Consider the following 72,089-nt stretch of genomic DNA (forward strand, 5'->3'; position numbering starts at 1 on the left):
CCACTGACTTGCATAGTGAGTAAAAAACACAATGGAAGTCAATGGTTATCATCAAATGCTTTGGTTACCAACATTCTTAAAATTATCTTATTTTGTGCTCAACAGAAGAAGCAACTTGACGGTGAGTACATGATGACAGAATTTCCATTTTGAGTGAATTATCCCTTTGATGAAAGAGTGATAGTGTTAGTGGTGTTTGATGTGTGTTGTGTTTGTTGAAGCAGGACCGCTATAACAAGCAGACACTTCATCCACAGACCTGTCATGTATGTGTGCAATTTACAAGCGTTCTCATGCGTGGCCCCCTTCTGTCTCTGCTTCTTTCCTATCGTCTGATTTCTCTCCCCCTCTCTATCATGTCCTGCCTGTCTACTTCAGCCTTCATCTGTCACTTTCTCCTCACGTTCATCATATTCTCTTTTGTTGCCCTCCAGATCCTTTGTCCACCTTTCTCCATGGTAACATCTTTATGTCTTACACCTCTTCAGCCTTTTCACTCACACACATCCCCCTGTTCCCTTTTTCTGTTTCCCCAGGCTAAATACCTACTCACATGCAACAAAACGAAAATGCAAAACGATTTGCAGTTATAATGTATATACAAATATTAAAGCAAATATAAACACATATTTGTTCGAATTAAAGGGATAGTTCACCCAAAAATGAACATTCTGTCATTAATTACTCATCCTCATGTTGTTCCAAACCTGTAAGACCCTTCGTTCATCTTCAGAACACAAATTAGGATATTTTAGATGAAATCTGAGAGCTTTCTGACCCTGCATAGACAGCAACGCAACTGACACGTTCAAGGCCCAGAAAGGTAGTAAGGACTTTGTTAAAATAGTCCATGTGACATCAGTGGTTCAACCTCAATTTTATGAAGCTACGAGAACATTTTTTGTGCGCAAAGAAAATGAAAATAACTTCTTCGATGCACGCTTCGATACATGTGCATTCCTTGCACTACTTATGTAAACAAACTTTTATTTTTAATGCGATTAATCACAATTAATCGGTCTGACCGCATATATAAATATTACACAGTACACACACATACATTATAGATATATAAGCACAGACTTTTATTTTGGATGTGATTTATCACGATTAATCGATTTGACAGCACTATTTAAATTATATATTTATATAATTTCTTCTTTTCTCTATTGTTCTTTCTTTTTTTTTACTTAAAAAATATTTTGAACATTTTTTGGTAGTCTACAAAGAGAACAGCATAACTATATGTAGTGGATTGTGTAGCAGCGGCAATTTGGGAAATGCGAAAAAGCTAATCAAAAGCTAATATCTCACTGGCTAGTCAAAGACAAAATCTGTATTAAAAATATTTTAAATATGTTTTCTGGCAGTGGACAAAGACAACAGCATAACCAATGTACTTGTATACTTTGAAAATAAATTATATACTGATATAATTGGCAAAAGCAATTTATAAAAAATTAAAGATTACACACCAATTGTGTATATAAGTACTTTTTATTATTATTTATAAATAACTTGCTGTAAATTTAGTGCTTTCAAATCAATTAATCACAATTAATCGATTTGACAGCACTAAATTTACAGCAAACGTTATTTAAAAATAATAATAAAAAGTACACATAATATGTAAACACAAACTTTTATTTTTTATGCAATTAAACAGAATTAATCAACATGACCACATATATAAATACTTCTTAAATCAATCATATTCAAAAGTACACATATTATGTAAATAAACTTTTATTTTTTATGCGATTAATCACAATTACTCGATCTGATCGCATATATAAATATTTCTTATATATATATATGTGTGTGTGTGTGTGTGTGTGTATACATATAAATATACACAGTACACACACATATATATTATACATATATATAGTAGACTTTTATTTTGGATGTGATTTATCACGATTAATCGGTTTGACAGCACTATTTAAATTATATTGTTATATAGCTTATTTTCTGTATTTTATTTTGGATTTAACAAAAAATATTTAAAAATTTTTTTTTGGTAGTGTACAAAGACAACAGCATAACTATATGTAGCCGACTGTGTAGCAGCAATGACTTGGAAAACATGATCAAAAGCTAATATCTCACTGGCTAGTCGAGGACAAAATTTGTATTAAAAATATTTGAAATATGTGTTTTTTTTTCTGGTAGTGGACAACAGCATAACCAATGTACTTGTATACTTTAAAAATAAATCATATACAGATGTAATTAGCAACAGTAATTTATAAAAAATGAAAGATTACACAAAAATTGTGTATATAAATACTTTTTATTATTATTTATAAATTACTTTTGCTGTTATTTAAATGTAGTGCTGTCAAATCAATTCATCGTGATTATTCACTCATATATATATATATATATATATATATATTTGTGTGTGTGTGTGTGTGTGTATTTTTATATACATATAAATATACACAGTACACACACATATACATATACATACACACAAATTGTATAAATACTTTTTATTATTATTTATAAATTACTTTTTTTACACTTATTTAATTTTAGTGCTGTCAGATCAATTAATCGTGATTATTCACACTCATATATATATATATATATATATATATATATATATAAAGTGTGTGTGTGTATGTGTATTTTACTATACACTATACATATAAATATACACAGTACACACATATATTATACATACATATATATATATATGTGTGTGTGTGTGTGTGTGTGTGTGTGTGTATATATATATATATATATATATATATAAACTTTTATTTTTGATGTGATTAATCGCGGTTAATCGATTTGACAGCACTATTTAAATTATATTTTTATATGACTTATTTTCTGCATTTTAGTTTGGATTTAACCAAAAATATTTCAAATGTATTTTTTTTCTGGCAGTGTACAAAGACAACAGCATAACCATACGTAGCAGACTTTGTAGCAGCACTGACTTGGTAAACACGATCAAAACTAATATCTCACTGGCTAGTCGAGGACAGAAAGTCTCTGCAAAAACTGTTAGGTTTGTCGGCAGATGAATATTCACACCCGCATATTCACAGGCCCATAGAAACCTGGTGTTTTTATTCAACATTATCCTCTGCCTGAGTATTTGCAGTGAATATTCACATCGGTGTGAATAGGCCTTAAGATTGTTCATCCTCTTTCATCTTTTCTTCTTCATTCCCTCATCTCCCTCCTCTTCTCCATCTCATCAGAAGACCTCGGGGAAGTGTTGTTATGTAAGAGAGCCATGTGAACTGAAACAGTGCTGCAAACCAATGCTTAAATAATTCACCCACACTACTATATAAAGCCTGCATGTACATATCAGGCAAACGGATCCCCAGCATCCATCTCGCTCCCTCTCAATCCTGTCAGTAATTACTCCACCTTACCATCTACCCTCGTGCACCTGCCCCCTACCACTGCCTCTGAACAAACTCCTTCATCTACCTAACAGATTATGCTTAAATTTTGCTTTGAGCTTATTGCTCGAACAACAGCTCTGAATGATCACTCAAAGAACAGCCCAAGGGATCACACTAATTCAAAGGGAAAACACAGGCTTATTAACTCATTAAAAATGTATATGATGAATATGGGAAACTGCAACAGCATGGCCAGAGAAGGCTCACGCTGAGCTATTTGTAACAACCAATAAAGTAACCAAAGCTTAAATGACACAGCATTTGTTTGAAACCATTTGTTTGGTTGGATTTAATAAACACAACCATTTTTTTCTTTACTGAAAAGGTTAAAAGATTCTATTTCTATTGGTCATTTCATGTAGATTAGAGAGCACAGACACTAAATATTGGCTCTGTTTGACTTATAGACAAGAATGCTAACTCAGACCATGTGGTTTATTGATGAGAGGAGAAGATTTATGATTTTCATTAACATAGCTACTATGTGAAGACTGTTAATTAAGGACTAGTCTAACCACTAAGCAGTTAGCCAGTGGTAATCAGTCTTATTTTCCAGATTCAAATGATCTACATTTTTATGTAGCTGACTAAATAAGACCAGTATTAAAGAACAAATTAGATCAACTGGTAAGAAGCAGTTTACACAACTGATCACGGAACACCATAGCAACTGCATAGCAAATGCCAAAAACCAATCTAAGAACATCCTAGCAACTGCAATGCCATGGCAACCACCCAACACCTGAGCATAATAGCAATGATTATTAAAATTCTGGCTATTACCCATAAGATGATAAATATTTTCATATTATGACCGATAACCGATATAACAGGCAGAAAATCGGTAACATTTTACATTTATGTGCCAGGTGCCACATGAACAAACAATGAACAATACATTTACTATGTATTTATTCACCTTTGTTAATGTTAGTTAATACAAATACAGTTGTTCATTGTTCATGTTAGATCACAGTGCATTAACTAATGTTAACAAACACAACTTTACATTTTAATAATGAATGAATGTTGAAATTAATATTAACTAAAATGAATAAATATTGTAGTATTGCTCATTCTTAGTTCATGTTAACTAAAGTACTTTTTGTAAAGCGTTACTGAAAAATCTAAACTATTTTGTCAAAATAAATTAAAAACAAAACACTAAAAACTAAAATTAACCATTTTAAATGCTACAAGTAATACTTTACAATAACCTTCCTTAGTTAACCTTAGTTAATGCATTAACTAGCATTAACTAACAATAAACAATAGACTTCTTACAGTGTTTATGAATCTTCGTTAAAGGAGAATTTCACTTCCAGAACAAAAATTTACAAATATACACAGTACACACACATATATTATACATACATATATATATATATATATATATATATGTGTGTGTGTGTGTGTGTATATATATATATATGTGTGTGTGTGTGTACTGTGTATATTTATATGTATAAACTTTTATTTTTGATGTGATTAATCGCGATTAATCGATTTGACAGCACTATTTAAATTATATTTTTATATGACTTATTTTCTGCATTTTAGTTTGGATTTAACCAAAAATATTTAAAATGTATTTTTTTTCTGGCAGTGTACAAAGACAACAGCATAACCATATGTAGCAGACTGTGTAGCAGCACTGACTTGGTAAACACGATCAAAACTAATATCTCAAATAATTGACTCACCCCCTTGTCATCCAAGATGTTCATGTCTTTCTGTCTTCAGTCGTGAAGAAATTATGATTTTTGAGGAAAACATTTCAGGATTTTTCTTCAGAATCATCTTCAGAATCATCCAACATCGTTGTACCTTTTTGTTTGTAAACAGCGTTTGACTTATTTGCACTTCCTTAGTCTTTGCGCATTCCCTTTGTAAACACTGGGTCTGTAGTTTTGCCTATGTTCCGCGTGACCTTTCAGTGTGATTCAATAGTAAGTAGCGTTGTGGACGTGCATCCCAGAGCCTGTGCTACATGAGCTTTTGTGCTTAAAAAGTACACAATTTTTTATTTTCCGGAAAAAAATGACAGATTGTTTCGCTAGATAAGACCCTTTTTCCTTGGCTGGGATCATTTAGAGTCCTTTGAAACTGCACTTAAACTACATTTTGGAAGTTCAAAATCGAGGCACCAATTAAGTCCATTATATGGAGAAAAATCCTGAAATGTTTTCCTCAAAAACCATAATTTCTTTACGACTGAAGACAGAAAGACATGAACATCTTGGATGACAAGTGGGTGAGTAAATTATTTGTAAATATTTGTTCTGGAAGTGGACTTCTCCTTTAATGTTAGGTAACATAATGCACCTGTTTATTTGTTAGTTCATGTTTACTCAGTTTTATTAAATATAATCGGTAACACTTTACAATAAGGTTTATTAGTTAACATTAGTTAACTACATTAACATGAACTAAGAATGAATACTTCTACAGCATTTATTAATCTTAGTTAATGTTAATTCCAACATTTATAAATGCATTATTAAAATAACAAATTGTGCTTATAAGATATAAGTTTTGATTTAAAAATGTATTAATATATGTTGAAATGAATATAACTATGATTAATTAATCCTTCAGAAGATTTTTCAGTAACACTTTACAAAAAGGTTCATGAGTTAACATTAGTTAACTACTTTAGTTAACATGAACTAAGAATGAACAATACTTCTAAAGCATTTATTAATCTTAATGTTAATTTCAACATATACTAATGTATTATTAAAATCACAAATTGTGCTTGTTAAAATTAGTTAATGCACTGTAAAATTACATGAACTAACAATGAATGACTGTATTTTTATGAACTAACATAAACAAAGGTTAATAAATAGTGTAATAAATACATTGTTCATTGTTTGTTCATGTTAGTTAATACCTTAACCAACATTAACCAATGGAACCTTATTGTAAAGTGTTACCATAATATCAACAGACAAGTTTTGATTTAAAAATGTATTAGGATATATTGAAATGAACATTAACTATGATTAATTAATGCTTTAGAAGTTTTTTTCTGTAACACCTTACAAAAATGTTCATTACTTAACATTAACATTAGTTAAGCTTCTGTTAAGTACTGTTCATTGTTCTGTTCATGTCTGTTTCATTGTTAGTTAAAGGTAAATAATGTAGTTAACTAAGGTGAACTAAAGAAGTTAGTTGTAAAGTGTTACCTATATTATATATAAATATACGGCACAAAAAATGATTTTTTTCAAGATTTGGTACATTTAACAAATTTAGTTATTAGCGTTTTAAAGATTATCTTATTTAGTAATATTTAGTTGGTACAAATTTAGTTATTAGCATTTTAAAGATTATCTTAAAGTGATTTAAAGGAAATGTATGCGCAATTGACCCTTCACAAAAACCTGCCCTCCTTAGTTACTGTTGCTATGTCCGACAAACAATGCCACTCTCACACTACACATTATGTTCTAACGCAGTGAAAAACACATTGTGGAGCAAGACAAGACAGAGCAGGTTACCTCTGGTATGAAACAAGGTCTCGGCTTTAAAATTTTAAAGGGGTCATCGAATGCAAAGTACACTTTTACATGTTATTTGAACATTAATGTGTGTTGGTAGTGTATGTATACATCTACCCTATAATGATAAAAATCCATGCAGTGGTTTGTAATTAATCTGTAAAAATAATATTATTTTCAAATCGAGCTCTTCTCAGATGCCGCTCCCACGATAGTTGATTGACATGAGTGTCTTACCTCAGACCCGCCTTAAATCAGCTGTAACAGTCCGACCCCCATTGTTTCGATGCCAGAGCAGGGATGTAAGTTAGACAAGAATATCTCCGATTGAGCGATTGAGGTGTTGTGTTGCTGGATGTAATAATGAACATAGTGGTCGTCATTTACTCCCGACATCTGAGCCGCTGAAGATGCAGTGGATTACGTTTGTTTGTGACGCGAATGCGCCTTAAGTCCACCAAAGTTAATCTACTCTTCTGTTTGATTTGCTTGTTGGACAAAATGGCGGATTCAGCATTATAATTGTTCAGTTCACCTGTCAATCAAGCCGTTTGCGAAGGGTCAATTAAATATCCAATATTAGTCAATACTGATCAATTAAAAATCTATGGTAATGGCCAATAATTGATATGGTACTCATTTATTGTGGATCTTCAATGAGTTTCTTTCAAGCCTACCTTTTTTTGTTTCAGAAAATAATCTTGAAATAATCTAATTTGTTCTTTTAGTTAGAATATTAGGCACTTTGCCACACCATGACAAGTAAACAACAGCACAACCTACTTGGCAACATTCCTTACTAGTTTGTAAGTATGACAATGTCAGGTCACCAGCATTGTAACAACACTAATTGTAGTAATCTTAATATGTCTTAATCAGAACCGTCACCGCTAGGTGACTCACCTTTCCGGGTGTCCTGTTTATATCCTGACAATACCTCTTGAGCCCCATGTGGCTCGCCAAGCCCCATCAGAACTAACACAGTTAATGCCCTAGAATTGGGCTCACTAAAGTAGGCCGTTCTAAGCCTGGCATGTAGGCATCCCAGAGCAGCGAGTGGGCTAGTGGCATCTCCACACCAGAATGTAAAGGCTGAAGCAACACTTGACCTTCCTCCCCTGGGCTTTCAAACTAGGCACTGATTGACATGTTATATTTGTGAAGAATACTGTCTAGTAACTGCACTAAACATTCAGTTTACCTATCACATCCTCCCAAGAAACAACTATGTAAACATCTAAGTCAATGTTTAGCATCTCAGCAAACTACCATGCCAGTTTATATGTATTAATATGTTCAAAATTAAACTAAATGTGCTTATTTGATTCTCTCACAGTCAGTGTTTGAATAGAGGCTATAGATAAATAGAATATCACTGTACCACAGTATTTTGAAATATTGGTAAATATTGGTAAATACCAATATTTCACTATAACTATAGAATAGCCACAACATTGAGCTTCTGCTGTAAGACCGACATGAATGAAGCCTCATGACATCCCTAATCTGTTCATTTCACCTCTGCAAATCTGTGAATGGTTTTCTGCTTTCATACCAGGATCATTAAGACAGATTCATAAGCAAGCTGGAAGCGAGTATGAGAATGTTAACAGTGTGGCTACAATATAATGATTTCGCATACAAAGAGTGATGCTCAGTACAGCTCCCATGAGACGAGGCGATAAACCAGCATATCAAAACACTAAATGGAAAGCACCATAAAATCCATTATGCCAGTGCAGAAATGAAAGGCCTAACTCTAGTTGCACTTAGTAAATGAGACTCTGCAAATGACACACCATGCACTGTTTCATGAAATCCTGCTTTGCTGCTGTGGGGATTCTATGCGGAGACGAATTCTTTGTTTGTCTCCTGCATTTGGCGCTGCACACTGCTAAATATGAATGCTTAGCTAACCTCGTCACTGGGATTTTAGATGTGGTTATTTATTGATGCATTTTGTTGATGATAAAAGCCCTTAATTATACATAAGGGTGGGGAGAGGAGACAGAGGTAGTTCAGAGAATGGCATTACGGCTAAAACAGCCAGATCTAAAGTACCTAAAGAGGTAGCCGGTGCGTTGGAGGGGGGTCACTAGTGTGACTCATTACATGTGGCAATGACTAATGCAACCTTAACTTTTAGAGAGGTCAGATGACTTATATCAAAGCCTGAGATATAATGGGCCTTGTCATAAGATTCCGCATTCAAAGGCACATACAAAACAAATGTTCTGCCAAAAAATGTCATGCCAACAAATCAGGACTGAACAACATGATCTGCAGATCGATATGTGCGATTATGCAAAATATCCAGCCTAACATCTGCTTTTGGTGATAACCATATGGGATTTGAAAAGTAAATGAAAACTAATTTTCATTTTGGGTGAACTGTCTTTGACACAAAGAGTGTTTTAAGTGCTAACACTATTTATCAAAACAACACAGTAGAAAACACATTTAAATGTGCCCACATTAGCATGCAAATTGAGATATCCTGGAAATTGTTTCAAAAGTTCACAAGCCCACAGATTTTTGCAATTCAAATCAATCAGCTAGGCTGAAGTGTTAATTTGTGTAAAAACTGTTTTGAGGAAGCTGAATACCTTCAGTATATGCAATTCTACACAAATCGATGAGAATTTATCTCTTATTAGTATCACAAATTATATAATATATCCCTAACTGGACCAAAAAGACACAAGTACTAGACCCTGAGAGGAGGAAGGAGAATCCATGAAAATGCAAATGTGATAATGTGAGCCAGAATGCATCAATGAAAGCCAAAAGCACAATCAATTGAACCAATTTCAAAGAAATGACGTGTCTATTAAAATGCTGAAGGTCTTTTCTGTTTGTTACTTTCTAAATTAAAGGTACACAATGGAAATTGTTGTTTACATGTATCCGCTCCTATTCATCCAAATAATACTGGTTTTAGACTATAAATACTGACACCTACTGGCCTGGATGAATTAAATTTGCTGACTAACTGCTGACACAACTGAAGTTGTTTGTGTATGTGTTAATTTGTTCTGTTATTTTTTTTTTTACATGTTCCTCTGTATTTCCATTTCAACCTGATCTCATAATGAAAACGTACCTGTGGGAAAGTTTTCACTGCAGTTTCCAACAGAAATGTCCATTGAGTGGCGCTAAAAGAGTGTTTGTTTCCCCCCTAGAGCGGATGAACGCCTTATGTGTTTTATAGACCATTTCGCTAGATGTAAACAACACTGGTCCAGAAGCGCTTCCTGTTTTATTTATTTATTTATTTTTTTTTTTCACATATACAGATACATCTTAAAGGTGCTAATGTAACATTTTCATCCAGTCAAATGTTACGTTGGTTGTATTTTTTTGTGATGTTTGTATGAAGTAAAAAAAAAAAGAAACAGGAAGTGTATCGGAACCAGTATGTTTACATCTAGCGAAATGGTCTATATGACGTTGGTTTTGTACGTTTCACCTCCTTGAAATGTTCACTGAACTACTCATGACATGCGAAATTTCTATTTTAGAAACGGTTTCTATTTCCACAACTTCACATACAAAATTATATAACAGTAATAGTCTATTATGTGCTTTATTTAGTTAAATGTGTCTAAAAGATCGTGTAACAACAGATCTTAAAAATAAACCAAAGCAAAGATGTGCATTAAAACTGCGAACTCAATGCGAACCAACAAGCATTCTCCATAACACAGATGGCATCAGTCATCAGTCAAGATTTAATATTTATGAATTAGATTATAAACGTATACATTTTATTGCGAGTGCATTTTGTTGCGCCCACACACGCTTTTGATTGGCTGTGATATTGATATATTCTATCAATCACCAGACGTGACACATCATTTGCACTACACCTAAACCTACTCGACAGTATAAACAACAGTGAATGCGACGTAAAAACGCAATCGCAAACATACCGTTTTAGCTTGTTTTTTGATCCCTCAGCTGTTTCTTTGCAAGTCAGTCCAAGTTTTTCACAGGATTCGTACCCAAGGATTCTGCATCCGAAGTTTAATTCCACGCTTGCTGAGCTGCCTAACAAGCATGTTATGTGTGGAAATCCAAACATATGTAGCTATAATCACAAGTGCTCACCTTTTACTGCCTCTAGTGGACATTTCTGTTGGAATCTGCAGTTATATGTACCTATTGATATGTATTTTGCATCACAGGTACGTTTTTGTCATGAGATCATGTAGTTCCATTTTATGACGTGGTGGTCATTTTGTTGTCATTTTTTTTCATTAATCTGGTGGATTGCACACGTATTGATCCAACATGGCTGTTTTGTGTCAGCTGTTGTTAGAATGTATGTTTACATTTATGCTTTGACATCTCATGAGCATGTATGTTTTATTTTAATGCTATTTCACTATGAAAATGCCATTCACGTTATATATACTGACACCTATTGGCTTGGATGCATTAAATTTGCTCACTATCTGCTGACACAACCAAAACTGTTTGTGTATGTTTTGTTCTGCCATATTAATTTTTTCAATGTTTCTTTATATTTCTCATTTTGTGGCTTTTGTGGCTCATTTAGTTGTCATTTTGTTTCTTTTTTTAATTCACACACCTGTTGATCCACACCATGGCTCTTTTTTGTGTCAGTTGTTGTTAGAATGTACATTTACATTTATGCTTTGTTAAGCATCCTGTCAAAATTATTATTTTATTGGTAAGGCTATCAAACAACCGGTCACATGATTACAACATGGCAGGACACATGAAGGGGCAACCTTCTTTATGTAAAATAAAACAGCTTTTTGCTATAATACTGATATGACTATTGACATCTCATGAGTTTGTTTATTATTTTAATACTATTTCCCTACAGTTCCATTCAGGTTTTTTTTTTTTGTTTGTTTGTTTTTTTCAATATTTTTAGCAAAAACTACGCAGTGCACCTTTAAGTCTAGTTTCTATATAAGGCTGGGAAGCTTATAGTAAGTCTCGGTTATATTTGCTTTTATGTTCCTATGAATACATGTGAATATTAATGTGCGCTACGTGACCAGTAAATGTGCGAAAATCAATCAGACGCAACGGGGGCGTGACAGTTTCCATCTCGAACGATTTACCTTCAGACTGGAGGCTTCCCTCAAGAAAGCAAACAGCTATATATGAGGTGAAAACCTTATTGCTTCATTGTCTCTGAAGAATACAGGAAGGGCTGCGTGATGCCACCTAAATCCTGCTGCATCACCGCCTCCACTGGATCTGCCTTATTTAACACATCTCCCTCTGCCTTCCCGTGACTCAATTAACATCAATCCATAGCAGAGAAAATCATCGCAACGATCTCCTATCTCAAAACCACTCAGTCCTAAACATGACCTCACCATATTAATAAATGCAATCGATACGTCTTAATTAGCTGTGACAACATTTTTACAGTTAGTGCATAAATAACGGTACGCCATCCGTATTTGACACTGGTCACAAGATAAAGATGCAGGTAGAAGAGACGCGGGGGGGAATGTAGACTTACATTTCACTACCCGATCGGTGGAGTTCAAGACCATGTCAGCGTTAGACATCTTCATGGGCAGTGGATGTCTCCAGGCGAATGTGTTTCTCCCTCTTCGCAGAAGAAGTGCTTTATTCTCGGCGTGTTTTCGCGGTGGCGAGATGCGGTTGGTGCAGTGGCATCACTCGGATGCGTCTCCTCCGTGTCTCACCGCCGGATGATGCTGCTGCTGCTGCTGCCTAGAGAGGGTGGAGGAGGACGATGCTGCTGCTGCTTCTGCTGCTGAGACTGAGACTGTCGTGAGGGGGAGGATGGAGCTGATGGGGTGGGGGCGGTAGAGAGAAAGGAGAGAGAGAGCGAGAGCTCGGGAGATCCTTTCAGCGCGTTGCACCACCCCGACATGGCGAAGCGGGGAACTCCCACGCACCCGTGTGAAGGGGCTGCGTGATGCTGCCATCAGGTGGAGGTGAAGGGCTTTCCCGAGAACGCACCGCTCGCTCATCGCCATGACTGATAATCAACTTGAAATGCCACTCAGGTCTGTAAGAATGTGTCCTGCATGAGGCATCGTCGCCCTACCAGTTTTTTTTAAGGGGAGTGGTGAAATTTATTTGTCTAAAAAACGGTGAGTTTCTGTGCTTTTTTAAAAAGGAGTTATGAATAATCATGAATAATGACACTTTAAAAACGGAGAATTTGGAATTAGCCAAAACTGTCATTAAAAATACATTAAACAAATGTAAGCCTACAGAATATTTTAAAGTAGTTAATGGCTGTAGTAAATACTATATGTAATCTTTAAACATAAGTTATGAATGCAAAAAATTACTATTAGTAGTTATATCATTACTAAAACTGTGATCATTTGGTATAAGCCTATATTTAGGCAGTGTTGGGTGTAATGCATTAGAAAGTAATGTAGCTTAATTACTTTCCCTTGAAAAAAAGTAAGGGATTTAATTACAGTTACACCCAGTCAAAAATTTAAGGTTTTTTTAAATGTTTTTAAAGAAGTCTGTTCCGCTCACAAGCCTGCATTTATTTGATCCAAAGTAGAGCAAAAACAGTAAAATTTTCAAATATTTTTACTATTTAAAATGTGTTTTCTATTTGAATATTTTTAAAATGTCATTTATTCCTATTATTTCAAAGCTGAATTTTAAGCATCATTACTTCAGTCACATGATCTTTCAGAAATCATTCTAATTTTCTGATTTGCCGCTCAAAAAACATTTATTATTATTATTATGTTAAAAAACAGCTGAGTATATTTTTTTCAGGTTTATTTGATGAATAGTAAGTTCAGAAGAATAGCATTTATCTGAAATAGAAATCTTTTGTAACATTATAAATGTTTTTATCATCACTTTTGATCAATTTAAAGTATCCTTGCTAAATAAAAATATTAACTTCTTAATTTCTTTTGAATGGTATATAGTGTACAATGTTACAAAAGCTTTTTATTTCAGATAAATGCTGATCTTTGGATCTTTCTAATCATCAAACAATCCAGAAAAAATAAAAAATAAAAATCTACTCTGTTTAAAATCTCAACTGTTTAAAATATTAATAATAAATGTTTCTTGAACAGAAAATCATCACATTAGAATGATTTCTGAAGGATCATGTGACACTGAAGACTGGAGTAATGATGCTGAAAATTTAGCTTTGATCACAGGAACATATTACATTTTAAAATATATTCAAATAGAAAACAGTTATTTTAAATAAAAAAATATTTCACAATATTACTGATTTTGTTGTATTTTGGATCAAATAAATGCAGGCTTGGTGAGCAGAAGAGACTTCTTTAAAAAAAAAAAAAACATTTAAAAAAAAATCCTTTGACTGGTAGTGTACTGATGTAATTGCATTAAATACTGTATAGACTAAAACAATAGTGGATACATAAAAATGTAATGTCTGTTGTTAAAATATATGTTTTTAATGTAACCTTCTCCCTTTAAGAATCATGTCTATCCTTGTATTGATCAACTAGTTGAGGCTGATATAGGATTTAGAAAGTAATTAGTAATGCAATCATTTTAGAGAGAGTAATTACTAAAGTAAATCAAATTACACTGTTGAAGATGTAATTAGCAGCTAGAATTGTATTACTATTTTAGAGTAACTTATCCAACACAGTAGGCATATATACTGTGTGAGTGTTTATATAAAAATCATTACATAAACATCATACACACATGTCTTTAGGAAAAATGTAAGCAATTTTGAAAAAAGAAAAAGTTGTACAATATGCCACTTTAACATTATCTTTCAAACCAGTGTTATCTGCTTTAAAATAATAAATAAAAAAAAGGTTAAATCAGCCTTAGCTGGTTTAAGAGGGTCTTCCAGTCTGACCAGCTAAAAAGCACCCAAAACTCCTTTAAAACCGGCCAACAGAGCAGCTAAGATCAGCAAACCAGCTGTTGTTTTTCCAGCAAGGATATGGAGAGTCTACCAAAATTACCATGGTAACTGTTGTATCAGCCATAACACAATAAAGCCATGTATTATAGTTATTAGTACTTCAAATAAAACTATGATAACTGGGTATTAGACTAAGTTGACATAAAAAGTCAACAAACAAACCCAGACAGCACTCGTACATCTGCAAGATGTCTGTTAAAGATCACTTGATCTGGAACGCATTTGCTGTGTACAAACATCTGGCAGATGTCTGCAAGATATCAGTTTTACATATACTCTAAATCATAAACATCTTAAAGACATCTATTTGACATCTGATAGAAAACATCCTATAAACGTATTGCAGATGAGCAAACAGTCTAACAAATACACAAAACAGATGTCTCTGTGATGTACGTGTGCTATCAGGGAAATCACTGAATTTTTGTACGAGTAAAACAGGCTGATGTAAGACTGAGATCATTAGTTTAATAGTATTTATCCTGATATGTTGAATTTAATATTCATGTTTCATCATTTCTCAGTTGATTTAAGGAAACCCAAATTCTCAAATGGGCGACTCTTGAGTGCATCTAATGTAGCAGTCAAACACCAACAGCTTTATTTTATGTTGTGGTGTTTTTACATGCATTGTTTTAAAATCTACATGTCTCAGGGCGACACTGACCGAAAGCTGACCCAATGAGGTGCAACAGGCAGTCAGCTTTAAACTGACACTGCGGATAGACATTAATGCGGCTTTTTCTTGCTGGTGAAAAACACAGCTGCAGGGAACTCCCATTGGTTCAGGGGGCTGAGGTGTTTTTGCATTTCTAGAGTTCTGCAATACCTTATTCTTCCCATAGAGGTCAGGGCAGGCTAAAGTTATGCAAGCACAAACTCTGTTTCAGCACATTCAGCAGTGCAGTAATATTTATTTACCTCACTCAAGCTGATTTCTACACTGTATTGCTCTTCAAAGAATACAAGTACAGCTTCAAATGGCAATTAGACATTATTATTTTTCAGTGTGTGCTACAATCTATCTACCAAACACTGAAAGCAGCAGAAATGCCAAACAGCTGCTAGCTTTAATTAAAAGAATAGTTAGTACAAAAATTATGATTCTCCCTGTCATATTAATTCAAACCCACATCCTGACAGTTGCGAGACAAGCTGGTTAAAATGGCATTTGGAGTCACTGACCAAATTTGAGTACGTACATGCAATACACTTAAGAAAATATTAAATAACACTGGGTGAAAAAAACAGCATATGCTGGTAGATATGTTTTGATGCTGGGATGCTGGTTAGGTATGTTTTGGTGCTGGTTTAAGCTGGTCCTTTGCTGGTCTATGCTGGTCCTTTGCTGGTTTATGCTGGTCATGTTGCTGGTCAAGGACCAGCATAAACCAGCAAAGGACCAGCATAAACCAGCTAAGGACCAGCATAGACCAGCAAAGGACCAGCTTAAACCAGCACCAAAACATACCTAACCAGCATCCCAGCATCAAAACATACCTATCAGCATATGCTGTTTTTTTTCACCTGGGAAAGTCGCTGTTTTTGTTTTCTTTGCGCACAAAAAGTATTCTCGTAGCTTCATAACATTAACCACTTATGTCACATGGACTATTTTAACAATTTCCTTACTAGCTTTCTATGCCTTGAGCGTGGTAGTTGGGTTGCTGTCGTTTCAGGATCAGAAAGCTGTCAGATTTGATCAAAAATATCTTAATTTGTGTTTCGAAGATGAACGAAGATCTTACGGGTTTGGAACGCCATGAGGGTGAGTAAGTCATAACAGAATTTTCATTTTTGTGTGAACTAACCCTTTAAAGTAACAGATAAATACACTTTACCTTTAACATGTTTTGTTAAGTCTGCAGTGTAGCCAGACAACCACGAGATGGTGGTCTTTCATTGTAGGTTTTTCTCATATGTTCATCTCTAAATGACTCGAGAACGCTAGATTCCTTCTTCGCTACATCACTATGCATCTGTTCTTTGTTTCATAGTCATTTGCGTGGTTGACACTCTTAACATGCGCAGTTGGGCTAATGTTTCGTGTTTAAGAATCCCTGACCACAGCCAAACATTTTTACATTGCACCCTAGCAGATCTGTCTCATCAGCATCGCCTATCTTGGCCACACCTGTTCCTCTGATGACAATCCTAGTCATTTGGCTCTTGTGTTCCTCCTCCTCTAATTCACTTTTGCCTGCCAGTATTCAGATGGATCTCTGTGCATGAGGGTTCAGATGGAGCTTTGTGCTCTCTCTCTCTCTCTCTAGTACTTCTGGGTCAAAGGCAGAGAGACAGCACAAGTTTTTTGCTGTCATGCTGTCAGGGTCGGCTTTTCGCAGACAACCATATGCTCTTGAACGCGGAGGGAGAGTCAAAGTACTGCATGTCTAATAATCTGACACTTTGGAAAGAAGCTAAATACAGTCCAGAGGAAACAAGAGATGCGTTAAATAACTTAGGAAAACAACTGAACAATTGACGCATTAGTGAAACAGATCATCCAGACTGATGGGAAGCTTGTTGTGCTGAGGCGGCGGTGGGAGGTGAGCACGTAAAGGAGTGCTGGGCTGTGCCTCGGGGCAGAGAGGAGAGAGCGGCACTGCGGTGTTTGTTTGGAAATCTCACACAGCTCGCAACATTCCTGAGCGTCTGCGAAACCGGACATCTTTCTCTATTCGCTCTCTGGCATTTCTTTTTTCGGGCAGTCTTCTGGGGCACTCCTGCGGCGCTAGTCATGTATGCAGCTGGAGTGGGAAGCAGTGGGCAGAGTAAAACTAATACCCCCCTCTCCCTCTCTCTCTCACTCTCTCAGGAAAGTGCCTCTGCCTCGTCTCACGCAGAGCGAACGCAACAAAGATCTGAGTGTGGCCGTAGCCCCGGGGCGAGCGCGCCCACCACGGCCTCTCCTGTGTCACGCATTGCTGCTCCCTACCAGAGCACTCTTTCTCTTTCAGGCAATGTTCAGCCAAACAGGCAGCTCAGTATTTTCCATTACTTTTAGGACACACGTTTTATCATTTTGTCAGCATCAACTTAAAGGAATTTTCACCCCAAAAATGAAAATTTTGTCAACATTTACTTACCCTCAAGTTCTTCTGAACTTCAAAGATTTTTTATCATACTATGGAAGTTACTGGCTACCAGCAATCTATTTGGTTGCTTACATTCTTCAAAATGCATTACTAAACAGTTTCTGGTCCCCATTGTCTTCCATACTAATTTTTTTATACTGTGAAGGTCAATGGCTACCAGCAACTGTTTGGTTACTCACATTCTTCAAAATACAGTACATTACTAAACAGTTTCTGATCCCCATTGCATTCCATTATTATTATTTTTTTTTCATACTGTGGAAGTCAATGGCTATCAGCAACTGTTTGCTTACCCATATTTTTCAAAATGCATTACCAAACAGTTTCTGGTCCCCATTGCCTTCCATTGTATTTATTTTTTTTTTCATACTGTGAAAGTCAATGGCTACCAGCAACTGGTTTGTTACTCACATTCTTTAAAATACATTACTAAACAGTTTGTGGTCCCCATAGTATTTATTTATTTATTTTCATACTATGGAAGTCAATGGGTACCAGTAACTGTTTGGTTACCCACATTCTTCAAAATACTTTATCAAATAGTTTCAGGTCCCCATTGCCTTCCATAGTATTTATTTATTTTTTTTCATATTATGGAAGTCAATTGCTACAAGCAACTGTTTGGTTACCCACCTTCTTCAAAATACATTACTAAACAGTTTCTGGTCCCCATTGACTTCCATAGTATGAAAGAACCTGCATTCTTCAAAATGCATTACCAAATGTATTTTTTGGGGCTTATTGCCTTCTATAGTATTTTTATTTATTGACTTATTTTTTCATACTATGAAAGTCAGTGGCTACCAGTAACTGTTTGGATACCCACATTCTTCAAAATACATTACTAAACACTTTCTGGTCCCCATTGACTTCCATAGTATTTTTTCATACTATGGAAGTCACTGGCTACCAGCAACTATTTGGTTGCTTACATTCTTCAAAATGCATTACTAAGCAGTTTCTGGTACCCATTGCCTTCCATAGTGTTTTTTTTTCATACTATGGAAGTCAATGGTTACCAGCAACTGTTTGGTTACCCACATTCTTCAAAATACATTGCGCAGTTTCTGGTCCCTATTGACTTCCATAGTATGGAAAAAAAATACCTTTAAGGTTAATGGCTACCAGAAACGCTTTGTTTACCCACATTTCTCAAAATGCAGTACGCCTTTCTTTCTATTTATTTATTTATTTATTTATTTATTTTTCATACTACAGAAAACAATGGCTACTAGCATCTCTTTGGTCACCCACATTCTTCAAAATGCATTACAAGAGAGTTTCTGGTGCCCATTGCCTTCCATAGTATTTATTTATTTATTTATTTATTTATTTTACTATGGAAGTCAATGGCTACCAGCAACTTTTTGGTTACCCACATTCTTCAAAATGCATTAACAAATAGTTTCTGGTCCCCATTGCCTTCCATAGTATTTTTTGTTTACTATGGAAGTCAATAGCTAGCAACTGTTTGGTTACCCACATTCTACAAAAAAAAAAAAAAAAAACAATTAGTTTTTGGTCCCCATTATCCACCATAGTATGGAAAAAATACCTTGAAAGTCACTGGCTACCAAAAACTGTTTGGCTACCCACATTCTTCAAAATGCATTACCAAATAGTTCCTGATTCCAATTGCCTTCAATAGTATTTATTTATTTATTTTAGTTTGGAAGTCAACTTTTTGGTTACCCACATTCTTCAAAATGCATTGCCAAACAGTTTCTGGTCTCCATTGCCTTCTATAGTATTTGTTTCCTTTACTATGGAAGTCAGTGGCTACCAGCAACTTTTTGGTTACCCAAATTCTACCCAAATTGTTCAGCAGAAGAAAGAAATTCATACAGGTTTGGTACAACTTGAGAGGCAGTAAATGATGACAGAATTTATGGGTGAACTAACACTTTGGTGTGCTGTCTCTAATGTGGAAACTTAAAAATTGGAAATGTAGCAATAGGAATTAAAGCTGATGAATTAAATAAAGATTCTGTGGTAACATTTGACAATAAGGTTTCATTTTTTTAACATTAGTTAACAATTTATTTTTACATGAACTAATAATGAAAAAAGCCATTTAGTAATCTTAGTTAATGTTAATTTCAACATTTACTAATTAATTATTAAAATCAAAAGATATATCTGTCAAAATTACTTAATGGACCTATAAGCTAACATAAACTAACAATGAACATTTTTATTTGTAAACTAATGTTAACAAAGATTAGTAAATACTATAGTATGTGTTGCTCATTATTAGTTAATTTTAGTAAATGCACTAACTAATGTTAGCTAATGGGACCTTATTGTAGAGTGTTATGGATTTTGTTGTTTTATATGTATTATCTGTTCAGAGTCCTAAGATTCTGCACATTCAGTACACAATTGTAAATGTATCACTTGTATTGATGCCCATAAGGTTACTTTTAAAAGTATTTTTAAGGCATATTTTTAATGTGTGCAGCAAAAAAGTTCTGTCACTGTTAATTCCAGGTTAAAAATGTAAAGTGTTTTTAATTATCAGAATGTTTACTCCTAAAAATTATATTGATTAGATACAATTAAGTAAAGAGTATTTCCTTTAAAAATTATTCTTTCAAGTCTGACAAACAAGTATTTCAAACTACATATTGATAGATGATGCATCATGATGTATCAGTTATCAGAATTCTGTGAAATTCATTGCTTTCGGAGAACAGAGCTCTGGTGCGAAGATCATCACTTTAGAAATACTGTACTTGCAAGTCAGCACTGCATTAATATTCTTCAAACATTCAATTTTCACTTTTCTTCTGACTACAGATTTCAGCGATTAATTCAGCTTAGAGCACTTAACATAATGTCTCTATTCAAAATGTGTTTTGTACATCTGCCATAGGTGTTTAATATGCTGCAAATTTGAAAGTTAAAGCAATATATATATATATATATATATATATTACATTGCAAATATATGGCTATAGTAAATATTTTTAAATATTTAAAAGCATAAATATTAAGCTTTTAATATTATAAAAGCATTTTTATTACATTTTCTGTTATTATTATTTATTCTGTGCATTGGTGCATTATTTGAGTTGTAAAGTTGGTTAAGTAATCTTTTTTTTAGTCTTTTGTAGGGGTTTAGTGTTTATGGTGTTGCGTCTTCATAGTTTCGTAAAATTGTATAGAACTTTAAACTGAAAAATTTGTTATTTTTTAATCTGAAAATCATGTTACATAGGTCAACTTCTTGTGACTGTACTATTAAAATAGTACATATTTTTGCTTTTACAAAATATTGGCCCTCACTGTAATCAACATTTTTGCCGAAAATAGAAAGGTGGAAATTAATTAGAAAAAAAAAAAAAAAACAATAAAAAAAAAACAATGAAATGAACTTACTTTGACAGAATGTTGAAGATTCAAAATCCAACCAATGGAAATGATGTCATCATAATACTTACATTTTGACTGGTCTTCTTCTAACATGCACATACATACGTAATTCATTCATGTTTATTTTGTGCAATAACTTGTATTAAAGAGGAAGATATGACCTGTTCACATGCCGCTTAAACTGAGGTGCTACAGCGATCTGTCGTGACACATTGAATAGCTCCAGAGTGATATTTATTGTTTGAACTTCTTAAAAAAATAACACAATTTCATAGCTAAATTTCCCTGCTCTGTCTTGTCAGCATGTTGTCAGTGTCCTCTTTGCTCTGCGATATATTTTTCACTGCATGGCTGTGTCCAAAATTGCACCATACCTTAAACAGGGCACTGAAAACCAGTCAGTATCTGGTGTGACTCCCATTTGCCTGTGCGAAGTGGCTGGATATTGGCAGGAACTGGAACACGCTGTCGTATATGCCGATGTCCGGTGAGTATGCTGGCCATGCAAGAACTGTGATGTTTTCAACTTCCAGGAATTGTGTACAGATTCTTGCAACATGGGGCTGTGCATTATCATGCTGCAACATGAGGTGATGGTCGTGGATGAATGGCACAACAATGGGCCTCCGGATCTCATCACAGTATCTCTGTGCATTCAAAATGCCATCAATAAAATGCACCTGTGTTCGCTGTCCATAACATACACCTGCCCATACCATAACCCCATGGGCCACTCAATCTACAGCGTTGACATCAGCAAACCGCTCACCCACACGACACCATACACGCTGTCTGCCATCTGCCCTGTACAGTGAAAACCAGGATTCACCAGTGAAGAAAACACCTCTCCAAAGTGCCAGATGCCATCGATTGTGAGCATTTGCCCATTCAAGTCGGTTACGACGACAAATTGCAGTCAGGTTGAGACCCCGATGAGGACGACGAGCATGCAGATGAGCTTCCCTGAGACGGTTTCTGACAGTTTGTGCAGAAATTCTTTGGTTATGCAAACCGATTGTTGCAGCAGCTGTCCGGGTGGCTGGTCTCAGACGATCTTGGAGGTGAAGATGCTGGATGTGGAGGTCCTGGGCTGGTGTGGTTACACGTGGTCTATGGTTGTGAGGGCGGTAGGATGTACTGCCAAATTCTCTGAAACGCCTTTGGAGACGGCTTATGGTAGAGAAATGAACATTCATTTCACGGGCAACAGCTCTGGTGGACATTCCTGCAGTCAGCATGCCAATTGCACGCTATCTCAAAACTTGCGACATCTGTGGCATTGTGCTGTGTGATAAAACTGCACATTTTAGAGTGGCCTTTTATTGTGGCCAGCCTAAGGCACACCTGTGCAATAATCATGCTGTCTAATCAGCATCTTGATATGCCACACCTGTGAGGTGGATGGATTATCTCTGCAAAGGAGAAGTAACAGATTTATACAGATTTGTGAACAATTTTTGAGAGAAATAGGCCGTTTGTGTACATAGAAAAAGTTTTAGATCTTTGAGCTCAGCTCATGAAAAATGGGGGCAAAAACAAAAGTGTTGCATTTATAATTTTGGTCATTGTATATCCATTTCAATCTATATATTTTAGCCTCTCCTCAATAAGTGCCATTTTTGAAGACTGCGCCTGTGCATTAATGCATAAGGGAAGCCCGGAGTATGACGTAAGAAGGAACCCGTAGCATCATGGGAATCAAACATGAATTCAAGAGTTTGACTGCCCATCCAGTCTGAACAGTTAATGGTAAATGAACTTAGATCGCAATTCTTGATGGAGGTTTGAACCCGAGGCCACGCAACAGTTCTGGATCCCAGAGTCAGTCTCTATCAGTTTTATCCAATGTCAGTTTCTTATCCTCACATTTCTTGAGAAACACTGAGGTCAAGCTTGGAATGCAATGAAGTCTCAGGGTAAGTCTCATGCAATGAATCTAGAATTGTCAGGGTTTCAACACTTGATTTTGGACTTGGGGGTAAATTCAGTTTTGAGTCCCTATCTACTTATAGTTAGAGCTGAAACTATAATAGAGAAAAGTACATTGTTTTTGTCAGGTGTCATGATTTCATCAGCTTTTTGCCACTATCATTCTGTTACTTTAATTACATCAGCCTGATTAGGTGATAGTAAATCACTCACTTGCTGGTTTCACTGTTTTCTGAAGTTGCCCCACAACTGTTGCTCAAAAAAGTTCCTGAAATATATAAACACACACATTGGTTTCCATGTTTTATGGGGACATTCTATAGACATTATATTTTTTATACTGTACAAATTGTATTTTCTATCCCTAAACCAACCCCTAAACCAACCTTTCAACTTTCTGCAAGGGTTTCTTTTTTTTTTTAAATAATACTTAAATTGAACAAGGATGCATTAAATTGATCAAAAGTGAGAGTAAATACATTTATAATGTTACAAAAATTTATTTTATGTTCTCAAAAGACTTATTTCAACACTTTACTTTTTAAACTTTCCACAAAAATATTCGACATCTGTTTTTAACATTGATATTACGAAATGTTTCTTGAGCATCAAAATATTAATGATTTCTGAACAATCATGTGACACCCAAGACTGAAGTAATGGCTGCTAAAAATTTAGATTTTACAATTTTAGATATTTCTGAACCTAACTCAAAGATGCTAATCAGCACAGTTAGCTAGCACAGTTCTGAACAGTTGTACACATATAAAAACTAAATGTTATGGAATAACTGCCAAAAAGTGTGTTTAATTATAGAAAAATGGTGTTCGGTAGGGATGTTCTTTAAAGTTACACACAGATTTTTCATACTTTTGAACACATTTACCTCAGAATAATGGGATCTGCTCACCATGCTGAGAGTAACACAAATATTTCCTGATCATAAATGTAGGGGTGTAGTTAAAATCTCAAACAATGGACTAAAACATACACTGTTTCAATATATATTTTTTAAAAACAACAATAAAATGCAAAAATAATTTCAATATTTTTATAAGTTTAAATTTAGGGGTTAGGGTTAGGGTTTGGGACAGCCACCTGCCAATTGCAAGTACCCACTAAATGATGATTTTATTAGGGCTGTCAAGCGATTAATCGCATACAAAATAAAAGTTTGAGTTGGCCTAATATATGTGTGTATACACATTCACGTATGTATTTAAGAAATATTTACAAGTATATGTATGTTTTATAATTTGTATATAATTTATATTATATATAGATACAAATATTTTGTACATAAATGACTTTCTCTTAAATATATAAATTATTTTTTGTGTATTTATATATACATAATAGTTACACACAGAACACACACATTTTTTAGGCAAACTCCAACTTTTATTTTGTATGTGATTAATCGCGATTAATTGTTTGACAGCCCTAGATTTTATATACATATATATATATATATATATATATATATATATATATACATATATATATAGATAGATAGATAGATATATATTAAGCTTACTGATATTTGGGTTTCAAAACATAATACAATGATTTTAGTAAACATCTAAGATTTGAATACTTAAATGCTTCTTTGAATGTGTTTTTTGGTTGTGGGACAGCAGTTTGCACCAATTCTGTAGAATGGCCCATATCAAGAAATATATCACAAAACATGGTTGTTTTGTTTAAAACTTATGCTAAAAAGAGGACCGAAAATTCCTGTAAAAAACAATTTGCTCATGCTATAGCGTTGTGTTCAGTAGTTTACACACTTCTATGTTAACCCAAACACTCACCGTCATCGGTGCAGACACTAATACCGGACTGTCGGTTAATATTTTCTGCCCCCCTCCCCCTCTTTTGGACCTGTTTCTGGAGGACTTGAGAGTTGGCGGAGCCCAGGCACAGAAAGCGGTCAGGCACTTCGACATGGAAGTGATTTTCAAAAGCGAAAGGAGGACGAACGGATTGACGTCTGCTTAATGTAAGATACGGTGAGGCCAGGCACTTTGCCAGAGCCATAGAGACACTCAGGGGATTACGAAGCAATGCGTGTCCAATTTATTCACGCCAGCCCGTCAGTGAGGGACTGGATGCGTCCATTGTGCGCTTATCTCTCTGACGAAACCCGTGCGTGTCAGCCCACGACCACGAAAATATGTCAGCAGTGAAACAAAAGCTAATTGTCAAACTTAGACAACCCGTGTAACGCAGCACAAACCTGGATTAGAAAACAGTGGCCTCTGTACATGCTAGATATTTTTTCTGAACTGAGAAGAAACTGTATTGTTGATGCTCTATATTTTTGACAGCTAATAACGAGAACAGATTCACGAACCGCAACTTCCTGTTTAGCAACAGGTTATTTAATAGGCTAAATTAGATATTTAATATTAATAATTTGGTTGGTTAATGACATTTTGGCACATCACAAAGCTATGTGTCAGTCTTGTATTTTCACATAGTTACCCTATTTATATAGCCTATTCTATCATTACAACTGTGTCAGACAGTTCCCATTTAATTACCTAGACTTACCAGTGCTTTTTCATTTTTGTTCTTTCTTTTTGGCAAAAAAAGAGATTTTTGCCTTTATGGGTGTGTTTCCATGGTATCACCACATAGTTGCTATGGCATTACCAGAGTGTTACTATACCAAGACGTTTTGAATGTTACCCAAAGACATTGGGTATCTCTACTATCTCAAGAGGGTGTCTTGTAGATCAATTTATAATATGCATGCAGTTGCACTGCTCTGAAATACCATAGAATTGTACAAGAAAATATTGTCTGCCTTTAATTTGACATAAAAAGCATAAGTCTAGTCGCTTCGTGGTTAGCACGCCGACAGATACCACCGCCGTTGCGCTGCGTGCGTCCCGAGTTCGATTCCCGACTTGTGGACCTTTCCCGGTCCCACCCCCTTCTCTCGGTCCCTGTCCAACTACACTGTCCTATCTAAATAAAGCGTAAAAATGCTAAAAATAAATCTTTAGAAGTACAAGTCTATATTAATCATCATGAGAACTCCATGATGCGATACCCAGATCTAATGCCATTGATATTCACTGGATGTTGCAAATGCAGCAGTGTCTAAAAAGTCTGCAACAACATTGGAACTCTGGGATCCAAAATTAAATTTAAATCAAATTTGTGTATGTTGAAAAATTTCTGATTTACAGATTAGATGTACAGTTAGATGTTCTTTTTCCATTTAAGCACAAGATGCTCTTTAGAACATCCCAGATCATGCTGGTAAACATGACCATATGGTTTCACACAAAGATGAAAGATTTTCAGTTCATAGTTTTTCTCAAACTATGATATGAATATGGCAATGCTATAATTTATAATGGAAAAACAAATATTAATCCAGAAGGATGCCAACATGGAAGCATTTTAGTAGTGTTCTCAGGCTTTTGGATCCCACTGTATTTATATTGAAGTACTGGCACACTTGTTAATATAAACCTATAGCTGCAGCCAAACCACATAGTAGCGTTTTGTTTGGCTAACTTTGACAGCTGGGGAAAAACAATATCCTTTTAATGTTGATGAATATAATAAAATATCCTTGCGTCAGGAATAAACTGTCTTTGATACGCCTTCCATGAAATGAAGGTTTAGTAAAGGCGATATTTGTGTGTGAGAGAAGCGAGTATTGGTAGCACATCCCCTCCCCGTTCTCTCTCTCTCTCGCTCGCTCGCTCGCACACGCGTTATTTTCCAGCTCGGAGCCTCAAACCCGCGCGGCTCGATCGATTCGCATTGATTGTCCCTGACGAGCTGCTCCACTTTCTAGCCAATGTCAGCCCGTCTGCGATCGGGAAGGAGAGAAATGAAGGAAAATCTCTGCCGCCCTGGCGGTGTCATTTCCACACACTTCGGTTGGCCGCCTGCCAGCAGACAGGACATTCAAAAGAAGCGGAGTGGACTGAGAGAAACCAGGAGCCGAACGACCACAGCTGACCCCTGTTTACCATAGCAGACCACACGGTTCTTGGCGGTATAACGTGTGTTCTGCGTCACTAAGGCGTGCTTTATTAAAAAGTTATTCATATGTTTGCATTTCACACATTTATGGGGTGAAAAACAAATACGAATGTCCGAGTTTATATAAAAAGAGGAAATATAGCCTATATTTATTTAAAATATAGTTTAAAAACACACGTGCCAATTCTTAGAAATATAATCTTTGTAAAGCCTACATTGTTGGTTTCATACTTAAAAACAATAAATAAAAAATGGTCAACACTTTAAAATAAGCTGTCATTTGTTAACATTAATGTATTAACTAACATGAACAAACAGTGAACAATACATTTATTACAGTATTTATTCATCTTTGTTAACATTAGTTAATAAAAAACAGTTGTTTATTAGTTCATGTTAGTGCTTTCTAACTAATTTCACTTTCACAGTGCATTAACTAATGTTAACAACTTGTAATTTTAATAATGCATTAGTAAATGTTGAAATTAAAATAAACTAAGATCAATAAATGCCATAGAAGTACTGTTAATTTTTAGTTCATGTTAACTAATGCTAATTAATGAAACCTTATTGTAAAGTTTGACCAAAAATGTTATAATATAATAAATATATATTCTACAAAATTACTAAATTAAAATCATTCAAAATATTAACTTCTAATAACTCAATAATAATAATAATAATAATAATAATAAAATTATTTATAAATTATTAATACAATTATTTACTAATATCAAGTGGTTTAAAAGTTCTAAATAATTTACCTGAGTGTACACAACGTAAACATTACTGATACGTTTATTTTCATTAAAATATCTAAAATATTCATCAGGGGCTTTCTTATGATTGCTTCATTTTACCTGGACTAAGCATGCTTTTTATAAAATGGTCTAAATAAGTAATATGATTAAAAAATGAATGACCTTGGCAGTTATAAGAGCTCTAAAGGGGTCTTCTCTGTTTTATTAATTTCTTGTAACATGACAACAAAATGGCCACTTTCGTGTTGGTTATGTCACACTGAATCACGTTTTTTTAAACACTAATAATATAAAAAATATATATATATATATAAAATAAAATAAATTAAATTAAATTAAATTAAATTAAATAAATAAATAAATAATATGAAAAGATGATGTCAGATTAGCTACTTATGCCAAGAGTTTTTCCAAGAATCCCAGCCTTTTTGTGAAAGGACATTCTTTTTACTTTATTTTTAATCATTTAAAAAAAAAAAATCCTTTTAATTCACAAATTAAAAACATTACAATTGTAGAAGAAGTCAAGTATTTATTTATTTATTAAAAATAATAAAATGCATTTTAATGCGTTTTGGAATAACCTCAGAACTGGACCAAAAAAAATCAGCATCACGTCATTAACCCATAATGAATAAAATTAAAATGGCAGCCCGTAAGATGTTTCTAGCATCGCTGTGGATTTTGTTCTGTGCTCCATTGATGCTAAAAAAATAATTAATGCATAAAATATATTAATACTATATTTTTTGCATAACTAAGTTTCAAAAAAGTGCAGAAACGTTTGTAACTTGTATACTTTATTTTCCCCTAATAATATATTCCGTGGAGCACCACAAAAGTATCTCGAAATGAAACCAAACAGTAGGATTACAAAGTCATGCAGTCACCACGTGCATCCTTCTGACATTGTTTGATGGTAAATATGAATGTGTTGAAGGGAAGTTCAGTCTTAAAGCGGTATGACGACATATCAACTTTTGCTCCTAGAGAAAAAAATCACAGGCTGCTCAGTGCACAGGCAGACAGAGCCGCCACAAATCTCCGTCCGTGACATTAACCCTCAAATCTTTCACAATGCACTCGCACATCGAGAAACACCCTACGCGTTCCGCGTCGACGTTTAAAACGTCGCCAAATAGTAGCGCAGCGTGACGCGAAATGTCTTTGTTTATCGGCGTGTTTTCTCCGTCTCAGCGTCGCCGAAAGTCCAGTTCGGTTTTTACGTGAAGCTCCAAAAATCTATGAAATGTGTTTGCATGTTCTTCTGGATGTAGAGGTGGGATTGCGAGAATCGAAAGGTTGGTGAGCCCACACGCTCAGCTTCCCAGAAAGTACGTTTAGCAATAATTCACTATTCTCTTCCTCACGCGCTCGGCTCGGTCGAAGGCTACATGATTTCTGGAAGTGGAGAATAAGCTTTTTCTCCCTTCTTTTTGCCATCAATCTCTACGACAGGCTTGGAGAAGGGGCGCTCGGACAGTGGAAGCCCTCCCCTCTGCTCGGATCTGCCTTGGTAGGTGCGAATAAAAAAGGGGCCAGTGTTTGCAAATATGCAGATACATCGAAAGGGGGGGAATCATACTTTGTTGAAGTCTGCTCAAAGTTGGGATGTCATCTTCCTAACGATCTTGTTGGCTGGGAGAACGGGAGAATGATTGTGCCGTACATTGTCAGTCGTGCTGCTGCAGACCGTACACTGGCACCGCAGAGACCCGGGTTTCAGATCATTGAGTCTAGACAAAAGGTATTTTTGTGCTGCTTTAATGTCAAATTCAATTAAGATCCGACACATATTTTTAGCGACTTCAGCGACCGCTCATTTGTGCTTCATTCTCCTCATGGAAACACGATTACGCTTCCCAGGAAGTAATATTGCTTTGGCTCTTCAGAACGCAAGTATCACATTTAATCAATGAAATGTGGCAGAATATACAAATCCGAATCGTATTTAAACGCTACGGTGGGCTGTGCAAACTTAACACTCTACTCTCTTGAATAATTTGCTAGTAAAATTATCATGCCGATGATGACGTTTATGATAGTTGCTCCAGCATGTAACGACAGGTGGTATTGTAGTTGATGATGCGTTATGTTATAGACGCGGAACTTTTGCTCTACCAGCAGCAGCACACCTGTGCGTTACCGAAACGCGGTGGTCGTTGATATAACGGTGTATTGTCAAATACGAACGGTATATTTTGGACTGTATTCACGTTTGCTGTTTAGCCGCACGCGATTTATGGTGATTTGTTGAACTCATCGCGGAGGGATTAGGCAAAAATGTGCGCTTCATTGTTCGCCGAGAGGATATTATCAGGCTGATGTCGCCGCGGAGAGCGCGTTCGGGGATTTACTGCTGCAGTCCGCGACCGACAGAGCGCGGCGCTCATGCACGCACTGTTTGTGTGATTGCCAGTCATTAACTTTCGCTATGACGCAAAGAGTTGGAGAAGTTTTCAGGCGCATTTAACTTTGAGCTATGCAAATGCTCAGGACGCCGCTCGGCAAAGTCCACATCTGGCGGAGCGAGCTCCGAAAACATGAATTATTGTCAGCGTCCGCCGGATCTCGTGCGCAAGTGTGTAGTGCTTGCGTGTGAGAGCATGCATGCGTGAGCGTGTGAGTAAGTGTGTGTGTGAAGGAAGTGGTGTGAGGAAGAAAGACAGCGGCAGGGGGAGATAGGTGTGTGCGTGTCTTGAGGGAGATGTTACGTTGGACTCCGCATTACCTGAATTACTCGATATCTGCCTGCGTGACGTTGCGAAGTAACCTCACAGTGATTTTTTCCCCTCCTCTTTGAGGCTTTAGCTGTTCAATGGCAATGGCTTATCCATTACTTTAAATGTGTCTTGGACATTATACAAATATTAGAAGTTTAGTGTTCCTGACTGACTGACTTTAAATTGATTTTTACAAAATACATAATTAACAATTAAATAAACACATAATAGACTTAGGTTATATTATGTGCTTACAGGCTTACAGTATTTTATATGTGTGACCCTGGACCTCAAAACCAGTCATAAGGATCATTGTTTTGAAAATAGTTTTATACATATGCATATAAATAAGCTGTATGGGTTGTTATATGAAAATCTGGAATCTGAGGATACAAAAAAAAAAAAAAAAAAAAAAAAAAGAGAAAATCACTTTTAAAGTTGTCCAAATGAAGTTCTTAGCAATGCATATTAGTAATCAAAAATTAAGTTTTGATATATTTTGTTAGGAAATTTACAAAATATCTTCACAGAACATGATCTTTACTTAATATCCTTGTGATTTTTGGCATAAAAGATCATTTTGACCCATAAAATGTATTTTTGGCTATTGCTACAAATATACCTGTGCTACTTAAATTGGTTTTGTGGTCCAGGGTCACATATGTTTTTTTTTAGATAGATAGATAGACAGATGCTGATTTTTACAAAATAAACTGCATTAGTGAAAATAGTTCCAAACAAACTCCAGGTTTGTAGTTCCACTTCCATTTCCCACAGGGGTGAGAAAAACCCTGTTCCAAGCAATCCTTGGTCTGTTAAAAAAATAAATAAATAAATAAAAATAAATAAATAAATAAATAAATAAAATAAAAATAAATAAAAGTAAAAATAATAAATAAATAATAAATTCACACTGAAACTGTTGTATAATTTAAATGTATAATTAATTAACAAATACATTAATTAATTAATAGTATTATAAATTTTATATACATATATAAACTACAATGTATTCAGACACCTTTGACATTTCTCACATTATCACAGTTTATTCAGTATAGTTTAGAAAATGGTAATAAAACATGATGAGAACTCAGAGTTAAAATGTGTCAGAACAAATTCATCTTGATAATGTCAGATAACTTTGATAGAAAGGTATGTAACAAAACATGGTCAGGTCAAAGTGTCAAATCAATTTTTTGGTCCCAAGTTTTTATTAATTTTACTGGTAGTCCACTGTATGAAGAATTTTTGGCTATAATATGTAACAGTTTACTTTATTTTGCTATCCTCACTTACATAAATGAATTATAGTGTGCACTAGTAAAAAAATATTGAAAATTATATCTGGTGTCTGAATAATTTTTAGTTTGACTGTATATACGTATGTATTTTAAAAAAACATACTTTTTCTAACCAGTACTTATTAATATATATATATATATATATATATATATATATATATATAAGTGATAATACTACATTTTATTGTATTTCAAATTATTAAAAAAGGTCTTGCTGAAAAATGGGTATAACCTAGTGGTTTGAAGGATAATAATTCTTGTTCTAAATATGCCTGACAAGATTGTTAGACTGAATAACATTTTTTTCTGTAAAGCATGATAAAAATGTGTGATAGTCATTACTTTTTCCTCAGAAAAATAAAAAAGGACACAGAACGACAAAATTTAATGCTGTATTAAACTTTTATATTGTGTATATACACACACATACTTATATATTATGTGACCCTGGACCACAAAACCAGTCATAAGTAGCACGGGTATATTTGTAGCAATAGCCAATAAAACATTGTGTGGGTCAAAATGATCGATTTTTCTTTTATGCCAAAAATCATTAGGATATTAAGTAAAGATTATGTTCCATAAAGATATTTTGTAAATTTATCATCACTTATACGGTAAATATATCAACACTTATGATTAGTAATGTGCATTGCTAAGAACCATATTTGGACAACTTTAAAGGCGAATTTCTCAATATTTTGATTTTTTGCACCCTCAGATTCCAGATTTTCAAATAGTTGTATCTTGGCCAAATATTGTCCTGATAAACCACATATCATTAGAGAGCTTGTTCTTTCAGCTTTCAGATGATAAATCTCAGTTTTTGTGGTCCTGGGTCACTTATATAATATAGCAGATACTTCAAACGTCAAACTCTTGTTCACTACAGAATTGTCTGTTTCTGAGATGTTATTCAAAAGGGGGAGGACCAATTAGTCTCATGTTTGTCTCCAGGGAGTAGGCATAAGCTCTCTTTGCAAACAGCTTCTCATGACACATTACCATTATAGCCCTTGCAAACCTAAATATGCATAAATTAATACATTTTGTCAGTTAACATAAATGTTTAAATAGCCTGCTGCTGAGACATACTAAATGTGTTCCAGTTAATCAGCTGACATATCATTTTCATAACTTGTGCCAACATAAAACAACGTAACATACACATTGTAACTGTCACATATGAACAGTAACTGCTGAATACGGCAGATGGAAATTAGAGGAGAGACTATGCCTATGATTTAGAGATTTTAAGGATTTACAGGAAGCAAAGTTTAATATTTCCAAAACCATCCTCTCAAATTGCTGTTTGGGTGTAATTAGCCATTACTGGACTTCCTTCCTTTTAATGTAGCGATATCAGTCATAAAACTCTCCAGACACATCTTTATGTAGCTATTATCTTGTGCTTTAGTACATTAATGATTCTGCTGAATATGTGTGTAGCGGCTATCACAGCTACACTACTTTTATCTTTTATACTTTTTGACACCCAGGGTATTGCAGTTATCCAATTAATAAATGCTGACCAAATCAATATTATCAGATTTATTTGACACATTTTGCTTTCGGCATTTTAATATTTTAGAAATATTTATATTATTAGTGTCCTTGACTGCAAAGACAGTGAGAGGAAGAGATGAAGCCCAGAATTGTTACTGTGTGCCATTGCTGTGCGACAGATTGGTTCAGATTGATCAGAACATTAGCACAGCTTCAGTCAGTCAAACTTTAACAGTATGAGCTCCAAAAGTATTAGCATCTGCAGTAATTGCTCATATCCTTCACACATATTAAACAAGTAACAAAGTTGATGACTTTCTACCCTGATAGCACATGTACATCTTGGAGACGTCTATTTCATGTCTGCATTTACATCTGCAAGATATAGTTTGGACGTTTCCTATCAGATGTCAAATAGACGTCTATTAGATGTCTTTAAGATGTTTATTATTTAGAATGTATGTAAAACTGACATCTTGCAGATGTCTGCCAGACGTTTGTACACAGCAGATGCTTTCCAGACATCTTGCAGACGTACATGTGCTATCTGGGTAGTCACATACAGTTTGCAAAACTGGTCTTTTTTACTTTTGCTAGTTGCTGGTTTCACACAACATCCACATTGTTTGCTAGCATCGATGCTAGTAGCTATCATTACAGCAGAACAAAAACGACAACAATGTTTATTTCTCTCAGCTTTCCGTGTTGTCTGGTCAGTGTTGCCTTTTCCTGTTCAGCTGTAAGTTTTTTGACCTCTCAACCTCTGTTTAAAAACAAATCCTGTCTTGTCAGTCCAAGGTCATTCATTCCATTTGATCAAAGAATAATATCCTAATATCTTAGAATTGTGACACATCGGACTTGAAGCAAAATAGGATGTTGTAATTTATGTAACCTAATGACAGCTTTAGGAAAGAGCTATTTATACTCCATCCTCACATTTAACGGTTTCATTTCTGTTTTTAGATCATATGAGGTAATGTTGCCGATTGCTTTGACAGCACAGCCCCGTTCTGTCCTTTGTCAACCCCTAACCAGTCAAACATTATTGATTATGAAGAGTAAAGAGGAGCGCTAACACACTAGAGAGCCGAATTGATCAATCTGATGTATTTTGGCGATCGCTGACACCAATTTATTATATTACTTTCACTTTAAGGATGGAGCAAAAAGTGTTTTTTACATTTATATCTGAATTTCGTGTGACAGACGCAACTGATGAATGAATAATCAGCTGAACTGATTCTGACCATATGACAGATGAGATCAGGATGAATTTGTCTGTGAATGATGGTCTTGCCTGAGACAGTTTGTTCTCAGTCTGATTATTCTTTCAGTTGCTTTATTTATTGACTCATCTGACTTTGTGCCTTTTTCTCTAATATTTCGCAGCTTTGACATTCCACATTAGCTATAAATGGGTCATTATGTTTCCTCTACTGAGCTGCTGATTACATGGTTAAGGGTCTGATTACACAAGCTCTATTTGAATGAATACAAAGCATTACAATCATTCATAACCATGCTATTGAATGGGCCTAGGTTAATTGCGTTGGGGTCTGGCTTGCCATCTTTACAGCTGTGAGTGAAGCATTGTGCTGCCGCAAAGGAGAGAATGCAGTGTGTGGCCTGAGGTACAGCGTATAAAACACAGCAGTCAGGTACATTAAAAGTTTTCATCCCCTCAGCCCAAGCTCTCACAACATCTGCGTCAGCTATTGCTGTGGCCTGAGTCATCTACCCTGTTTGTTAAGTTATTTTTTAACAGGGACATTTTATGCAGTCATACCCTAAGAAGAAGATGAATACTTGATCAATTACATTAGACGCTCAATAGGACTGTCTTGAATATTGTGTAATTTGATTGGCTTCCATTTAGGACTACAAACTATAAGACAAACACATCCCACCCAATACTGAGAATAGTGGTCAATCAGTATATGTGTTTTTCAATACCGATTCCTACAGTGTATCTTAAATGACGTAATGTGATAAAGGTACAAGCGATAAAAGTTATCTCTTCCAAGTAAATCCATTTGTATTTGCCCTAACCAGAGAAGTTTGACAGGGCACTTTGATGATCCCTTCTAATCAGGGATGCACAATATGTCAGTGGTCAGTCAGTTTTGGGCAATAAAGCCTTTTTCTTTTTGAAGTTATCATTATCGATCTGGGGTCTGTTTTCCAAAAGCATCGATACTTGACAATGGTCGCAAGTTTCGCTGAACTTTGAATGCTACAAAATATACTTAAGCCAATAAATTACAGACAAATGATCCAAAATATAAGTTTTTTGTTTACATATGTATGTATACTGTGCATATTTATTATGTATATATAAATACACACACATACATGTATATATTAAGGAAAATATGTTAGATTTATATATATGTATATATTTATATATACTGTGTATAAATTATATACACAGTATACACACATATAGTATCTAAACATATATTTTGAATGTGATTAATCGTGATTAATCATTTTGCAGCCCTAGTATTTACATGTATATATTTCTATTTATATAATATATTATATAAAATAAAATATAATATATTATATATTTTAAAAAAATAAAATACAATATATGATATATTATATCTAAATATTTTTAATATATTACGTTTTTTCTTAAATATATACATGCATGTGTGCGTATTTATATATACATAATAAATATACACAGCACTTGTATATATGTATAGATTTATATTCATATATTTGATATTATACATAAATATTTTTAATATATAAACAAACATTTTTCTTAAACATGCATGCATGTGTGTGTATTTATACATAATAAATATACACAGTACACACACATACATTATGTAAACAAAAACTTTTATTTTGAATGCAATTAATCGTGATTAATCGTTTTGCAGCCCAAGTATTTACATGTATAGATTTATATTCATATAATTGATATTATATATAAATATTTTTAATATATAAACATATAAACATTTTTCTTAAACATATGCATGCATGTGTGTGTATGTATACATAATAAATATACACAGTACACACACGTATATTTTGTAAACAAAAACTTTTATTTTAATGTGATTAATCGTGATTAATCGCGATTAATCGTTTTGCAGCCCTAGTATTTACATGTATATATTTATATTCATATTATTGATATTATATATAAATATTTTTAATATATAAACATGAACATTTTTCTTCAATATATACATGCAAATGTGTATTTATATATACATAGTAAATATACACACACATTATGTAAACAAAAATTATTTTGGATGCGATTAATCGCAATTAATCGCAATTAATCGTTTGACAGCACTAGTTTGGCAGCATTATTTCTAGTTGCTCTACCTCATAAATATATGTTTTTTAGAGCACGTAAAAGTTAGTTTTTCAAATCTTTGGCACACAGTCATTTTTGTTTTGTTCATTTATTTATTACGTAGGCATGTATAATTTTCTTTCTTTTTGTTTGTTAAATGCTTGCAGGATCAGAAAGATTCTTTTCGGCAGTTGCACGAAAATAATCTTTAAAAATTTAAAGCAGTTGTCAATGTGAAGTTTAAATTTGGACTTTTAAGGTGAGCATTTTCTATATTCAGTCTTACAAAAGGTAGACCAACATATTGGTAATTGGCTTCAAAAATCTAAATATGTATGACCTAAAATTTCCATTTTGCGCATCCCTATTTCTATTTCTGTGGCCTCATACTGCTTCAAAATGTCATTTGTTGTTCCAAAATGTATCCTCAAAACTACTGTACATAAGGGGTTTTGAGTTCAGTATGGAGAGACAAATTGCTGATACTGGTCATTGAAACAGGATAGCTAGTAAATTTTGATGGATTTATATTTTGCAAAATGCACGGCAAATATACATGGCGGGGAAAAAAAGACTGTCAAGGAGGAATGAGCAAAATGAGAGTGTTGCAATAACAATAATTTGCCTTAATTTGAAAAATCTTGACTTAATTAGACAAAAATGTTGGAGGAGCGCAAAGTGCACGTGGTTGACAGAATGTGGGAGTCACACATTTGTAGATGAATAGGTTGATAAAACCAGAGGGTCAGGGAAAACATGATTTGACGTGAGTCCTCAGTGAAGACTGTGACACAGGTGCAGAGAAGCTGGAAGATAGTTTAACTTAAAGGTGGACCTGATGTTGAAGAGGTTACAGTGATTGACAGGAGCCGATGTGGAGGCAGCGACAGACAAATTCACTTATTTCAGCTTTTACGAGACCTCTGCAAACACAGGTCATATGTTATAGGAACAGATGGAGACAACAAACTACAGAGAACTGACAATGCTTAGTAACCGTCACACACTGTGTTTGCATTTTATTTGCTTGGAGATCAATGGTAGCGTATTACCGCAGATAGCATCCGGTTCACTGAAAAGCTGTGTGACTGAATTTACTCCTAACGGAAAAAAACTTCTCAAAACAGGAGGAAGCAAATCGATTCATTTATGTCCAGTGGGCTTATTTGCTAAGTCATTTTGTGGGTGATTTCCATCACCCTAATGGTTACTTTGGGAACAGTAATTAAGCAAGTAGTGCTAACATTGAGCCACCTGTCCCTTGCCTTTTTCTTACCCCATCTGACTGGCCGCTCTGCCTCTTTCCTACACATTTCGTGTTTGACTGAGTATCAGAGTGTTACATAAAAGTTTGTGGTTGCTCCTCTTCAAGGATGCATATATTTGATGCAGTAAATATGATACCAGTAATATTCAGAGATAAAATTACAATTGTAAATAACTGTTTCTATTTAAAATGTAATTAATTTCTATGATGCCAAAGCTGAATTTTAATCCAGTTACTCCAGTGTCCTTCGGAAATGATTCTAATATGCTGATTTGCTGCTCAAGAAGCATTTCTTGTTATTATTAATGTTGAAAACAGCTGTGGCGCCTAATATTTTGTCTTAACTGTCATTTTAAATCAATTTAATGCATCCTTGCTGAATAAACGTATTCATTTCTTTTGAACGCTAGTGTACGCTTGTTTTGGATTACAGTGTATCATAACCTGAATTTCAAAAACAAAACAATAACACAGATAAGAGTGTATATCATGGGGACGGACTGCGACACGCTGCTAGGATAACGTTTGGTGTGTGGTGGTGTGTGGCCAACTGTTGGCTTGGTGCAGCAACCATAAGAGTGGAACGGATTTGAGATGTGCCATATTGCCATTCCAAGCCAGGATAAAAGAGAAACCACGGGCTGTCCGTGGCAAGCTAGCATGGTCCGTTAGAGACATGTTTTTCTCCTTAGCTTTGGATGGGAAGTGAGTCATTGCTGCTAATACTGAATGAAAACGCTGCTATGTAATTTCAGCGCTTTTGGGACGTGAAGGTCGGGTGCTTCCATGGGCCCAGCAAGAGATGTGTGCGGCAGGGAAGGTTTGGCAGGCGTGAGGTAAAGCAGCCTGGTGCAGTGTGGCCCCTGGTTTGGGAAGGAGAAAGAGAGAGCGAGTGAGGGAGCGAGGGAGCGAAAGAGAGAAAGAGGCTGGCTGTGGTCCGCTGGCGCCACAGACCCCTGAGCTGGGGAGAATGCGGGGGCTGCGCTCCTGCCTTTGAAGCTTTACCTCCCACTAATTCTGGCCTTCCAATTTCCACACACTGCGTAGATCCCCTCCACCACCCCCTATCCTCTCCTCTCTCCCTCCCTGTCCCTTTGTTTCCCTTATAAGGACTGGCCCGGCCATTTCCTCAGCTTTTCTCAGTGGGGTTGTGTGTGTGGGTGTTTGTGGATGTCTCTGTTGTGGACGGGGGGCAGCCAATAAAAAACAAGAGTTGAGTTTTTGGCGTTGGGATTCTGTCATGAGGTAAAATTCTGTGTCCGGTCGTTCAGCGGCGTTCTGTCATGTCTCATATTTCACGGCGTGACTGACAGCGGGTCTCTTTGGATTATGTTACGAAACAGGCGCCTTTTCAAGTTTGCTAATGTGATGTAAAGTACACTTCGGTGAGATTTTAAACATTCTAACAGATAAAGTGTTAATGAATTATGCCGTGCCATCATAAACTACCGTTAATACATTTGAATTATTCTGGGATAAAACACTGTACGATATAATTAGGCCCCTGGGGAGGTAACAGGGTTGACAGTTTTACTGTTTTTTTTTTTTTTTTTACAAGCCTTTACAAGCCTTGCACTTAGGTCATGAAACTACATATGTGCTTCTTAGAAATAAAACTTAATTTTGATAAAGATATTCACTTATCAGTTATAAGCAAAAACATGATAACATGGTTGACATTTTAAGATTGGTGACCACTCTCAAAAGTAATGATAAAACAGAATCATTAACTCTCCTTGGAAAGTTCACTTCGTGAATATATGATGACATTATAATAAAGTTTTTTGGATTCATGAATCATTAATTTAGACGCAAACAATGAGGGTAACAGGGTTGACATATAACTTGGGTGCTAAAACTAAAATCTAAATACTGTATACAGAGAGCGAATTCAAACAAAATAGCTTTTATTTCCATATTTTGTTGATAACACTTTACAATAAGGTTCATTAGTTAACATGAACTAAAAATGAACAACAACATTTATTAATTTTAGTTAATGCTAATTTACTAATGCGTTGTTAAAATCACAAGTTGCGTTTGTTAATATTAGTTAATGCTTTGTGAACTAACATGAACAACAGTGAATGACTTTTTTATTTAAAGGGGTCATCGGGTGCAAAGTTCACTTTTACATGTTGTTTGAACATTAATGTGTGTTGGCAGTGTATGTACAAATCTACCTTATAATGATAAAAATCCATGCTGTGGTTTTTAATTAATCTGTAAAAATAATATCCCCTTTTTCAAATTGAGCCATTCTCAGATGCCTGTCGGTGTGGCGTCACCTGATAGTTGATTGACATGAGCGTCTTACCTCAGATCAGCTGTAACAGTCAGAACTCCATTGTTTCGATGCCGGAGCAGGGATGTAAATTAGACAAGAGTATCTCCAATTGAACGATTGAGGTGTTGTGTTGCTGGATGTAATAATGAACATAGTGGTCGTCATTTACTCCCGACATCTGAGCCGCTGAAGATGCAGTGGATTACGTTTGTTTGTGAAGGGAATGCGCCTCTTGATCTTCATATATCTGTCTATGTTCGAGCGAATCATTCGTAATCCAGCTTCTTTACAGCAGAAGTGAGTATAAGGGTAATGTGCTAGTTATCAAGTTTAGCGGCTAAATGCGGCTAAAGTAAACAGGCTCGTCACTCTACAGAGAGAAGAGAGGGGCGGGGCGAGCAAAGCTCATTAACATTTAAAGCAACCTCGACCAGAACAGGATGATTTTTGCAGAGCTTATTTTGGCAAGGTAAAAAGGGTGTTGTTTTACACTACCATTGAGAATTTTTAACCCAGGTATATTATAGACTTTTCATTAAGACCCTAAAGAATCATATCAACTTGTGGAAAATGGGCATCCGATGACCCCTTTAACTAACATTAACTAAGATTAATAAATAGTGTAATAAATGTATTGCTCATTATTTGTCCATGTTAATACATTAACTTATGTTAACACCTTTTTGTGAAGTGTTACCATTTTGTTTGTTTTTTTGTTTTTTTTCAAATTGTGGATATGTTATAAAACAAAGAAAACACACAAAAATAGCACATAGTAAATGATGGCATCAGCTGAATTTAACATTAATTTAATCAAACCGGTCACAATAGTGACTGTAAAAAAAGTTTTCATTTATTAAGCTCTACAAACTTATAGACTTATGTTTTAGTGCACTTTCTGCAAATATGGAAAAAAAAAAAATAAAAATAAAGGGTCTCATTTATATATGTGCAGGTTAGTGCAAACTGTCACATGAGCAAAGCAGTTTAATTCCTGTTTGCACCTTGAGAAGATGATGGCTGCATCAAAGCTCCAAAACGAAAGGCTAGTAATGTTAAAATAAAGATATGACAAAGATTTTTGGTACACATTATCTTTAAGGTGTCTAGTATTAATATATGAATTCACATATATTCAGTTTTGTTGAGTGTGGTCATAGCATGATTAAACATGTTGATGGTCACAATAGTGACTGGTGGGATAACAGTAAATTTATGCATACATATAAATCCAATTGCAGTTGTTAGGGAAAATTGGGTCCCACTTTATATTAGGTGGTCTTAACTACTATGTACTTGCATCAAAAAAAAAGTACAATGTACTTATTGCGGTCATATTGTATTGCAAAACACTTTGCTTTCATTAAGGTGAGATATGGGTAAGGTTAGGGACAGGTTTGTTGGTATGAGTAGGTTTAAGGATGGGTTAAGGTGTAAGGGATGGGTCAACAGTGTAATTATAAATGTAATTACAGAAATTAATTACAGATGTAATTACATATGTACAATGTAATAACTTGTATGTACACAATAAGTGCATTGTACCAAATGATTAATTTAAATGTAAGTACATAGTAGTTAAAGCCACTTAATATAAAGTGGGACTGAAAATTGCACTAAAATGTTGAAATGAAAAAATTGCACTAAAGAATGATTACTCTGACTACTTTACATCTTCATAACACAGCAACTTCATAGCACAGCAGCTCTATGCAATCATAGATTACCAAGGGTATCAACGTAACATTTAGATTCAAATAAAGTGGCAGTGAAATATGTAGCAAACGTATACCTATGGGAGAGTAATGCCTTGCACTCTTCAGAGTACTTACTTCATGTGCTCTGGCCTTCAAAGTGAGTAATACATAGTTCTGCTCTGTTTCAAAGAGAATTCTTCCAGTACTCTCACTGTTACTGCAGTGAATAAATGAATGAAATAACAGACAGGTGATCGGGTTTATGCTTGCACAGGTGACATCACATGTTTAAAGGGGCTGTGATTGATTTCATCCAGAAGGACTGCGCTGAAGTTTGATTTGCACTTGCCTGAGACAAATTGATTTATTCACAATAAACTGATGTTATTAATTTTTTTTTCCGATACACAAACTGTCTTGATAAAGAGAAGTTAATTGGTTCCTTCAGTCAAGCTTAGTGTACAGTATGTTATACTGTCTGCTTTACCTTGAGTGAAGCGACTCTCATCTTTTACACAAACAGTAAGTCGTGCTTTTCAGAAAAGTAAACCAATTTGCTGTGGAAAATTACTAATTGTCAAATAATGTTTTCATGGGTGACTTTTTTGCCATATTTTATTATTCAAGGTGCTTTTTGTCACAGCGTCTGGCTGTGCTACTGTTCACATCTATCGCGTTTTTGCTTTACTCCCTCTACATAGAGTTTGAAGATAAATGTACATATTGATTTCTCAGGCACAGTAGGGGCATCGGTACAGCACTCAATAAAATGTTGGAGCCATGCGAAAGAAAGGCCCAAATCGGCGCTCACTGTTCTCAGTCGCTGCTTTTTTGTTGTCAAGGTCTCTTTTAAGCATCAGAACACTTTCAACATCTTTCCATCTCTCTCTCTCTTTCTGTCTTTGTGTGTTAGTTTACAGGTTGCCGGCGGAAAGATGTGGATGAGGGCTGAAGTCTAGAGCTGAGGGCACTGGGGTCTGCCTGCCACTGGCCGGCCTTTTTGCCCGTTAAGGGGAGGCTCCACCCTCACCTGGGTACTGAGTGGATTGCGAGTGCTGCCTGGCTCCTCCCTCGCCAGCCCCCGTCCCCTCCCCAACCCCGCCCCCCCTCCCACGCTCACACCCCGGGGCTGGACCATGTCTGGCGGACAGCCGGAGGGCAGCCGGACACCCAAGGCCCAGGACCAGGACACGGACCAGGACCAGGACAAGCGCAGTTGTGGGGAGGACAGCCCCGTTATCGAACGCCGCAACCGGAGCGGCATCATCAGCGAGCCCCTCAGCAAGAGCCTGAAGAGGTCTCGCACCCTCTCGCAGTACACCGCCGCGTGCCCCCAGACGGCCAACGGACTGAAACACAACGGCCAGGCCAAGAGCCACGCGGCCAAGCCCCAGCCCGCTCAGCAGCAGCCGCAGCAGCCTTCCGCCTCGGCCTTGGTGCCGAGCAAGCTGGACCGAACCCTGGAGCAGGTGTTGGAAGGACAGAACGGCCTGTTGCACTTTGCCCAGGCAGCTGCGCTGCTTAAGCGGGCGGGCATGGAGCACATGTTGCTGCCGGGGGGAATGGGCGTGGGCGGGGGCGAGGTGGGGACGGTCGACCTGGAAGGGGCGTCGGTGGCTGACACTGTCGGGGGTCACACAGACTTCCCGTACGGCGTGGGTGGCGGCTTCCCCTTCAACCCAGGGCTGTTCATCATGACGCCGGCCGGAGTCTTCCTCGCCGACAGCGCGCTGCACATGGCCGGCTTGACGGAGTACCCAGTGCAAAGCGAGCTGGCCTCTGCCATCAGCTCCGGGAAGAAGAAACGGAAACGCTGTGGGATGTGCCCACCTTGCCGGCGCAGGATTAACTGCGAGCAGTGCAGCAGTTGCCGGAACCGCAAGACGGGCCACCAGATCTGCAAGTTCCGCAAGTGCGAGGAGCTCAAGAAGAAACCGTCTGCTGCACTGGAGGTAAACGATACTGAGACTCTGTGACCTTTCTTAAATTCGTTCAGTTGCATTTGTTCGCTAATGTGTTTTGTGGCCAGAAAGCGGCTAATTCGTTGCTTCTAATGCGGGTGAACTTTGTACACGATGGCGGCGTCTGCTGAGGGTTAGGCTGGGAGATGAGGCTTTGGGGTGACAGGTGGCACTGACAGTAGCGGGGGAGGGAGATACGGCCAGACATGCACCATGGGGTTTGTTCTAATCTGCCCCCCACTGCGGCATCACGTCACTCTTCCCGCATCCTGCCTCCCTGACACTACTAGGACACTCCTCAGAGACATGACGCCCTCCGGTACAGCCGCTTTTATAGGTCCCTGCATTCATTAGTTCGGTTTTACAGAGCGATGCGGTTTGAGGGATGCTGCTTTTGTTAAGATCAAGAATCGTATCGAGGTGGTTTCATCAACTCGGTGGTGTTTTTAAGGATGTAGCGGTGGGCTTGATGTGGACATATACGTGTATGTGTTTTTGTGTTTTTATGTACGACGTAATCCATCTGGCCACAGGGCTGTCATCTGGAGCACCAGGTGTCAGTGACGAATGGCCTACCCCTCCTCTCTCTCATCAGTGGGGGCTGATGGTCCTACAAACTTCTTGCTGAGGTCAACCCGAGTTGTTTGGATTGTATTTTTTTAAAGTCATCATGGAATCAGAACTAACCCATTTATTTAATGCAAATTTTTTGTAAATGATCAGCGCAGTGAAATTTTTTCAAGGAAAAAATTTGAAGAGTTTACGATAAGGTTCAGTTTGTCAACATTATTTAATGCATTTAGTGATGAACTAACAATGAACAACAATTTTACAGCACTTAATAATCTAGTTTAATGTTAATTCATGAATATACTATTATTCACTTTTGTTTGTGTATGTTAACATTAACCTAGATTAATAAAGGCTGTAGAAGTATTTTTGATTACTAGTTCATATTAGCTGTTGCATTAATTAATATGAACTTGCTGAACCTCATTGTAAAGGTTTTCGTGTTTATATTCATACTCTTTAGTCAAAACTTAGTAATTTGCTCTTTCACATAGTTAGGACAATGTTATCCAATTGCCAAATACACTACCATTTAAAAGTTTGGGGTGTACAAATGTACAAAAAGTGAAAATAATAATATTGCAAAAAAAATATTACTAGTTTAATAAAACAGTTTGTTAAACTATTATTCCTGTAATGGCAAAGCTGAATTTTCAGCATCATTACTATATCCATGTCTAAGTTGTGCTACTTAATATTTTTGTGAAAACCTTTGTGTGGAATACATTTTTAAAATATTTTTTTTTATAAATAGAAAATTCTAAAGAATAGCATTTATTTGTAGAAATCTTTACTGTCACTTCTGACTTTTAGGGGAAAAAAAAAAAAAAAAAAACTTAACCCAAACTTTTTAAATGGTAGTGTATCACAGTTTCATTGCATTACATTTGCAATATAATATATATTCAAATAGAAAACAGTTCTGTAATAATATTTCACAGTATTACTGTTTCTACTGCATTTTGATCAAATAAATACAGTCTTGGTGAGCAGAAGAGAGAAAACACACACAAACGAACAATTCTGATGTAGATAAACATTCTGAAATATATCAGTAGTTTCAATTTAATTGGTAAAGTTTGATATGAATTGACCTGTTGTGACTCTTGCTTGTCTACCAGAACTTAGACAGTGTATGCTTGTACTGTCTGGTTGGAAGAAAAAAAACAGTTACAATCTGTTCATTTGTGTCTCCAATTATATTTTTTTCCTCTTCACGTTCTTCATGTTTGATGTTTCTGTGCCTAATATGCATTAGGCTCTTTTAGTTTAAAAAGGGACAAATGATTAAATTAGTTTGAGGGGAATCATGCTTCCTTTCAATTGACATCTGCTATATAGACAGGGATTTTAGATTTGTCCATTTGATGTCTTCCACACAAATAAAACCTTAAAATCAATTGGTTTTTTGTTGTTTTGTTTGCTGATTACAACCTCATTTAAACACAGTGCGTAAGAATAATAATGGTAGGGTGATGCTGTCGCTAACGTTTCAGTCATTAAAAATGGTCGGATAATTCCACGCCACGTCTGCTCCCCCAGCTGTCCAGTCAGTGTGGAGTCAAACAAGGTCACGTCTGATGGCGTCTTAGGAAGCCCCTGTGATTAAAATGTGTCTAAAACATAAAGCACTGCCGGTTTATGGTTTCTTAAATAGATGTTAATTCGAGCGCCTATCATGATGGGAATAGTTTTGCACTAAGCGTCTAAGATGTGCTGCACCTGCTGTTTTATTGCTACTAGACGGAGTTGAAACAGCGCTGTGTAAACCAAATAGAGCACAACATATCAATTCATATTTCTTTTTTGAAAGTGTATTTGTGAATACAATTTAAATTGCTAGATGTTGCGTGTTGTTGGCTGCAGATTAATTAAATGTTAAAGTCTGACTGTTTAGGGTTTGTAGACTAGGTCATCATACTGTATATCATCATATTGTATATACTACAGTAACACTGAATCATATTTTTATTTTGAGAGTGAAGTTGTTAGTTACTAGATGTTGTGCTAAAAATGACTCAACACTAGATCTTTTTGGCTAGTTTTGTTTGCTTGATGAATAGAAAATGGTATTCAAGTATTTATAGTTTTGCACACATAACCACCTCAAAAGTAATTACAGCTTTTAATTATTATAATTCACACAGTTTTTAACAGAATTTATACTTTATACTAAATTGAGCTCAGTTGGCAATTGAGTTGACATTTACTCTTCTGCATACCCAGCAAAAAGGTTCTGGTCTGGTTCGTGGTCTGCAAGAAGCTAGTTGGTTACCACCAAATTACTCTAGCTGGTTAAGTAAGTTAAGAAACCTGGTAGGGAGACCAGTACACCAGCACTGTATGATGATCACCAACATACAAGTATGTTGTATTTTGTATGCTGTTGAACAGGTGTCTCCACCAGACTTGTTAACTAGTTTAACCAGCAGATTGACCTGATCAGTCAGCTTTTTGCAGTCTGACATTCACAAGTACAGTTTTGCTATTTTAACTGGTTATAATTTCATGATCTTATTCATGGTGATGAGATGCTATCTATCAGCATGGGGGTCTTAACAAGACTAACTACGAGAGACTAATCTGGTCAGCTGTCTTCATCCTGGCTGACCAGTTTGACCAGTAAGGTTTTTGTAAAGTCTTTTCATGAACATTAATTACAAAATAGAATCAATGTACTACCACAGGAGTCTTAACTAGCTTAACCAGCAGGACTAACTTGGTCAGTTAGTTTCATGTAGGCCGACCAGTTTCACCAGTAAAGTTTTGTCAATTAGACCACTTAGCATCTCATCACCATTAATTAAAACATTAAATCATATCCATTAGGATGGAATTCTTAACCAGGTTATCCAGCAAGACTAACTTGGACAGCCAGCATCATGCAGGCCGATCAGTTTTACTAGAAATGTTTTACTATTTAGACCGCTTAGCATCTCATCAACATTACTTATTAGAACACAGAATCCTATCCATAAGCATGGTTACCAAGGGAGTTTTAAATAACTTAAGCAACACAACTAACTTGGTGAACCAGTTTCATGCAGACTGACTAAGTATAGTTTTGCCATTTTAATTAGTTAGAATTTCATGATCTTATTCATGGTGATGAGATGCTATCTATTAGCATGGGGGTCTTTACTAACTTAACCAGCAAGACTAACTTGGTCAGCCAGCTTCATCAGTAAGGTTTTGCTGTTTAGACCTATTATTATCTCATCAACATTAATTACAACATGAAATCATATCCATCAGTATGGAATTTTTAACCAACTTAACCAGCAAGACTAACTTGGTCAACCAGCTTCATGCAGGTCGACCAGTTTCACCAGTAAAGTTTTGTGTTAGACCACTTAGCATCTCATCACCATTAATTAAAACATTAAATCACATCCATTAGGATGGAATTCTTAACCAGGTTATCCAGCAAGACTAACTTGGACAGCCAGCATCATGCAGGCCGATCAGTTTTACTAGAAATGTTTTACTATTTAGACCGCTTAGCATCTCATCAACATTACTTATTAGAACACAGAATCCTATCCATAAGCATGGTTACCAAGGGAGTTTTAAATAACTTAAGCAACACAACTAACTTGGTGAACCAGTTTCATGCAGACTGACTAAGTATAGTTTTGCCATTTTAATTAGTTAGAATTTCATGATCTTATTCATGGTGATGAGATGCTATCTATTAGCATGGGGGTCTTTACTAACTTAACCAGCAAGACTAACTTGGTCAGCCAGCTTCATCAGTAAGGTTTTGCTGTTTAGACCTATTATTATCATCTCATCAACATTAATTACAACATGAAATCATATCCATCAGTATGGAATTTTTAACCAACTTAACCAGCAAGACTAACTTGGTCAACCAGCTTCATGCAGGTCGACCAGTTTCACCAGTAAAGTTTTGTGTTAGACCACTTAGCATCTCATCACCATTACTTACCATGGGATTTTTAACTAAATTATCTAACAAGACTAACTTGGTTAACCAGCTTCATTGAGACATTTTCAAGTACAGTTTTGCCATTTTAACTGTTTAGAATTTCATGATCTTATTCATGGTGCTGAGATGTTATTGATTAGCATGGGGGTCTTAAGTAACTTAACCAACAAAACTAACTTGGTCAGCCAGCTTCATCAGTAAGGATGAGGTAAATTGCTCTTCAGACCTCTTCTCATCTCATCAACAGTGCAAAATGGAATCAATCTATTACCATGTGTGTACCATGTTTTAACTAGCAAGACTAACTTGGTTAACCAGCTTAATGCAGACTGATCAGTTTTACTAGTAATGTTTTGCTATTTAAACCTCATTACTATTAATTAGAACATGGAATCCTATCCATAAGCATGGGTTTCTTAACTAGCTTAACCAACAAGACTATTTTGGTCTATGGGCTTCATGCAGACTGATTATCTTATTTGTCAACATGGGATTCTTATTTAACTTAACCAGCATGACTAACCTGGCCAACCAGCCTTTTGTAGGCTGACCAGTTTTACCAGTAACATGTTGTTTAGACTACTCAACATCTTAACACCATTATTTAAAACATGGAATTCTATCCATCAGCATGGAATTCCTGACCAACATAACCAGCAAGACTAACTTGGTCAACCAGCATCATGTATGCCAACCAGTTTTACTAGTAATGTTTTGCTATTTAGACTGCATAATATCTCATTGTGCATTAATTACCATGGGATTCCTAACTAAATTAACCAACAAGACTAACATGGCTAACCAGCTTCATGGAAACTGACATTTACAAGTACAGTTTTGGCATTTTAACTGTTAGAATTTCATGATCTTATTCATGGAGCTGAGATGCTATCTTTCAGCATGGGGGTCTTAACTAACTTAACCAGCAAGACTAACTTGGTCAGCCAGCTTCATTAGTAAGGGTGAAGTAAGCTGCTCTTCAGACCTCTTATCATCTCATCAACAGTACAAAATGGAATCAGTCTATTACCATGTCTTAATTAGCTTAACTAGCAAGACTAACTTGGTCAACCAGCTTAATGCAGACTGACCAGTTTCACCAGTAATGTTTTGCTATTTAAATTTCTCATCCCCATTAATTATAACATGGAATCCTATCCATAAGCATGGGACTCTTAACTACCTTAATGAACAAGGCTATTTTGGTATATGGGCTTCATGCAGACTGATTATCTTATTTGTCAACATGGGATTCTTAACTAACTTAACCAGCATGACTAACCTGGTCAACCAGCCTCATGCATGCTGACAAGTTTCACCAAGTCTCGCTGTTTAGACTGCCTATCACCTCATCACCAATAAAGAAAACATGGAGACTTATTAAGTACAGTAGTATTAACTAGTTTAATAAGCAAGACTAACTGCTAGGACTAACACACTCCTAGCAGGCTGACTAGTATCACTATTAAATCTTTGTGATTTAGACTGCTTTGTATCTCATTATCATTAACTAGAACATGGAGAATTTTTAACTATAGCTTAACCAGCAAGACTAACTTGGTCTGCCAGCTTCTTGCAGTCTGGCCTATCCTGCACATTTTAGCAGGGCTAGCTTGTAGCCTGCACTTGCACTGAACTTATGTTAAAGTTTTTGTTTGACAGCTATATTGTATTGGTGTGTATATGGTAAAGTAATGTTGTGTGTATGTGTGTGTGTGTGTGTGTGTGTGTGTTTAAGAGAGAGGGTACAGGCAGGGAGTGATCTTGCAGTACTGGGTGTTTTGCAGCTTTCACGGTGCATTGCTGGCATCTCAGAGAGAGCCATAAAAACAGAGGGGAGAGTGAGGGGGGAGGAAGCATGCAGACCGTCAAGGCCTTTGCCACCTCACACCTCACTGACTGGAGATGTGGGGAATTATTTTAGGAAGCTTGCATCTGAATGGAAATAAAAGAAGCACGGGAGAATTAGGAGTGTGAGGCTCGCCCGACCGACGCTCACATTCACCCCAGGATCTCAGAGCTCTGCTTACATGTGGCTGCATGACTGCTAGTTCGTTTATTTTAGCTGTGTTAATGCGTGTGAACGACTTTGCTTGTTAGCATTTGTTAGCATAAGTATCTGTGAGGATATCACAAGGAACTGTCGATTTACATTTTTTTCCTACATTAAATATTTTGTGTTCTAAAAATATGTATTATATATGTTGTGTCAGTGTGTTTATATAAAAAAATTATATAGAAACTTTTTCTTTTTTACTGGTCTTATCTGGTCAAGCTAGTCTCTTGCTTGTTTCGTCAGCTGTTCAAGCTGAAAGATCAGCTGAGCAACCAACTAAATCAGCTCAGCTTAAACACCAGGCTACTGTTTTTGGAGTATGTATCTTCTTAGCCATGTTTGTGGACTAAAAACATAAAACTCAATGTATTTTTTGTTCTGTTAGGGTTAGGATATAGTATTTATGACTACAGTGGTGTATAAAATCAATAGAAGTCTATGCAATGTCTCCATTTAGATAGCTAAGTAAACGTGTGTATGTGTGTGTGTGTCTCATGACAGTCGCATTAGAGAGTGAAGGGTTGATTTGAGATGATGGTGGTATCAGTGCTCTGAAAGGGGGAGACGGTCTCTTCTTGGTATGCGCACACAGAGAGAAGCTGTCACCCTGCACCTCTATCTGACACCCCGACACACACACATTCACACACTCACGCACTCACTCACTCACAAAGCGAAGGTACACATGACCTCAGGGCTGCATATAGCACACACATAAAGACATGCAAAAGCAACAGACAGATCAGCAAAGACACTTCCTGAAAAAAGGGTTCAAAAATGTTCTATCACAGTATGAGAAATTCTACAGTATATGACATTATTGATCACAATATAGTTGATTTTCCTGGAAATTCAATGTTTTGTACACTACTGATCAGAAGTTTGGAATATATATTTTTTCATGTTTTTGAAAGAAGTCTCATGCTCACCACAGCTGCATTTATTTGATGAAAAATACAGTAAAAATGTAATATTGTGAAATATTATTACAAACATAAATAACTGCTTTCCTTCAGAAATCATTCTAAAATGCTGATTTAGTGCTCAATTATTATCAGTTATTATGCTCAATTATTAATGTCTTTACTGTCACTTCAGATCAATTTAATGGCATGTTTTCTTTCTTTTTTAATCTCACTTTCCCCAAACCTTTGAATGATAGTGTATTTTAGTTTCCTCAAAAATTTTAAGAAGCAAAAGTGTTTTCAGCTAATAAGAAGAATTATTTTTAACAAGCAAATCAGCATATTAGGATGATTTCTGAAGAATCATGTAACACTGAAGACTGGGCGTTGAAAAATCAGCTTTGCCATCACAGGAATAAATTAAGTGTTAAAATATATTTGACTAGAAAGCAGTTTTTTTTAAATTGTAATAATATCTCACAAAATGTATTTTTGATCAAATAAATGCAGTCTTGGTGAGCATTGCATATATATATATATATATATATATTCATACACACAAACACACACACACACACACACACACAGTTTTTAATGTTTTTTAAATTCTCTCCTAGTCACGAAGACTGCATTTGATCCAAAATACAGCAAAAACAGTTAAATTCTGAAATATATATTTTTTAAATAACTGTTTTCTACTTGGATATATTCTTATATTTTAACATGTTATTTATTCATGTGATTTCAAAGCTGAATTTTTAGCATCGTTACTCCAGTCACATTATCGCTCTAATATTCTGATTTGCTGCTCAGAAACATTTATTATATTATTATATTGAAAACAGCTGAGTAGATTTGTTTTCAGGTTTCTTCTTCTGAATAGAAAATTCAGAAGAAAAGCATTTATCTGAAAAAAAAAAAATCTTTTGTAACATTATAAATGTGTTTATCATCACTTGTGATCAATTTAAAGCATCCTTGCTAAATAAAAGTATTAATTTCTATAATTTCTTTCCAAAAAAGTTATACTGACCCAAAGCTATTGAATGGTATAGTGTATAATGTTACAAAAGCTTTTTATTTCAGGTAAATGCTGATCTTCTTTGGATCTTTCTGTTCATCAAAGAAAAAATGTAGTCAACTGATTTAAATATTGATAATTATAATAATAAAAAAAAAATACTGAACAGCAAATCAGCATATTAGAATGATTTCTGAAGGATCATGTGACATTAAAGACATTAATTCTGAAAATTAAGCTTTGATCACAGGAATAAATTACTTTTTAAAATATATTCAAGTAGAATACAGCTATTTTAAATAGTACAAATATTTCAAAATGTTACTGTTTTTGCTCCACTTTGGATTAAATAAATGCAGGCTTGGTGAGCAGAAAAGGATTCATTAAAAATATGACTGTTCAAAAATTTTTGACTGGTAGTGTATTTAAGTCAATAAACTTTTTAATAAAAAATATACCTGATGGAAGTAAAAAAGATTAATCAAAGACTTAATTTAACCTTCAATCCACAATTTTTAGCTCAGGCTATCGAGCGGAAACAGTGAAACTGTGCACTCGTCCCCACAGGTCAGTAATACAGCTCCAGTGTATCACTGACCTGTGGAAACTGAACCCTCAGCAGATTGGAGCGGTAACTTATTCATAGGAAAATCAATAAACACAGATTAAGATGGTGGATCTTTTGGTTGACACCTTGCAGGAATGATGACCTTGGAAACACCCACTACCGGGCAGTCACCCCCTTGTCAGGGTCCGGTGTTTGGACAGATCCAGGGTTAAAAGGTTGTGGGTCAGGCGTCGTAGTGGTTGCCTGTGGGCTAGGCTTCTGAAAGAGGACTGGGCGTTAGGGTCACTCCTAGTGGGTTGTGACAAGCCAAAGGTCACAACCGGTGAATTCTCAGGCGCTTGTGTTCAAGACACACCCACAGTGTTGCATTTGATTTTCACGTGCAGGCAGCAACGGCCTTGTTGGATTGTTTTGAAATGAGTATTTACTCAAATTGTTGGAAACTGTTCTAAAGCTGTTTGATGTTAGCATGTTGCTAAGCTATCAATATGATGCTTTAAATTTCACACATAAATATTGGGTAAAATAGTACTTTTGTGGTGACTATTTAATAAATAAACTAATGGAAAGTTGCAAAGTTGCATTCAATTTTGATGTCTGACATGCTTTATTCTTTATCAGACTTTAGAAAATAACAATCACATACTCTCCAACAATGAAAATGACAATGAAAGTATGTTGTTTCATCCAAGAAATACTTGAAATACTCCGGCAACCTTGATTTACAACGTGATATTAAACCATTAAAGTGTTTAGAGTTAACGTCTGTCCAGCTGTTATCATGGGAGCACTCTAGTTTAGTCCGTTAAGTCTGGCCCATATATTTCCATGTGTGTTTAAAACGTGTCCGTCTTAGTTTGTCTCGTCCAGGAACGACTGATATTGAGTGTGAGTGTGTGGGCTGGTGCACGTGTGATCATGTGAGCGGGGATGTGTTTGCCGCCCATGGCTCGGGCCAGCGCTGGCGAACGTTTGAGATTCTGTGCCGCAGTAGCATTGCGCTGTTGGGGGGGAAGGCGCTATGTCTTTTCAGCTATGCCTGAGCTTCAGCCCCCTTCAACTTCAACGTTGCCTCACAAGGCTTCTTGCTTTTCCTCAGCTGGCCCGGACTCAGCGCCCACCTGAGTCCCGCCGCAGACGCCAAACCGACAGACGTGCAGCACTGAAAGAATACAGAGAGAGAGAGATATAAAGAGGCCGTAGCGAGAGCAGTGTGGTGGGCGCTCGACGTGACTGCGTGGTGACTAAATAATGAATGTGGCGTATCGGGTTTCACGTGGAGCCAGGGCCATGGCCCATGGCTGGAGAGGAGGAGGGGGCAGGAAAGACAGAACAGGGAAGGAAAGAGGGAGAAGGAGGAATTAGATGAATCACACGGCCACAGAGGAGAGCGAAAGGATGCAAAACAACCAAAGTCTGTATTTTTCTGTGTTTTTGCCTGGAAACAGTTTCGAAATAATGTCTGCTTATAGTAGAATGAAATTTAGAATTTAATCACATAATTTTGTTCATTTGACGGTTCATTGCTTGTCAAATGCTTGTCCGCTGACGTATTTTCTATTGGAACAGAACGTTTAAGCAGGAAATAACTAAACTCTCATCCCCAATAAGCCAACAAGCTTTAGCCACATCACATCTGTCCCTGCATCCAAATATATGCATTCATCAATACTATATATTAGGCGAAGAACACTGTGTGAGATTAGCAGTATGTCAGATTTTGTAAAACAGTATGTGAAATTAGTAGTATTTTGGATTTTGCAGAATTCATAGAACAGTAAGCGAATAGTATGCAGTGAACTACAACTTGCGTCCAAATATGCATACTTACATACTATATATTATGTGAAATTAGTAGTATGTTGGACTTTGTAGCATTTATAAATCAATAAGTGAATAGTACTCAGTGACCCACAACTTGCACCCGAAAAAGCTTTTATACTATACAGTAAGCAAAAAACAGTATGTGAAATTAGTAGCATGTTGGACTTTGTAGTACTCAGTAAGCGAAATAGTGCTCATTGACCTACAACTTGCGTCCGAATATGCATACTTACATAGTACATATTAGGCAAAAAAGAGTGTGTGAAATTAATAGTATGTTGGATTTCGCAGTATTCATAAAACATTAAGTAAATAGTACTCAGTGACTTTTTTAACTTGCATGTTAATGTGAAATTAGTAGTACGTCAGAATTCACAGTTTTCGTAAAACAGGAAGCGAAAAGTACTCAGTGACCTACAACTTACATCCAAATATGCATACTTTGATAGTATAGTAAGCGAAAAACAGTATGTGATATTGGTAGTTATTCATAAAACAGTGAAAAGCACTCAGTGACCTACAACTTGCATCTGAATACGAAAATGAGTATGCAAAATAAGTATGATGTCAAACTTTGTAGTACTCATAAAACAGTAAGCAAAAAGCATTCAGTGGCCTACAACTTGTGTCTAAATATGTATACTTACATACTATATAGTAGACAAAAACAGTATGTGAATAAGTAGCAGTCTTTACTACTATACTTTAATACTTTATAGTAAGTGAAAAACAGCATGTAAAATTAGTATGTAGTAGTACTCGTAGTACTCAATCAACAGCAAGCGAATACTCAGTGACCCACAACTTGCATCCGAATATGCATACTTACTATACATTAGGTGAAAAAGAGTATGTAAAATTAGTAGTATGTTGAATTTTGTAGTATTCATAAATCATTAAGCAAATAGTACTTTCAACTTGCATCCAAATTTGCATACTTTAATACTACATATTAAACAAACAAAAAAGTAAAAGTAGTGTGTCAGATTTCATGGTATTCATATAACAGTAAGCGAAAAGTACTCATACAACTTGCATCTGAATACTTTAATAGTATGTGCGAAAACAGTATGTGATATTGGTAGTTTGTTAGAGGTATTTATAAACAGTAAGTGAACAGTACTCAGTGACCTACAACTTGTTCTCGAATATGCATACTTACATATTATATATTAGGCAAAAATGTATATGATATTAGTAGTATATCGGACTTCATAATATTCATAAAAATAGTAAGTGAAAATTACTCAGTGACCATACAACTCTCATCTGAATATGCATACTTACATACTATATATTAGGCGGAAAAAAGGGCATGTGAAATTAGGATTATTTCAAACTTCATAGTATACATAAAACAGTAAGCAAAAAGTACTCAGTGACCCACAACTTGTGTCTGAATATGCATTCTTCCATACTATATAGTTGGCAAAAAACAGTACGTGAAATTATTAGCATGTCTGACATTGTAATGTACATAACACAGTAAGCGAACCGTACTCAATGACCTACAGTTTGTGTCTGAATATGTATTTAAGTGCTAAATAGTATGCAAAGCAGCATGTGAAAATAAGTAGTATTTTCGACTAGTTTTTATTACACAGCAAACAGTACTCAATACTCAGTACTCAACTTGTGTCTGAATATGCATACTTACTACATAGCAGTCAAAAAACAGTACGTGAAATTGGTAGTATTTTGGAATTCAACGTGTTTATAAAACAGTAAGCAAATAGTACTTAGTGACTTACAACTTGCGTCCGAATATGCATACTTACATACTATATATTAGGTGAAAAAGAGTATGTGAAATTAGTATTATATCAAATTTCATAGTATTCATTAAACAGTAAGCGAAAAGTACTGCATTCTTCCATGCTATAGAGTTGGAAAAAAAACAGTATGTGAAATTATTAGCATGTTGGACTTTGTAGTGTTCATAAAACAGTAAGCGTAAAGTACTCAGTGAACTACAAATTGTGTCCGAATATGCTTACTTTAATACTATATAGTGTGCAAAACACAGTACATGAATACAAGTAGTACGTTGGGCTTAAAGGGGTCCTATTATGCTCTTTTTCAAAGTCTTGATTTTGTTTTGGGGGTGTACTAGAACATGCTCTCATGCTTGGTGGTTCAAAAACGCATTATTTTTCACATAATTTACATTATTACAATACCTTTCTCCCAGCCTGGCACTAAAGGCTTGATTAGTTCCGGGTTTAATGAAGGCCAGCCTTCTGAAAAAAGGAAATGTGTTATGATTGGTTAGCTGTCCCACTGCGTTGTGATTGGTGAGCAGCTCAGACGGTGTTTCAGTACTGCCACGGCCCTGTCAAAGCAGCTTACATATTTAGTTTCATTGCCTGAAACCAGCTCTAGCATAAGGCTAAAAGCAGCCTAACATTATCAAAAAACATCATCACTGATCAGCCTAGCCTATTCTAGTGCAAGTTTATGCATTTTAAAAAACATTCGCGTTATAAGTGAAGCTATGTACACTGTGATGAATAAATCTCTTACCACACACTGCACACGTCTGCAGCGTGTTACAGCTCCAACATGGCAACCGGAGTAGATCGCAGCTTCGGCACGTGTTTTGACCCCCTGTACTGTACACGTCTGCGGTGCGTTACAGCTCTGAAGCGCCACTCCACTCAATGCTCGCATGGCTCGTTGAAGCGGCTCTCTGTGTTGCATTGCTAAAGTTAGGCTAATCCACCACCTTGTCCCTACCCACCCCCCAACAATTCGAATTTCCGTGGGCGGGATTTAATTTAATGATATTCTAATGGACCTCGTTGTGACATCATTGCATGCGGAAAACATTGTAGTCCAAAGGAGCCATTCGTTGTAGTTCTTGAAAAGACATTTTTTAAAAATGAAATATCTCCCTTTGGAGTAAACTTTGAGATGTGTAACTTTGTAGATCTTTTTTTATACCCAAAGATACACACCACACACTGACTAAAATTCAAAAAGTGAAAAAGCATAATAGCACCCCTTTAAAAGTTTTCATAAAACAGTAAGCTAACAGTACTCAGTAATCTACAACTTGCACCCAAATACATGTGTTATCATACTATATATTAAGTGAAAAAGAGTATGTGAAATTAGTAGTATGTTGGACTTTGTAGTACTCATAAAATAGTAAACGAAAAGTTCTCAGTGCCCTACAACTTGTGTCTGAATATGCATACTTACTATATAGCAATCGAAAAAACAGTGTGTGAAATCAGTAGTATTTTGGATTTTGTAGTATTCATAAAACTGTACGTGAAAAGTACTCAGTGACCTTTAACTTGCATCAAAATATGCATATTTTATTAGTTTATATTAAGTGAAAAACAGTATGTAAAATAAGTACCATGTCAGATTTCATAGTATTTATAAAACAGGAAGCGAATATGTATACTTACTATATATTAGGTGAAAAAGAGTATTTGAAATTGGTGTTATGTCAAACTTTGTAGAATTCGTAAAACAGTCATGGGAAAAGTACCTACAACTTATAAACCAAATTTTTAAATTGTGCAAAGTTTGTTTCTTATCAAATGGATTATCTGTTCAGGTAATAAAGTTTTGGACACCTTGCAAGGCTCAATTTGATAAATGCTAGTTGGCTGCAAGTAGTATTAGGAGGCGGGGCATCCTTGTTCTAGAGAGCATTTGATTGGATCAGTGTAGTGCAGGATGAGTCATCAGTATTTTTGTTGTGAAAAAGACTAAGTATGAATGTGTTTGAATGGATGTCAAGATTTAAGTGTACTTTAGTTTGTGTTCTTTTTATCCAAACCACAATCTACTAAATGCACCCCATTTCTGTCCCCTCCCCCATTTCTCTTTTTCTTTCTCTAAGAAGGTGATGCTGCCGACAGGCGCGGCGTTCCGGTGGTTCCAGTAGGACTGTGACCTCTGACCTCCACCCAAAGCTCTGCCATCAAGTGCAATGCCAACTCTCGCTTGGATCATCTCGGGCACCAACACTGGCTGACAAACACAAACTACGTGAAAAAAAAAAAGAGAAACACAAGACAACTATGAAAAAAAAAAAACTTCATCACAAGATACAGAACAATAAAACAACAATACAAAAAGAATCAAACGAGTAATGGATGCACCTACTTATTCCTTGAACCAAAAATTAAACATAAATAAAAATATCTATGGCAACTTTCATTCCCTTTTATATGTTTCCATTTTGGTACCTTTTTGTCCCTTTTCCAGCAGATTTTTTTTCTGTGGCTTAGACATGGAACTGTTCATTGACATACAGAAATGGCGGACTCAGTGTGGACAATCAACAAAATTTCTGTGTTTGGTGTTAATGTTGTTCACGTGTGGAAAGATACAGTACTTGTGTAGAGAATGTAAATTTTACGGCTATATTTTAAAATTAGTGGCTAATGGCAAGCACTATTGTAATTTAGGACCATTGTTCTTACTTAAAAACTGTATTTTATGATTGTTTCTTTCTTTTTTTTTTTTTTTTTAGTTTGATTTAAATTTATAGTTTTAAAAACTGATCAGTGTTTGTCTTTCAAGGGAAAGTAAATATTCCAAAATTTACAAATACAGTTTTCTGAATGAACAAATATGCATAAAAAACCCTACTCTAATGACGACGTAATTGGATGATAAAACTGTCTTCGTTTCTGTAGGGTTGTTACTACTGGAAGCTCCAAACTTTTAATATTTCATTTTGTTTTACTGTACTGGCAGCCTTTTGTTATATTATGTCAGATTACATCATATCACATCACGTAACATCACGTCGAATCACGTTCCACATGATGTTACGTTTATTTACAGCTCGTCACGTTATTGTTCTCAGTGTACAGGTCAGAATTTTTACGGAGCCCTCCACGGCACTTGCTCGGCTCTATCGAACGCACTGAAAAAATAAAACTTTTTTGTTTTGTTTTGTTTTCATGACATTGCCGGTAGCTACATCTTTTAAAAAAGCAGCAATGTTTGTATTGGATTAGAACTATGGGCTGGTTTTGTGAATAAAAACAAATGCATGTATTTGTGTCGAAAATTTACAGCTCTGACGTCTGTCTATTTGCATGTTTTTTAAGAAACAGCAACAAACTTACAAAAAAAAGAAAAAAAAATATACAACACTATGGAAATGTTCGCAGAATCCTCTAGGTTGTTCCCTTTTCCATTCAAACAGTAAAATAAAAAGCAATGGGACAAAATATGTCATTTTGAGATGCGATAAAGATGTTTTATCAAGAGTCTTTGATTTCTTCATCTTCTTCCACTTGATGTCTGACACACTTACAACTATGACAGTGAAGAACAGTTCACTGCTGGCTCTGTCTGTGGCCCACTGATCTTAATATCTCTGCATTCCTTCGTACGGTACAGTCTGACATTTAAAGGTAAAAAACACAATTAAAAGACAATGAATTATTGATACTCAGCCAACGTCTTTGACCGGCAGTCTGTGAAAGCTAATCAGCGGTAAGGTAAATGGGAAGGTAAGGCTGGTTTGGCAGCGCAAACACCTTTTGAGTTTTTTGTGCTGAGGATCACCACACAAAAGAGTAGGCCTACATGGGGCGGCTGCATCATTTACATTAAATTTTGTGGGTATACACATTCAAAGATTGTTGTGTGCTACCTACAGAATTACTATCTATGTCAGCAGACCTTCATCAGGTTAGATGCCATGTTGAATTTATCGTCTTGTAATTTTCACAACGGTTTTATTGTTTTTGTCAGAAGTTCTGTCAGCTAAACAATCGTTATGTTGTTATATAACCATATAACCCACTAAAAACACACAGCCTTGTTTTCAAACCTGTCAAAAATGAAATACGGTGCTACCCCTGACTAACCTCTACAGATATGGTCTAATTAAAAACTTGTTATCTAGTAAGTAAAACGTACAATCTGGGCATAGGAACTCTTTTAAAAAGCATTCTGATAACCTTGTGGGCAAGTGCGTCAACAGGACGTCCCAACTTCGAATCCCGGGCTCGAGGACTTTTCCCAAACCCGCCCCCCTCTCCCACTTTGCTTCCTGCCTGCTGTACTCTAATAAAGGCAAAAAACAGCAAAAAGAAACCTAAACAATTTCTTTACCCAGTTGAAAAATCCAGCATATGCTGATTACAGGTGCTTAAATAAAGGTGCTTCACGATGCCATAGAAGAACCTTTTTTGTTTAAATGGTTCCATAAAGAACCTTTAACATCTGAAGAACCTTTCTGTTTCACATTAGGTTCTTTGTGGCAAAAGAAGGTTCTTCAGATTATAAAAAGGTAAGAAAGGTTCTTTAAAGAACCTTTGACTGAATGGTTCATTGTGGAACTAAAAATAGTTCATCTATGGCATCGCTGTGAAGAACCTTTTAAAACACCTTTATTTTTAAGCGTGTAGGTATGTTTTGAAGCATGGCTGCTGGTTTGAGCTGGTTTAAGCTGGTCCAGAGCAGGAGCTAGTTGTTCAGGACCAGCACATGACCAGCTAAGAACAAGCTTAAACCAGCTCATGACCGGCTAAGGACTAGCTTAGGCTAGTTCAGACCAGCAGCCATGCTTCAAAACATTGGGTCAACAAGGTACTAAAGTTCAAATTGTGAGATTAAAGGATTAGTTCACTTCCAAAATGAAAATTACCTGATAATTTACTCACCCCAGTGTCATCCAAGATGTTCATGTCTTTCTTTCAGTCACAAAGAAATTAAAGGGGTCATCGGATGCTAAGTTCACTTTTTCATGTTGTTTGAACATTAATGTGTGTTGGCAGTGTATGTACAAATCTACCCTATAATGATAAAAATCCATGCAGCGGTTTTTAAATTAATCTGTAAAAATAATATCCCCTTTTTCAAATCGAGCCATTCTCAGATCCCTGTCATTGTGGCGTCACACCCACAGAGGCGGCTCCCACGATAAGTTGATTGACGTAAGCATTTTACCTCAGATCAGCTGTAACAGTCCACCCTCTTTGTTTTTTGATGTTAGACTTAGACAAGTATATCTCCGATTGAGCGACTGAGGTGTTGTAATAATAATGTGCTAGTTAGCAAGTTTAGCAGCTAAACGTGGCTAAATGAGGCTAAAGTAAACAGGCTCGTCACTCCACAGAGAGAAGAGAGGGGCGGGGCGAGCAGAGCTCATTTGCATTTAAAGCAGCCTTGACCAGAATAAGATGATTTTTGCAGAGCTGATTTTGTCAAGGTAAAAAGGGTGTTGTTTTACACAACTATTGAGAATTTTTAACCAAAGTATATTATAGAGTTTTCATTAAGACCCTAAAGAATCATAACACCTTGTGGAAAATGGGCATCCGATGACCCCTTTAAGGTTTTTGAGGAAAACATTCCAGGATTTTTCTCCATATAGTGGACTTCAGTGGTCGGCAATGCACTTGCAGTTTCAGTGCAGCCTACAAGAACTCTACACAATCCTAGCCATGGAATAACAGTCTTATCTAGTGAGACGATTGTCTTTTCTAAAAACAAAATTAAAATCGTATACTTTTCAACCACAAATGCTTACCTTGCACTAGCTCTACCTCACGTATCACATGGTCACGCTGGAAAGGTCACAAAGCATTTACAAAGCGAACGTGCAAAGAAAGTCAAATGCCCTTTACAAAAAAAGGTAAAACAACAATGTTGGACGATTTTGAAGTTGGTGGAGAAAATGACCTTGACCTTTCCAACGTGATTACTTAATGGGTGAAGTCACACGTATGCATTGAGGAGCTAGTGCAAGATGAGCATTTGTTGTTAAAAAAGTATATACATTTTTTAATATTTTTTTTATTTTTAGAAAATGACAGATTATTTCACTGGACAAGACCTTTATTATTATTTGAAGCAGCACTGAAACTGCAATTTTGACCTTCAACCTGTTGGCTCCCATTGAAGTCCACTATATGGTTTTCCTCAAAAACCTTAAATTTACTGAAGAAAGAAAGACATGAACATCTTGGATGACATGGGGGTGAATAAATAATCAGGATTTTTTTTATTCTGGAAGTGAACTAATCCTTTAAATTGTGCTTAATGGGATAGTTCACCCAAAAATGAAAATGTTGTCAACATTTACTCAAAACTGACAACCAAACTGTTTAAATCTCCATAAATATTTGTCCCACAGATTTATGTTCCACAGAAAAACAAAAAAAATCTAAGTTTTAAATGACAAAGTGTGAAGAATAAATTATGACATAATTTTCATTTTTTGGATGGACTGTTGCATTTTTTATTCAGGTAAATGAGAGATCACACTGGTGCCCAATATCGCCTATGACCAAGACCACCGCTGACTAGAGGGAAGTATAATACTTAATGTAGCAAACTTTTTAACGACTGGTAAGGGGAGTGAACTAGCCTCCGACAGCTACTGCGGCAGCCGAGTTAATTGCAGCTTTTTAGAGGGTCTGAGATGAAAGACAGCAGACCAAAGCCCCCCTAAATAGGGTCAAGCGATGCCTATGGGACACACTGAGTAATGAGACTTTGAAAAGTAATGATTAACTCTGAATAAATGCAGAAACTGCAATCGTGGTTACACCCCTGCACACAAAAAACACAGCTGGCCTACCGCAAATGCGAACTAATAAAACAACATTTTTACGACTAAGTAAGACAGGTGGAAGTAAAAGTATGCGGATTATGCGAACACAAGAGCAAAGCGTCGTGTTGCAGGAGAGAGGTGGAGGTACCAGCTGCAGGCCTGGAGAGCTGGATAGAGTCCTCAGTGCCGTAATGAGCCCAGGTCTGTGGTGCAGTCATCAGAGCAGGATCTGTAATGAGCCACAGTCTCGGGTGGAGGCCCAGTTTGGTGGGGTTTGTGTAAAAGTGTGCATGTCTGCGTGTGTTTATGTGAGAGAGACTGAAAGAAGTAGAGCTCGAAAGAGAGAGAGAATGTTCCCAGCTCCCCCCTGGTGACAGCGATGGGCCAGTGCCATGGCCGCGGCGCTGGGAGGAAGCTGAGGCTCTGCATTATTAATGTGCGCCGCGGCGTCCTCGCCTCTTCCCAGCCGCACAGCTCACTGCCCGTCCTGCCATCACAGAGGGAGAGAGAAAAAGAGAGAGAGAGAGGTATGTATGGGGGGGTGTAGATAAAGAGAGCAAGAGAGGGATGGTAGTGTGGCTGTGCCTGTTAGTGAATGTAGTATGTTTGTGTGTGTGTGTGTGTGTGTTGGGTTGAAAAAACAATGTTTTTTTTTCTTTTGGTCAGTGTGAATATATATATATATATATATACCCGAGAGAGGACACAGTTTTCAGCCAATATATCTACAGATACAAAAAATGGCATGTATAGCCTATCTACGTGTGCTGAATAGACATATTTTTCTGTCTAAAATAACAGACTTGAGGGAATAAAGTGTTGTACAGTTATCCGCACTGCATTCAAAAAATACTGACATGTTAAAAGTAATTTCTGTTAGCATGGACCATGCTTATAATAGATGACAATTTGGCAGAAAGTGTGACCTTGTATGAGTATATTTTTTTTTATTGTAATAACTTTCTCGTTATATTTTCTAAAATATAAATCCATTTAAGTGATCTTACTGTAAATGATCCATCCATACATATGTTACATTTTGTATTTACTTTATTTATCAGTGGTGTTGATTCAGAAAGTACACTGCCAGTCAAAAGTTTTTGAACAGTAAGATTTTAACATTTTTTTTTTTTTTAAAGAAGTTTATTCTGCTTACCAAGCCAGCATTTATTTCATGTAAAGTACAGTAAAAAATAAAATAAAATAAATAATATTGTGAAATATTATTAATATTGTGAAATATTTTTACTATTTAAAATGACTGTTTTATATTTAAATATATTTTAAAATAAGCTAAATAATCAGCATCATTACTCCTGTCTTCAGTGTCACATGATCTTTCAGAAATGATTCTAATATGCTGATTTTCTGTTCAAGAAACATTATTATTATTGTTATTATTATTATTAATAATAATAATAATAATATTTTAAAAAGTTGAGTAAATTTTTTCAGGATTCTTGAAATCACAGTAAAAATATTTCACAATATTACTGTTTTTTGCTGTATAAATGCAGGCTTGGTGAGCAGAAGAGACTTCTTTAAAAAACTTTAAAAATCTTTTGGTAGTGTAGTTTTTCCAGTATTTTTTCCTACAGGGATTCAAAAAAGTCTTTGTTAAAGTGTCATAAGCAATGAACCAAGCCAAGCCAATTTGAAGCAAACAACTATTTAAAAATTGAACAAAAAGACAAAAATACAATGGCTTAAGTGAGGGAAAGAACTACAATCCCATGAAGCAGTGCAAATTACATGATCCAATTAAAAAATTGAGAAATCTTGAATCTGCACGGCTGTTCTTATGAGGTTAGGCCCAAGTTTAGGCCCTAATATATCTGGAGAAAGTTATCTGTTAGCATCCGTTAGCATTCCCATTCATCTCAATGCCAGTTGACATTTATGCATTTGGCAGATGCTTTGGAAGTGACTTACAGCGCATTCAAGGTATACACGCATTCAGGACCTTGGCGTTTCCAGCGCCATGTTTCATGGGTACTCAGTTAACCACAGCTCATGTTACAATTTTAAAATCCATCCAAAAAATGGTCATTGGCAAAATATTTAATATAGCCTATGATGAATATTATGCAGCACGCAAATAAAAAAAAGGCAGAATAAACATGTTTATGCTCGTATAATACTGCTAAAAAGCCAGTCTTACTGGTCTTAGCTGGATTGAGCTGGTTTTACAGTCTGGCTAAGCAGGTAAAGCAGAAACAGTCAATCAATTCAGACTAAACCACCTGAACAATGAACAAAGCCCCTCTAAAACCAACCAACAGATAAATCTGACCAGACTGAGACAGAAGAGTAAACCAGCTTAAGCTAGTTTAATATGTGTTTTTTCCTGCAGGATAGACTAATTATGGCATCTACCTGCAGGGGCTAAAAGCTGAAGCTAATATGCCAAATTTAACCAAGTTAACTAGGTGGCCATCTTGGTTTCTGGTCAAAAACAGCCTCTGTTTACACAAATGGTAAAAGACTACTGTATACAATATCATAAATTTTGCCTTTTTTGCTCAAATCTGGCATAATCAATCAATCAATCAATCAATTAATTCAGACTAAACCACCTGAACAGTGCACAAAAAAACCCTCTAAAACCAGCCAACAAGTCAATCTGACCAGACCAAGAGAAGAGTAAACCAGCTTAAGCTAGTTTAATATGTTTTTCCCTGCATGATAGACTAGTTAAGGCATCTACCAGCAGGGGATAAAAGCTGAAGCCAATATGCCAAATTTAACAAAGTTAACTTGGTGGCCATCTTGGTTTCTGGTCAAAACAGCCTCCGTTTACACAAATGTAACCTTTATTCTCAAATCAATCAATCAATCAATCAATCAATCAGTTCAGACTAAACCACATGAACATTGTACAAAACCCTCTAAAACCAACCAACGTGTCAATCTGACCAGACTAACAGAAGAGTAAACCAGCTTAAGCTAGTTTAATATGTGTTTTTCCCTGCATGATAGACTAGTTATGGCATCTACCCACAGGGGCTAAAAGCTGAAGCTTATATGCCAAATTTAACTAAGTTAACTAGGTGGTTAACTCTGTTTACACAAATGGTAAAAGACTACTATATACAGTCTCATAAATGTTGCCTTTATTCTCAAATCAATCAATCAATCGATCAATTCAGACTAAACCACCTGAAAAGTGCACAAAAACCCTTTAAAACCAACCAACAGGTAAATCTGACAAGACTAACAGAAGAGTAAACCAGCTTAAGATAGTTTAATACGATTTTTCCCAGCAGGATAGACTACTTATGGCATCTACCCACAGGGTCTATTAGCTGAAGCTAATATGCCAAATTTAACCAAGTTAAATTGGTGGCCATCTTGGTTTCTGGTCAAAAACAGCCTCTGTTTACTCAATTGGTAAAAGACTATTACATACAGTCTCATAAATGTTGCCTTTTTTTCCTCAAATAAGGCATCAATCAATCAATCAATTAATCAATCAATCAATCAATTCAGACTAAACCACCTGAACAGTGCACAAAACCCTTCTAAAACAAGCCAACAGGTCAATCGAGACTATAGAAGAGTAAACCACCTTAAGCTAGCTTAAGTTTAATATGCTTTTTCCCAGCAGGATAGACTAGTTATGGCATCTACCAGCAGAGGTTAAAAGCTGAAGCTAATATGCCAAATTTAACCAAGTTAACTTGGTGGCTATCTTGGTTTTTGGTCAAAAACAGCCTCTGTTTACACAAATGGTAAAAGACTATACCACTATATACATTCTCATAAATTTAGCATTTTTTTGCTAAATTTATGAGAATCAATCCGGACTAAACCCCCTTTACAGTGCACAAAACCCATCTAAACCCAGCCAACAGGTCAATCTGACCAGAATAATAGACCAGTAAACCAGCTTAAGCTAGTTTAATATATTTTTTTTTCTCCAGCAGGATAGACTAGTTATGCATCTACCAGCAGGGGATAAAAGCTAAAGCCAATATGCCAAATTTAACAAAGTTAACTTGGTGGCCATCTTGGTTTCTGGCCAAAAACGGCCTCTGTTTACACAAATGTAACCTTTATTTTCAAATCAATCAATCAATCAATCAATCAATCAATTCAGACTAAACCACATGAACAGTGCACAAAATCTTTCTAAAACCAACTAACATGTCAATCTGACCAGACTAACAGAAGAGTAAACCAGCTTAAGCTAGTTTAATATGTGTTTTTCCCTGCATGATAGACTAGTTAAGGCATCTACCTGCAGGGGCTAAAAGCTGAAGCTAATATGCCAAATTTAACCAAGTTAACTCTGTGGTTAACTCTGTTTACACAAATGGTAAAAGACTGCTATATACAGTCTCATAAATGTTGCTTTTTTCTCAAATCAGGCAAATAAATAAACAAACTCAGATCAGTCCAGCTAACATGAACATGTAACGTGTATGTTCCAGAACAATAATAAAGACAATGTTTTTACCAATTTAATGACTATTTTAAGTGACTATTTTAAGGCAAGATTTCCTGTCCTCCAGCTGCCATACTGAGCCTTATATTTTATCTAGTTCTTTGGTTTATACAAGTTATTTGGGTTGCGATCATTTGTAGATTAGGTTAGTGTTAGATGTTGCTGTTGTGTTCATGTAGGAGTGTGAAGCTAAAGGTGAGTCTCTGGTTGCACATGAAGCTGTAGATGCTTCGACAGGGTTGGAGGCTTCTGAGAAGGTTCTTCGGGCACATTGTGGGTGTTCTTGATGTATCAGTGAGGTTGTGGTGGGTAAACATGGTACTGGACTCTTTAGTATATGGTGAGGTAGAGTTAATCACGCTGCTGTGGAGTGGAAGGTCAGGCTACCGAGCAGACCTGTCACAGTGGGAGAATCCTAGAATCTTATCACCGCCACACAGACATGCAACCGCGCTGATCTGCTCACCCTCACGGCCAACACGCGCATGCCCTTCCCCCAGCCCCACGCTCGCTTCCTCGCGACGGCCTGAGCCAAGACAACAGCGACAGCCAGCAGAGCCCAATAACCCTGCTGGACCGCTTTGCTGGAGACGTTCAGAGCGACATACAAGCAAACAAGAACGGGCAGAATATCAAAGCCTAATGCATAATCGGTAATTGATTCCAAGACCACTAATGTAAATTGGATCATTTCATGTCCATAACATTTTCTAACACCTCAGAAGGTGCTATGGCTATGATTTTTCTCAAATATGAAAGTTGCTGCTAACGGCAAAAAAGGAAGAAATCAGCCTACAAATGGCTTACTTTTAGTGCTTTCTGCATTTAATTTGAGATAAACAAAAGTATATTAACTTAGCTAAACCTAATCTATCTATCTATCTATCTATCTATCTATCTATCTATCTATCTATCAGGATGATGCAACCTGATATTATAAATGGAAAATGGCTCATTTTATGAATTTTTTTTTTATAGGAAATTCCTCAATTTATTTCAATTTATATCAATTCCTAAAACGTAATGATATTATGAATAAATTACTTTTATCATATACACTGAAAGAAGTTATTTTCATATTTTTTATACTTATTTTTCTGTTTTCCAGTACATATGTACACTACCAGTCAAAAGTTTTTGAACTGCAAGAGTTTTTATGTTTTTTAAAGAATTCTCTTCTGCTCACCAAGCCTGCATTTATTTGATCCAAAATACAGCAAAATCAGTAATATTGTGAAATATTTTTACTATTTAAAATAACCTATTTCTATTTGAATATATTTTAAAATGCAATTTGTTCCTTTGATCAAAGCTAAATTTTCAGCATCAAAAGAGCAGCAAATCAGAATATTAAAATGATTTTTTAAGGATCATGTAACTAGAGTAATGATGCTAAAAAATCTGCTTTAAAATCACAGAAATAAATTACATTTTAAAATATATTCAAGTAGAATACAGTTATTTTAAATTGTACAAATATTTCAAAATTTTACTGTTTTTGCTGTACTTTGTATCAAATAAATGCAGGCTTGGTGGACTAAACAGACCTCTTCAAAAACATTAAAAATCTTACTGTTCAAAAACTTTTGACTGGTATTGTATATAAATCAAGACACATTTACTTGAGAAGCAAAATGCTATAAGCTATTACATCTTGTTTTCTGAAATAAAAAGAGATCTAAATTAGGTGAGTTCATACTTAATACAAGAAATAAATGCCATAAATTTGCCACTAATATAGGAAAAATAAACTTGTCTTTTCATTGAATTTTGTTTGGCAGAGTTACATTCTTGTTTACTCAAAAAAAACAACAACAACAAAAAAAAAACCTGGTAACACTTTACAATAAGGTTAATAGAATTTGTTAACATGAACAATACATTAATTGTGCTGTTTATTGATCTTTGTTAATGCTAGTTAATAAAAATACAGCTGTTCATTGTTTGTTCATGTTAATTCACAGTGCATTAACTAAACACAGCTTGTGTTTACACATGCATTAGTAAATGCTGAAATGAACATGAACTAAGATTAATAAATGCTGTAAAAGTATTGTAAAAGCTCATGTTAACTAATGTTAAAGAAAACCACATCTGGTGTAATTCTGCTTCTCAAATGTTTCTTAATTTTAAGAATGTTTTGATATTTGGAATGGAAAACAAGGCAAAATACTGAGTAATAGAAAAACATTTTTGCAGAGTACAAAAATTTGGCACGTAGCAACTAGACTTTTTTTCTTTATCATAAAAAATCTTATTTGCCCAAACATTCTCCAAAAGGTCGAAGCCAACAAAAAAGTGAATCTGACCACTCTGATTATTCAACTTTTATACTGATTACTCTGTAACCAAATTAGGGTGCGGATCTCAGCAGCGACCTTGCTCGACTTTTCTCCTCAGGGTGTGGAAGAGTGAGAGGAAGAAGGAGAAGAGGAGAGGCTCCAGCGCTGTGGGAGGCAGAATGCCTGAGGGCCCAGGCCTGTGGCTGAGGGTGAGGCGTGAATAAGCAAACCCAATGAGTTGCTGCAGTGAAGGAAGACACGTCGCCATCGCTGTGGAGATCTCCAACTTAACAGACCCCCACAACTGTACATAACAATACATTCAAAACCATAACACACAATATCTCCAAGCTGTTTTATAAATTGGCAAGTTTCTCCTTGAAACACGGTACCTGAATATGTTCACATCTGTGAGCTGACAGATGTCCCCTCAGACAGGTACCTGTCTCGTAAACAATGACAGGTGGGCATTGTTTTATTACAGTACATGCATGAAGCATGTATTGCCTAGGGTGCATATGGTAGATATATATACGTACATCCTATAAGGCCACATGACACTCTAGTGTATGAACTTACAATAAAATAAGATTGACACATTTCTACCCACCTACTGCTCTGCAGGGAATACTATGATATACCGGGAAAATGAAGACATTGCGGTGAAGTGTGCTGCATGGAAATCTACATCAGCTTTTTTAATGTGATTGTTTACCCATAAATTGAAATCTTACCATCATTTACTCACACTCATCTTGTTCCAAACCCGTATCACTTTTTTCTTCCACATCTTCCATGCACATATATGCTGTAATAAATGTGCGAGTAGTTTACGATTACATACAAAATGTAATACTTTATGGTGAATGTAAACCTTTTTAATACTGTTAATATATTTATAATGCATACTTTTGTATGCTATTAATTTAAGATAACAAAAATGGTGTATAAAATGAAAAAATATCAATCATCTTTAGATTACACACTAATTAAATTTGTAAAACCACTAGTAAGACAACAGCAATATCAGATAAATCGGAAAAAAATACAATTAATTTCTCTCACTCTCACTCCCTGTCACTTCCCAACTTGTTTTTTTCTTTCTCAAGCGTAGAGCTTGCATTAACAGAATCTCGGATAAATGCAACTTGAGAATCTCAGTTAAATAAATGGTACCTCTCACGCGCTCACACTCTCCCACCATCAGCCCCCCCAGCGCACTCACACAATCACACACACGTACACACAAACACACACACAGACGCGCACGCAAGCACACCCGCAGAAACAGATTAAGCTCAAATCAATGGCTGGAGCTGAAGCGGAGGAGAGATTTTACCCTGGCTTCTCGTTAAGGCCTGGCTGAGGCGCGGAGGCTCGGGGGGAGTGTTATTACCAGGGTGATGGTTGATAAGACGCTCGTTCCTCCACGCCGCGTCCCGCGGGACAGATACATCGCGCAGCCATGGAAACCGTAAGGCTAGGTGTTATGCTATAATTGGGCCGGTGCTTTTAACAGCACAGCCACACAGCCAGGTATGCCAGCGTCTTCAAATGAGAAATTATACCATGGTGTGTGGAGGAAGAGGAAGAGGGAGCGAGAGAGTGAGCGAGCGGAAGCGTAAAAGCCTTGGACCTTCACCTTTTCTAATACGTAGCTTCTTTCTTTATTTCGCTCTCTTTCTGTCTCTCTCTCTCTCTGCGTCTGTAATTCTCCACATATAGCCTAGATAGTTTTTTTTTGCAGCTGGGATACATTTATAGGAAGGGAGTGAAATGTTTTAGCTTCGATCAATGACATTAAGACATAA

General features: G+C 36.0%; 3 protein-coding genes across 6 annotated transcripts in view; 1 reads left to right on the plus strand and 2 right to left on the minus strand.

Moving 5' to 3' along the window:
* Positions 1-12,809, minus strand: part of ppp3ca (protein phosphatase 3, catalytic subunit, alpha isozyme) — an 83,833-nt gene extending 71,024 nt beyond the window's left edge. The window contains exon 1 of one of the 2 annotated variants that reach the window (XM_051092745.1): positions 12,453-12,809. In XM_051092745.1, coding sequence (XP_050948702.1) covers positions 12,453-12,507 — 55 coding nt within the window. In that variant the 5' untranslated portion in view covers positions 12,508-12,809. The remainder of the gene's footprint in view (positions 1-12,452) is intronic. The other variant, XM_051092744.1, reaches the window with a different exon arrangement.
* A 16,286-nt stretch (positions 12,810-29,095) lies between these two features.
* cxxc5a (CXXC finger protein 5a) lies at positions 29,096-60,050 on the plus strand. Of its 3 annotated transcripts, none has more exons than XM_051093301.1 (3): positions 29,096-29,554; positions 43,064-44,102; positions 58,867-60,050. In XM_051093301.1, the coding sequence occupies exons 2-3, from the start codon at positions 43,287-43,289 to the stop codon at positions 58,909-58,911; spliced, it is 861 nt and encodes a 286-aa protein (XP_050949258.1). In that variant the 5' UTR covers positions 29,096-29,554; positions 43,064-43,286; the 3' UTR covers positions 58,912-60,050. The 3 variants fall into 3 exon arrangements, with proteins under 3 accessions (XP_050949258.1, XP_050949260.1, XP_050949259.1); XM_051093303.1 differs by having other exon boundaries at positions 58,870-60,050; XM_051093302.1 differs by lacking the exon at positions 29,096-29,554 and adding an exon at positions 29,561-29,785.
* Positions 60,051-70,363: 10,313 nt separating this feature from the next.
* Positions 70,364-72,089, minus strand: part of LOC127152838 (uncharacterized) — a 30,864-nt gene continuing 29,138 nt past the window's right edge. The window contains exon 5 of the mRNA XM_051093694.1: positions 70,364-70,582. Within this exon, the coding sequence (XP_050949651.1) occupies positions 70,364-70,582 (219 nt within the window). The remainder of the gene's footprint in view (positions 70,583-72,089) is intronic.

The sequence above is a fragment of the Labeo rohita genome, chromosome 21, assembly GCF_022985175.1.
Source record: "Labeo rohita strain BAU-BD-2019 chromosome 21, IGBB_LRoh.1.0, whole genome shotgun sequence".
Classification (NCBI taxonomy): Eukaryota; Metazoa; Chordata; class Actinopteri; order Cypriniformes; family Cyprinidae; genus Labeo; species Labeo rohita.

Bases quoted from the DNA above. Each gene is read 5' to 3' on its own strand.
- cxxc5a (XM_051093301.1), top strand. From the start codon at position 43,287: ATGTCTGGCGGACAGCCGGAGGGCAGCCGGACACCCAAGGCCCAGGAC. The intron at 44,103-58,866 runs GTAAACGATACT...TCTTTCTCTAAG, and splicing joins AACCGTCTGCTGCACTGGAG to AAGGTGATGCTGCCGACAGG.